At 46.3% G+C, this 72089-nt stretch overlaps 1 protein-coding gene across 1 annotated transcript; it reads left to right on the top strand.

Moving 5' to 3' along the window:
• Positions 1-29051: 29051 nt before the first annotated feature.
• LOC138581395 (ras-related and estrogen-regulated growth inhibitor-like protein) lies at positions 29052-33551 on the top strand. The gene is made up of 4 exons (XM_069652699.1): positions 29052-29281; positions 29801-29854; positions 29969-30045; positions 31683-33551. Exons 1-4 carry the CDS (start codon positions 29155-29157, stop codon positions 32103-32105), a joined length of 681 nt encoding a protein of 226 aa, XP_069508800.1. The 5' UTR covers positions 29052-29154; the 3' UTR covers positions 32106-33551.
• The last annotated feature ends 38538 nt before the right edge of the window (positions 33552-72089 follow it).

Below are 72089 nucleotides of genomic sequence, written 5' to 3'. Positions count from 1 at the left end.
ACCAATGCCTGCAAACCTCTACGACTTCAGGCAGATATTCTCTCCTCTACGACTTCGCAGCTACTAGGTCGGGACAGATCCTCTTCCTCAGCACACATGCCGAGGACCTAGGGCTGAGAGAAGTCCACCAATGCCTGCAAACCTCTATGACTTCAGGCAGATATTCTCTCCTCTACGACTTGGCAGCTACTTGTCTGGGGCAGATCCTCCAGGGCACATGACGCTCTGAGCAGGGCCAGCCCAAGGATTTGTGGGGTCCTGAATGGGAAAAAGCTGTGCCCCCCCCCCAATTTGCATAAATAGTGACATCAGTGATATCACAGAATGAGTCTTTAGTACGCAAAGGAATCATGGGAAGTTAAATGATGTTGCCATGCGTAAGGTAGAAGACAGATACACTGTGACGTCCAGTATATGAATTGTCAATATTAACATTTACCTATGTGGCAATATCAGGAGTGAGGCATTTTTGCAGAGCAGCAGACCGCAGACCGCTGAATACCTTGTACAGACTTCTAATTTTGGCAGATAAGGCATAGTGTGATAAATATTGCGGGTGTACTCACCTTGGTTAAGTGGCGATGGCCGGGCTTGTCAGCAGTCTGCAATTCAGGAACTTAAACACATTTCTTCCCAAATGTAATTGATAGAAATACTGTTTGCAAAAGGTGTTTTGAAACTTTGGTTTGAAAACACTATCTGTAGAAGGCATTGCAAATATATAGTGATTATTTTTTGCTAACTGAAACTAATTGCTGTTTTTTTAAGTTTCATGACTGTTTTTATTTGTATTGTGTGTGTATTTGGGCATATGGTTCAATATCCTTTTATTTCAGTATCTACAGATAAGGATTGTTTTGACTGAAAAAGAAAATAATAGCAAATAATAAATATGTTTATCATGTGCTGCTCACTACAAAATGAGAAGGCATCCTCATTAATGTGCCCCCTGAGCCTTGATTGCAGAGGTCGAACAGGCAAAAACTGTTTGCCAGCTGTAGAATAGCAGGTGATCCCATAGCAGAACGTTCGAAAGGCAACTGAGCAAGGTGGGAGACTGTTGCTGAGATGTTATACGTTTAGACCTTCCTGTAAATCATATGTCTTCTTTCCTATTCCTACAGCAACACGTGCTGTAAAATATGGTGTTTTGACATGGGAATAAGTACGGGTCCCTGCGCTTCACTCAGAGCGGGAACTTTTGCCCACATGGCGAAAAACATAAGCTGGCACCCAAGAATATGCGCACATACATTAAGTGAACATATCTTAAAGTTAAAGATACACATTTAGATCGCTTGATCTTCCCCTTAGAAGAAAGTGCACCAGACAAAAGGGCGATGACATATCAAAAAAAGTAAATCAACACCAGAAAAATTACCTGAGAGAAGAAATGTTTCATTAAATACGCTGGGCAAGTATAAAAGGTGCTCACCTTTTTACTTGTGCCAGCAGTGCACGAAGATTGTTTAGCACACAGGGAATCCCTTAGGTACACATTACCTCCAACAGCGGGTATAGTATCCTTTCTGTTATCTAATGTAACTGTAACACACAAAACAGAGAGCGGACAACAGGCTTCACTTGAGCCAATGGGCCTCATTACGACCCTGGCGGAAGACCATGGTGCTATGAGCACCATGGTCCATGCCAGTAAATTACCGACTCCGCCATGCAGAAAGGGGGAATTACCACCCCATTACAAGGTTGGCGGGGCGGTAATTCCCCCTTCCTCCATGGCCCTTCCCCATTCCCATTTTTGCCCCATAGGGCTCAATGGGAATGGGGAAGGCGCTAAGTACGGTGCCGCAAATTGTGGCACCGTAATTAGCACCAAGGTCCCTTTGCGGATCCCTACTTTAACGGCTGGTCTACACCAGCCGTTAAGGTCAGGTCCCGCAAAGGGACCTCGTAATTAGGCGCTAATAGGTTAACGGCGCCGCAGCCTTTTACGGTGCCGTTGCCCATTAGCGCCTGGGTCGTAATGAGGCCCAATTTCTTTATTGCGCCATCAATGCAGCCCTAACACTCTCCCTAAAAAGTAACACTATCCTAGCCCTTCATGATGCCCCTCACCCTAGAAAGCGCTGTTGCACCGACTAAGAGCGGGGGGTACATGCGGGCAGCACTCACCCTGTTTCTACATACAATCAGGTGATTTTCAAACAGAATTTTTCACAGAGATTGCATTGAACACAGTGTTGATTCTGGCCCAAACAAGTTAAAATTTGCAGTTACTGGAAAGCACGTTTCCCGACTGCACACTTTGGTCAAACAGACAGTTCACGTGGGACTAGACGTCAGGATTCAGACAATTTATTTGCCCTCTGTGAGGTGTGTCTGGTTGGCCCAGGTGTAATGTCTAAAACATTTAAGAATATAAATATCAAAGTCGCACTCTCAACAAGTTGTAATGCACCCGCTATTGAGCTCTTTTTCTGGAGTACATACACAGTTAAATTGTGTGAGAGCGCATAGTTCACACATAAAACAAATTGCAATATCTACAGCATCAATTAAAAATATCCAAACTGCACAAGTCCCCTGTGTGTCACTCTTAATCAGGTGACATCTTTATTTCCGGTCGGCCGGTTTCAGTGATTGTCTTTTGTATATCATCTTCCTCAGGACCCATTATTTGCTTTCTTAGACCCAATCTGCATGCCCCTCAGAGAAGTAGACTCCGCATATTCTGTTCATCTGTTGCATGTGCAATGGAGTGGCACATTTGGTATCAGGAATTTTTTACACTTCCAATTAGTCAAATCAAGGCACCTCTGTTGATACTTAATCTGGCATCTGTTATAGTTGTCTCATTTCAAAAATGTAGACCTCTTCTGCTATAACGGTCTTGTTGTTGATGCACCTGGGGTGGTCTTGATTCTGTTCTTTCCCAGTCCTGTCGGTTTAGCGTCTCATACGCTCTCTGTTTTGTGTGTTACAGCTCACTGTTTTACACCAGCAATATGTAGTGAAATATTCCCTAGAAAACAAAATACCAATACAAGGATGTGCTTTGGTGATCATTGTATGCATCTTGTGGGTAAGTGTCTGAACTGGAAACACGACAACCTAGGTTAAATCCTGGTATCCAAATGCTTGAGCAAGCTTGCCGACCTCAAAAACACCCAAGGGGGTTGCGTCCGCCATTTGGAAAAAGTTACGCTGCCACCCACATGTATCCTTTACTTGTGCCCAGACAAGCAGCACATTGCCACAATCAGGGGGGAAAAATAACTGCACCAGACTCCGGGATTGCAACCTCTCTTACCACATCCTGGGCAAATATTCAAGACTCGCTTGGCCTTTCCTCAGTCCCCCTCCTCAACCCCATGCCTTGCTTTCAACTATACTCTGCTTTATAAGGATGACTTGCAAAGTACACACACCATAGTAAGGTAGCCACTCAAATATATAAATCATTACAGAAATATGTTAAGCAAAAAGTGTACAATTGTGGCCTTATTCCCCCATCTTGACCGAGAGACTACAAACACCAGAATGCAATTCAGCAAAGTGCAACAAAATGGCCTTTGGGTTTTGCAAATGTATTTTCAAGACGTGTAAACATGTATTGTGTGAAAAGGTTACCTGTTTGTGTTTTAGTGTTTGACAAATGCAGGGTTCATATATGATGTGATGAAAATATCACATTCAACCAAAAATAAACTCTTTTTGGTGCGTTAAATATGAACATATGAAAATAATGTAGCTAATTTAAAACTGTTTTGTTTTATATGTGTGTTTCAGAATGAAAATGCGTATTTGCATTTCTGAACACAGAAACATTACGAACATGTCCTCCAAAACAATGGTCTCTTAAATGGGCCATCATTTGTAAATCGCCCCCACTTTAATGCACTGCTTGAAGAAAGAAAGTGATAAACAGTCATTAAAGGGCCTGCAGCGTCTGATGGACCTCTGAGAACGGGTGTCTCTCTCTAGAGTGCTACAGGAGGTTGGGAAGTAACACTGTGGCCTCACGTGGGCTTCCTACATGGAAGCTGCGCAGCAGTTGAAGCAGACAATGGTGCCATGCCGCCCCCCTCTGACAGCTTCTGACAGCCAGGCCCTGGGCCACTGTACAGACTGCCCATGCCTCGGGTCGGCTCTGGTTCTAAGCAAGCAGAGAATCATGGCAGGGCCTGATACTCCACTGGGCCTGGGAATCAGTCAAGAAACAGACTCATCCAGCTTAGCAGGCAGGTCTCTCTTAAATCTTCTTGGGTTTCAAGGAAGGGATACCTGCATACCTCGAAAGCGTGACAAATGGGTTATAAGGCTCACCATGCCCGTTTATATCAGAACACCCTGTTCCTACTGGTTCACATTCCAAAACGCACCACAGCTGAGAGTGCGGAGTCCTGCAGAGTAGCACCAACACTAAACGTTGAAAGATTTGGTTGGACAGCGCAAATCACTTCCTCTAATTACTACTGATTCCAACATGGGAGAGTCCTATCTCTCTGGAAAGAGCCCTGCCCTTCTAACTTTGAAAGGAAACCTGGAGCTCAGTGAATACATTGGGTGGGACGACCTTACTTGGCTTGTAGCAAGCAGTTTGTCGTGACAATAGTCAAGGATGTGGCCTAGCGAGCACCCAGATGGGTTCTTCTGAGATTTGTCCATGCCCAGGTTTCCAGGCAACTACATTTGCTCACAAACAGTGAGAACATAAGTTTGAATCGAGCCAAGTTGTGTAAATTGGAAAACTAACTTCTGTAAAAGTATGATTTAGAAACAACATTTCTCAAAGCTAACTTCAAATTGGAGTTTCATTAAAAACACAGATTTCTTTAAATGCATTTATTTATTTAATGCTTTTGGCTGAAAGTGTGTAGCCTTTTGCATACAGAGATGCCTTTTAATGGTGGCATATTTAGGTGCTGGCACCTAGGAAATCCATTTTAAAAATGGAATAGTTCATTAAAATGTCATTTCACATAGGGTCTGTATGTATCACTATTATATTGACAAATAACATGCATTTCCCTGGGTGCTTTGAAGGTAGTGCAGGGCTGTGCAGCAGGCAAAGAGCACATGTACAAAGGTATTTCCCACAGTACAGTCATTCTATTGCCGCCTCATTTCAGCATTATAACTTGCATCATTTGTCACCATGATGCTGTCTGGATCAATAGAACCAAACCCACCGTCCTGGGACTGAACACAGAGCCTGACATTTCCTGTGTGATGCATGAACGTGTTGTATCAGCAACCTTGCTTTATTATTACTTTTTTCTTTGCAGGATTTTTTTTTTGCTCTTTGCCTGCTACGAGCACATTGTCAGCTCCGCAAATGCAGCACTATCCGCACCCCAGTGGTGTAAATGGAAATACATTGGTGGGGGACCCATAAGGGCCAGGGTGGGAGTGGGGGTGGAGTTTGGGGGAGGAGGCAGTGCCCAGGGAGGCAGGGTTTAGGGGTGCCAAACTGGCAGTTGACCTCTGATCAAAGGAAATGTCCAAAATAATAGTTTAAAACTGAGCTATTTCTTTCATGCTGCTTCTTTTCCAAACTATATATCAATTCCACTTTAAACCACTTCCATGGCACCGGTGACAAGTTACTTCACTATGCAGATAATAGTTTTGACCAGTGCTGCTGAGTAAATCGTCTTTAAAATGCACAATTTGCATCCCATTTTATTAAAAAAACTCCCCCTTGGAAACTATTCAAACAGGGTGATTTCTGCTCGCCATAAGAAATGTTTTCTTTTACTTGAACCACACCCGGCACAGCTCCTGCAGCTCCCCTCTGAAAGCAGTTGGGTGGCTGCATCGTGTGTGATAGTTTCAATGTTAATTGGGGTATTTGTTTATTCATGCAATGTTTGTTGGATACCTGTATATTTATTTATGCTTTGTTTGTCGGATACAGGTATCCGACAAACATTGCACAAATAAATAAATAATATGGGTCCGTGTATCCAACGAACATAGCATAAATAAATAAACCGGGTCGTGGCTGAGGACCGGGTCGTGGCTGACTGCTGTAACTTCCTCTTGGGACCCCTTGAACTGTGTCACAAGTGGAAGTTACAGTTTGCTCGCGGGCACTTTCTTTTTTCTTTTTCCCCCACCCCTGACTCTGGCTGGATCCTGAGACCCGGCTACACATCTGGTGCGGGATCTCGGATCCAGCGGGAGCCAGCCCAGTTGCCAGCGCTGCACAACCCCACTCTTAGCCCCCTCTCTCATCAACCAGAGCCATACCTTGAAGCCATTCCAGGTCTTGGCTGCCATCAGGCTGTAGCTCCATAATGATACACTTGCATTGGACTGAGTAGATCTGTTATGTTATGTTAAAGGTCCTTGTACCGCACACTGTTCCCACCTGCATGGTCTATAGGCGCTCTGCCGGATCTGCAATGCAAGGAGGGTGGCATTGCACCTTGTGCTGAGACCCTCACTCTGAGCTTTGCGTGCCAGACATGTCTGGTGCTAGGGTTTTTGCCCCCCCTCACCCTCTTGTCAAACTGCCATCACTCCCTGGCATTTTTGGCTTACACACAATAAGGTCTGATTGCTATGATGGTGCCCCCTGGCGACTGTTTTTGACCACATTGTCTAATGTGTTAGGCCGGCCCGAACTCATGGTTGGGGGATCAAATGGGGGGGGGTCCCATGGTTGGGGGCAAATGCCCTGTAACTAGAATATCATGGACACGGAGGTGACTGGTTTTAGAAGAGAAGAGTCCTGTCTGGAAACAGCAGCGAGGGAGCAGAACCATGCATGTTCTTAGATGCGTGCATAGAAACATAATCAACATGGTTAAATGTACCCAGGACTGATTATTAGAAGAGAGATGAAGGTGTGAGAAGCCAGTTTCGGGGTATTAGAGCGCTCCCATGGATAGCGACGGGAGGAGAGAATGAAAACGTTTTGGGGGTGAGTGGCCATTCCTAGCTCTCTGTGCAACCTGAACTCGCTGATGTGAATCCAGCCTGGGCCAAGTCAGTCTTTCACCCTTCCGAGTTTTTTAAATTGAGTACCATTTAGTTGGGTAATAGTAATGCCTTCATGGGGGCCAAGGCACAATTCCATTTCTGGTGCCCCCTAAGCAGATGGCTAGCTCCTACCCGCCAGAGGTGCCCCAGCTGCAGCCAGGCTTGCAGCAAGCTTTTACACTTTCTGGCCGAGAGCAGAAAGGATTGCGGGGGATCTCAGGTCACCTGCACCTTTAGAAAGGACAGAGGTAAGGGAAGATGGGTCCCGTATCCTTAATCCGTCCAGTCTTTCCAAGTACCTCGGGGGGATTAAGCTCACACCGTCACACCCTAGACGATCTCTCTCGTACGCAAGGACCTAGTCATGCGGGCAACGTGTAAGCAGCCCAATCCGTGCAATTTACGCATGTAAAAAACGAAGTGGAACCCATAGGAACTCCTGTAAATATGACCTGCGTCACACAGGCGCAGGAGAAAAAACGATGCTGAATCCCGTGGAACCAGGCCTCTCGACCCCGCCAAAGCTCTCCACCATTCGCACTCCCCCAAAAGCCTGCTCACCACCCCAGCCCTCAAGCCTCTCCACCCCTCCCAAGCTCTCCACCACTCCCACTCCCCACCCCTCCCACTCCCCCAAAAGCCTCCTCACCACCGCAGGCCCCAAGCTTCTCGACCCCGCCAAAGCTCTCCACCACTCGCACTCACCCAAAAGCCTGCTCACCACCCCAGCCCTCAAGCCTCTCCACCCCTCCAAGCTCTCCACCACTCCAACTCCCCACCACTCCCACTCCCCCGAAAGCCTCCTCACCACCCCAGCCCCCAAGCCTCCCTACCCCTCCCAAACTATCCACCACTCCAACTCCCCCAAAAGCCTGCTCACCACCCCAGCCCCCAAGCCTCTCCACCCCTCCCAAGCTCTCCACCACTCCCATTCCCCCAAAAGCCTCCTCACCACCGCAGGTCCCAAGCCTCTCGACCCCGCCAAAGCTCTCCACCACTCGCACTCCCACAAAAGCCTCCTCCCCACCGCTCCCAAACTCTCCACTACTCGCACTCCCCCAAAAGCCTCCTCACCACCCCAGCCCCCAAGCCTCCCTACCCCTCCCAAACTATCCACTACTCCCACTCCCCCAAAAGCCTACTCACCACCCCAGCCCCCAAGCCTCTCCACCCCTCCCAAGCTCTCCACCACTCCCACTCTCCACCACTCGCACTCCCCCAAAAGCCTGCTCACCACCCCAGCCCTCAAGCCACTCCACCCCTCTCAAGCCTTTCCACCACTCCCACTCCCACTCCCCCAAAAGCCTCCTCACCAGCGCAGGCCCCAAGCCTCTCGACCCCGCCAAAGCTCTCCACCACTCGCACTCCCCCAAAAGCCTGCTCACCACCCCAGCTCTCAAGCCTCTCCACCCCTCCAAGCTCTCCACCATTCCTACTCCCCACCACTCCCACTCCCCCAAAAGCCTCCTCACCACCCCAAGCCCCAAGCCTCTCCACCACTCGCACTCCCCCAAAAGCCTGCTCACCACCCCAGCCCTCAAGCCTCTCCACCCCTCCAAGCTCTCCACCACTCCTCCCCACCACTCCCACTCCCCCAAAAGCCTCCTCACCACCCCAGGCCCCAAGCCTCTCCACCCCTCCCAAGCTTTCCACTACTCCCACTCCCCCAAAAGCCTCCTCACCACCCCAGCCCCCAAGCCTCCCTACCCCTCCCAAACTATCCACCACTCCCACTCCCCCAAAAGCCTGCTCACCAACCCAGCCCCCAAGCCTCTCCACCCCTCCCAAGCTCTCCACCACCCCCACTCCCCACCACTCCCACTCACCCAAAAGCCTCCTCACCACCCCAGGCCCCAAGCCTCTCCACCCCTCCCAAGCTTTCCACCACTCCCACTCCCCCAAAAGCCTCCTCCCTACCCCTCCCAAACTATCCACTACTTCCACTCCCCCAAAAGCCTCCTCACCACCCCAGCCCCCAAACTCTCCACCACTCCCACTCCCACAAAAGCCTCCTGACCACCCCAACCTTCCCTACCCCTCCCAAACTCTCCACCACTCCCACTCCCCCAAACGCCTCCACACCACCCCAGCCCCCAAGCCTCTCCACCCCCAAGCTCTCCACCACTCCTTGCGAATTTGTAAAATGGAGGGTTGTAACTGGATTCCCTGAATTCAACTGAACAAGCACACCTGACATAATCCAGTAAGGGTGTGGCCAGGGCTTCCCATAAAAAAACAATTTAACATAATGTGTTGGGTTAAAATCATGTACTTCACAGCAATAATTTCATTATAAATTGAACAACAACGTAGAATGTACGCTCTGCTCTGCAGGGTACGCATAAAACACGCAAAAGACACCCAAAGAGAAAATGGAGGCTCCTCTCGACAATATATGCCAGCATTGCTCTACTTTCAAAAAGGCTGTGCCCAAACCAAGTAGGTTCCAACGTATGTTCCCGTTTTATGTGTTTTGTGTCCAAAGAAAATAATGAGGATAGTCTCAAAAATACATGCCAGAAATTCCCCTGTAACATCCATGTCATGCTGCTAGTTCCCAAAAGAGGCCCGTCTCAACAAAATATGCCCACACTGCCCACCTTTCTTGTTGCTAGTGCCCAAATCAAACCCTGCATTCTATCTCAATGTATGCACCTGCTGACCCCAATTCTTCATCGTGGTGCTGTCAGTGGGCACAACTTGTAGCTTTTCCCCAGACACACCCACCCACCCATACACAGTATGCTGGACGGCCCAAGAAAAATCAGTGATTGGCAGCAAAAGGGGAGGAAATAGACATTGGTTCTGGATCAGTCAGTCCACTATACTAGAATCTCTAGTGCACTGATCGGTTGGTGAGGCTATGTACCTTCCTGTCAAATAATCCAGCGTTATGGAACTGAGGGAGAGCCAGTTTAACAATAACACAATTCTAGATGACGGTCTCAAGGGCAACTAACAGAAGAGCACACGCAATTTGTCCCTAAAATTATTAAATCTGCCCCATAGCAAAGGGAGTTTTTTCAAAGTAGTGTGACTTTAATCACTTATAAGGACTCCAATGTTCGCAGTTGAGTCAAACTGATATTACATTTTTCATCCCTGGATAAGCAGTGAATCCAGGAGTTTAACCCAGTCTGCAATTTAGCCACTTGACCACTTCCTTTCCAAATTTTACTTGATACAAATATTTAAGTTTTGGCTTTCAATGACTACAATATTACTGCTTGTGATGCCGGAAATGCATCTGAGGGACAGGGCCTCTGAATCCTTGTCCTTTCTCTGTTTTTACCGTGTGTTCTGTCATGTTTTCTGCCCAGGAGTCCATGAGGGACTCCTGGCAGTGCAGCTCTCTTTTGATTTGGTGAACAGACCCATGGGATACCCTTATGGCACCCATGGGTAGGGGTACAACCCTGTGCCCCTAGTGTATGTTTTTGGGCACCTGTGGGTGGCCCACAGAGCAGGGTATGGGCTGGTGGCAGCTCCATGCTGAATTTGACAGGTGCTCTGGGTGTCCTCCATTTTGGGATACCCAGGCCCTGCCATTGGAATCAGTTGATTCCTGATAGGAAACAAGATGGCCCCTGTGGCCTCTTGCTTTCTATTGCCTGTTATCTTGTTTTTCCCAAAGTCCTGGGAAGCCCTGACTCTGTCCCTTCCCCCTGACTGGCTGTTGGGTGGAAGTTCCACATATGGTGTTGTTGTGAAGGCCCAGCTAGACTGACTGGAGCCTTCCCAGTGACTGTATGTTGTGGGTACCTCCTGTGGGTGGGACCTGGGTGAATGGAGTGTGTGACCAATATACACTCCTTGTTGTGGTTGTCTGGTTTCTGGCATGAGAGACAAAGACTGAGACAGCCCTGCCCGAAACTGGCCTGAATGCAGTGTGTAGTGTTGAATGGCTGGGTACTTGTCCCAATCCACATTCCTTGTTGTGAGTGTCTGAAAGGGAGGAGTGTGGCCTGAATGCACTGTGTGCCTGATTGGCTGACTGACTGCATGAATGCCCTTCTGTGTGATTGGCTGCTGTGTGTGTGCCAGCAGTGTGGATGAGAGACAGAATAGTATATCTGGGGACCTCTCACCACTGGAAATTGTTCAGAAGCATTCAGAAGCTGAGTCTCCACTCAAGAGTAACTGGATTTGCTGATCCTCGACGTCCAGCTGGAAGAAGAAGACTTGCTGTGGCATTTGCTTCGACGGAACTGAAGGTTGTCGAAATCGTCGAGGACTGACCCGAGAGAGGACCTGGTAAGGCGCCCTCTTCCCGTGCTCCGAGGGACCATCGAGCACCGCTGAATCTTCGCCGAAGCGCCCTGGAAGTCAGACCCTCGAAAGGCTGCCGACCCGAGACGGGACCGCCGAGGAGATCGAAGTGAAGCACCCGGACCTCGACGCTGTCGAAGTCCATTGCCGTCGACCAGGGTTCGCAGGTCTGTGTAACCGCTGGAGGCCCGTCGAAGTTGTGTTGCCCAGCCGTGGGAACCACTTGACGCCGTGCCGCCGACGACCGGAGCCGTCCGCTCCTTGCCTAAGAACATTTGACTCGAAGGACTCCCTCGTCCGCACCGTCGACCGCTTTTGCCCTGCCGGAGAAAGTCGAGGACGACCAACGCGCCGAGGAGAATCCGCCGGTGGGTTTCCCGCCACCTCACGATCCCAAAGACTCGAGCGACTCGACGCCCTTGCTGGGCTCCCGTCTCTACAATCTTTGCGGTCCAGAACTATTGTCATCGAGGTGCCCCGCACACCTCCGCCTTGCAGGACGCCGACGCCCCGACGCCGACGAGCACCGCTCGGACGAAGCTGCCGCCTCTTCGACATCGTTCTACCTCGTTCGTCGACGGACGTTCGACGCCCCGTGCCTCCCGCTTGAAAGGGAAGGCATTCAAGAAGGGCCGTCGATTCCCCGTCGCCGAGCCCCGAGGTCTTCGACGTTTCTCTACGCCTCTCGACGATCCGTGACTCCTGCTTAAAAGGGGGTCATTCAAGAAGGATCTGTCGACGCCTCTTCGAAGAACTCGACTCCACCAGGTACATTGGGGGGGTAAAAACATTGTAGGAGAGAATAAGACTGTTGAACAATATATGGACTGGGCTTGTGTCATATCCCTTTATTTTACAGGTTGCCCAGGTGGGGGGATCTCCACACAGAACTGTGTCCAGTAGCTAGGGCCAGTATTCTGCCTATTGTTTCAACCATCTTTTATCTCTCCTCTCTCTATTGCTGGTTTCCTTCTTATTGATCTGTGTGCCATTTCTACAGTATTGTGAATGCACTTTAATGAGGTCTAATATTAGTGGTACCACTTTAGAATTGTAGATATTTACCATTGCTGATTTTCCTGAGCACAAAGTGCGTTATTGTGATAAGTGTACATAACCCTTGAATATTAATTATATAAAGACTGTGTTTTCAGTAATACAGTGTGTGGACATTCCTTTGTGGGGGCTTGGGGATACACTGTACTTAAGAACCAGCCTGCATCACCTCCTGAGAAGCTAGGCCTTGATTGCTCGTCCATCGCTACCGTAATCGAGAATCTTGGCTGGGGTCTTCTGTGCCTCTCCTCTACCATATAGAGAGCGGAAGTACAGACCCCCCCACCGGTCTTCTTTACAAAGCTGGTGGCAGCGGTGGGATGCTTATGGTTTTAAGACTCAGTGTATAACCGTGCCACTTACAAAATATCCGCACTTTATTAGATTAAGGTTTGGGTGTGTACCAAATAACTGCATTACAGGCAATGGAGCCCATTGCAAATGGTAAATTGACTCGGATGAGCTTAGAGGCTCTCCAGAGTGCTTGTGAAGCCAGGGAGTTGGACTTTGTGGATAAGTCTAGGGCTGAGCTGATAGCTGCCCTGGTGGACTACCAGACTGATGGTGAAACCCTTGATGAAGGGGGGGATGCAACCAGTGAGGACTCTGCCCCTGGGGTTGTCGCTGAATCTGTTTCTGGGAATGCCACCATTCCTGCTGCCTCTGTTCCAAACCCCAGCAATTCCATGGAACTTGAGTTATTAAGGATGAAATTGGCCTTTGAATATCGCAAGTTGGAAATAGAAGCTGAGCTTAAGAAAGAGGAGCTGGCACAGCAAGTGGAACTCAAGAATAGGGATCTTGCGCTCAAAGACAAGGACACTGAATGTCAGAGAATCCAGCTAGAGAGAGCTAGAGTGGAGACTTCAGCTAGACCAATTGAGAGTGGCAGGTCCCCAGCCACCAAGTTTATGAAAGATTTGGTTGGTGTGTTTGTGGAGGGTTCAGATATCCTCCAATGGATTGAAGCGTTTGAAATGGCTTGTGCAATTCATGATGTAGATAAAAGAGATTGGGCTAAGTGTTTGTTAAGCAGAGTGCCTCAAACTGGATATGACTGTATTCTGAAGCTGAGTGTGGAGGAAAGGGGTCAGTATGAGTGTATGAAGTCTGCTTTGATTGCCAAGTTTGGCGCCCAGGGCTGATGAGCTCGTGGACACTATAGGTGCTGCCAAATTTGTGAGCACCTTTGACCTTACCTCAGGCTATTGGCAAATAGCTCTGACGGACCATGCCAAGGAAAAGACGGCATTCTCCACACCTGAGGGACTCTACCAGTTTAGGGTCATGCCCTTTGGGTTGAAGAATGCCCCTGCCACCTTCCAGAGATTGGTCAACCATGCGCTCAGTGGGCTGGAAGCCTTTTGTGTGGCTTACTTAGACGACATTGCCGTCTACAGTTCCACCTGGGAAGAGCATTTGACACATCTGGATAAGGTGTTGCAGGCCTTGAAAAGGGCTAACCTCACTATCAAGGCCACCAAGTGCCAGATAGCTCAGGGGAAAGTTACCTATCTTGGTCATGAGGTAGGAGGGGGTCAAATCCAACCTCTCTCCAGTAAAGTACAGGACGTACAGAACTGGGAGACTCCCACTACTCAAACCCAGGTGAGAGCCTTTTTGGGCCTCACTGGGTACTATCGCAATTTCATGGCAGACTATGGAACCATAGCTGCACCCCTGACAGCTCTAACTTCACCCAAACAGCCTAGGAAGGTTAATTGGACTGAAGACTGTCAGAGGGCCTTTGATGGCTTGAAAGAAAGTCTGTGTAGGGCACCTGTGTTGAGTGCGCCTGACTACAGCCGACCCTTTATCGTCCAGACGGATGCCTGCGACACCGGAATTGGAGCTGTCTTGTCCCAGTTAGATGACAAAGGGAGAGAACATCCTATCATATTCATCAGTAGACAACTCAAGGGTAGAGAACTTAGGTGGGCTACTGTTGAAAAGGAATGTTTTAGTATAGTTTGGAGCCTTAGGCGTTTTAGGCCCTACCTTACGGGGTCCATCTTCAAGGTCCAAACAGATCATAAGCCCCTGAAGTGGCTTATGCAGATGAAGGGTGAGAATCCGAAATTGCTCAGGTGGTCGATTAGCCTACAAGGGCTAGACTTCACCATAGAGCACAGACCAGGGAAGAGTCACGATAATGCAGATGGCCTTTCCAGAAGGTATGTTGACCGTCTGGATGAGGGTGTCTATCCCGTGGGAGATTAGGCACCCTCCACCTCAGTCTGGGGGGGGCGACTGTGATGCCGGAAATGCATCTGAGGGACAGGGCCTCTGAATCCTTGTCCTTTCTCTGTTTTTACCGTGTGTTCTGTCATGTTTTCTGCCCAGGAGTCCATGAGGGACTCCTGGCAGTGCAGCTCTCTTTTGATTTGGTGAACAGACCCATGGGATACCCTTATGGCACCCATGGGTAGGGGTACAACCCTGTGCCCCTAGTGTATGTTTTTGGGCACCTGTGGGTGGCCCACAGAGCAGGGTATGGGCTGGTGGCAGCTCCATGCTGAATTTGACAGGTGCTCTGGGTGTCCTCCATTTTGGGATACCCAGGCCCTGCCATTGGAATCAGTTGATTCCTGATAGGAAACAAGATGGCCCCTGTGGCCTCTTGCTTTCTATTGCCTGTTATCTTGTTTTTCCCAAAGTCCTGGGAAGCCCTGACTCTGTCCCTTCCCCCTGACTGGCTGTTGGGTGGAAGTTCCACATATGGTGTTGTTGTGAAGGCCCAGCTAGACTGACTGGAGCCTTCCCAGTGACTGTATGTTGCGGGTACCTCCTGTGGGTGGGACCTGGGTGAATGGAGTGTGTGACCAATATACACTCCTTGTTGTGGTTGTCTGGTTTCTGGCATGAGAGACAAAGACTGAGACAGCCCTGCCCGAAACTGGCCTGAATGCAGTGTGTAGTGTTGAATGGCTGGGTACTTGTCCCAATCCACATTCCTTGTTGTGAGTGTCTGAAAGGGAGGAGTGTGGCCTGAATGCACTGTGTGCCTGATTGGCTGACTGACTGCATGAATGCCCTTCTGTGTGATTGGCTGCTGTGTGTGTGCCAGCAGTGTGGATGAGAGACAGAATAGTATATCTGGGGACCTCTCACCACTGGAAATTGTTCAGAAGCATTCAGAAGCTGAGTCTCCACTCAAGAGTAACTGGATTTGCTGATCCTCGACGTCCAGCTGGAAGAAGAAGACTTGCTGTGGCATTTGCTTCGACGGAACTGAAGGTTGTCGAAATCGTCGAGGACTGACCCGAGAGAGGACCTGGTAAGGCGCCCTCTTCCCGTGCTCCGAGGGACCATCGAGCACCGCTGAATCTTCGCCGAAGCGCCCTGGAAGTCAGACCCTCGAAAGGCTGCCGACCCGAGACGGGACCGCCGAGGAGATCGAAGTGAAGCACCCGGACCTCGACGCTGTCGAAGTCCATTGCCGTCGACCAGGGTTCGCAGGTCTGTGTAACCGCTGGAGGCCCGTCGAAGTTGTGTTGCCCAGCCGTGGGAACCACTTGACGCCGTGCCGCCGACGACCGGAGCCGTCCGCTCCTTGCCTAAGAACATTTGACTCGAAGGACTCCCTCGTCCGCACCGTCGACCGCTTTTGCCCTGCCGGAGAAAGTCGAGGACGACCAACGCGCCGAGGAGAATCCGCCGGTGGGTTTCCCGCCACCTCACGATCCCAAAGACTCGAGCGACTCGACGCCCTTGCTGGGCTCCCGTCTCTACAATCTTTGCGGTCCAGAACTATTGTCATCGAGGTGCCCCGCACACCTCCGCCTTGCAGGACGCCGACGCCCCGACGCCGACGAGCACCGCTCGGACGAAGCTGCCGCCTCTTCGACATCGTTCTACCTCGTTCGTCGACGGACGTTCGACGCCCCGTGCCTCCCGCTTGAAAGGGAAGGCATTCAAGAAGGGCCGTCGATTCCCCGTCGCCGAGCCCCGAGGTCTTCGACGTTTCTCTACGCCTCTCGACGATCCGTGACTCCTGCTTAAAAGGGGGTCATTCAAGAAGGATCTGTCGACGCCTCTTCGAAGAACTCGACTCCACCAGGTACATTGGGGGGGTAAAAACATTGTAGGAGAGAATAAGACTGTTGAACAATATATGGACTGGGCTTGTGTCATATCCCTTTATTTTACAGGTTGCCCAGGTGGGGGGATCTCCACACAGAACTGTGTCCAGTAGCTAGGGCCAGTATTCTGCCTATTGTTTCAACCATCTTTTATCTCTCCTCTCTCTATTGCTGGTTTCCTTCTTATTGATCTGTGTGCCATTTCTACAGTATTGTGAATGCACTTTAATGAGGTCTAATATTAGTGGTACCACTTTAGAATTGTAGATATTTACCATTGCTGATTTTCCTGAGCACAAAGTGCGTTATTGTGATAAGTGTACATAACCCTTGAATATTAATTATATAAAGACTGTGTTTTCAGTAATACAGTGTGTGGACATTCCTTTGTGGGGGCTTGGGGATACACTGTACTTAAGAACCAGCCTGCATCACCTCCTGAGAAGCTAGGCCTTGATTGCTCGTCCATCGCTACCGTAATCGAGAATCTTGGCTGGGGTCTTCTGTGCCTCTCCTCTACCATATAGAGAGCGGAAGTACAGACCCCCCCACCGGTCTTCTTTACACTGCTGTATAGTGATTGCTTGTAAAGTACACAAATCACATTGTAAGCAACATGACAATATATGAATTGTTTACACAATATTAAGCTAAAACAATATTATTGTAGCATTATTTGCATATCCTCAATGAAAAACTACTAATCCCAAATTGAAAACTAATGCCGGTCTAAAAATGTCCTGTTTTACACCACTGCAATTTTAGCATTTAAACAGACCCTCCATGACATTGCGGCATGACATTTAACATTGCTGAGCGGGTATGCCATACAGCACAGAGAACGTTCCCCAGCGGGTGATTCACAGTAGGAAGAGTGGCAGCATGTTGCTCCACGAGATTAAAATACAAAAGGCCAGAGCATGCTCCTCTGACACCTGACAGTGTCGACCTGGACAAGACAGAGACCTCTATTTTGTGACTGAGCCTGTCTGACAGAAGGCTCACGGCACAAGCTCTGATCTACTGTAGAGGAGGTTCCAAATTTGGCCTGCACTCCAGCCACCCATTTTGAAATTCCAGAAGCATACTTGCCAAGATATGTGACGTATAAGGAGCAAATAAACCAACAGAGAGCCACAGTGGAGCTCTGTCCAGTGCCCATCAGAAGGACTTGTATACCTATCGAAGCGCCAATAACCAGACAACCATGGGCTACAAGGTGCCCATTAAGACAACCATACTAGCAGCTGATGGGAAATGAAGACTACTTACAAACTGTCCCGGACGAGACCTAAAGGCCTCTTATTGCAGGCGAATTCTGACGTCACAATGGTCCGGACAGACTCACAGATGAAAGAAACGACAACCAAAAAGGTGATAAACAAAGATGAAATGTTGCGAATAAGGATGTAATGAACATAAAAGAATAAACAATGCTGAACTATAAAGAAACGTAACCATTAAAGCAGAATGGAAGTATGTTAGTGGCTAAATGTCTGTAAATAGGCTTGGAACAGAAGAAGGTAAGGAAACGATACTGCTTGCAATGCTTAGTAGGAGGATAGAGCGGCAAGCGCCAACTATATATCTACCTCAAGCAGCACATTATACAAATGCGACCCCATTTTACAAAAGCAGAATTAAACCTCGGAGGATAGCGGACGAAAAGGCCAGGATTCATAAACTAGCTCAAAGTCAGATGGAAGAGCGGAATCGAAACTCAGCAGGAACAGCTCATGGCTAGGAATTCGAGGTCAACCCAAGGAAGGGAGCAGAGCAGCAGCTCCGAAGAATCGAAACGTAAGAGCATAGAAGCCTGCACCGTGAAGTTCAAGATAAGGAGGCCCAGGCATGTGGCGAGGCCGAACAAAGGATCTAACACACAAATAGAGGGAAATTGAAGCCGATTCACTGTGAACTGACACGTGACCAGCCTGGGACGGAGAGGTGCCCACATCTGATGTCATCCAAACCCAAAGGATGCCATAACTTTTCCGGATAAGAAGCTACAGTTCAAGGCCACTCTCAGCCAACTAATTGACACATAAGCCTGAAGGTAGTGATTGATGGAAGGGAGGCAGAGTGAATCTTGGGCCATCCTGCACCTGGATGACCATTCTGCATGCTGGTAATTAAAGTGGAGATTTATGCCTAGGGGTGTAACCGACCCAACAATGGACCAAATAATTTAGGGTCCTATAGCGAGTAGAACCAACAAGACGTCGTACATTTAGTGACATCTATCATGAGTGATGGAGAGGGATGGGCTTAGACACCCCCTCGATAATAGTTATCCAATGCCCACACTCTGTTACCATATACAGATATAGCACCCATATTTAAGTTACCTTTTCCAACCAATAGGACTGCATGTCAAACTTATGAGTTTTACACATCAATGATGACGAGAATTTGCTATAAAAGTTACTGTTTGCATGAAGAATTTGGAAGTTGAAGCGAGACAGGTGATCGCAGCTCTGATGATTTCCATTTGTTTCCCCGTTTTTTGTACTTGCCATTAAACAGACTTCCATTTGCCAAACCATTGACTTGTCCTTATTGATTGGTGTTGGAGTAAGAGAATCATGCACCCCATCCTCCTCAAGGTGCAGACATCTCGATTTAAAGTGCCGTAGGGCGAGCTCTGAATCTCATGGGCCCGTTCAGAGATCGCTCCGCCCTCCAGTACACTATGACACAGACTTCTGTTGCTAGACACTCCCTCAAAATTAATTCAATTGGAAAGAATGGGTCTAATGTCCTGATGAAAACTACAGAACACATAGCCTGAATGCTGAAAATAGAGGGGAGGACACCACACTGATGCCGCTCCTCTATGAGATCCAATTGGAAGACAACCATTTAACAATTGTTGTCTCATCTAGTAGAGATGACCTATTAGACCCTTGGCATTATCATTCCGGATTATGCATGGGTAGTTTTCCTATTAATTATTTTTGATGGTACACACTGGTGGTGATTTATTTCAATGTATGTTGCTGTTATATTATGGATTGCATTTCAATCACCAATACTTTTGTTTGTGTTTTTATTGAAGATGTTTTATGGAATTATTAATACAATTTAGTTATTTGTGATAATGTAGCAGGACTGCACTAGTGTCATCCAGAGCGAGGTGGAGGGTGGGTAGGTCAGGGGCAATGCGTTTGCCTTGGAAGCAAGATGACGCAGAGCAACCCAGGTTCGATCCCCGGGTCTGCGCTTAGAAACCTCTGGGTATTATATTAAGCATGTTATAAATAACCAATTACATGTGGGATGTATTGACCCACTCTGCTATAGTATGCAGCATCACTCTGATAGTTATGGTGCAAGAAACTGCAACAATGGTGGCAAAACTCTGGTGTGCGCCAAAATCCTACAAAAACTGCATTCTCAAACACACAAAAAGATGGATGCATAACCTGCCACCCATGGTGCATGTGCGGTGGCATAGAGCACACATTACAGAAAATGTGCCAGTGGGCTCCATGACCAGCAAACAGAGTTCAGAAAGAGAAGCAGCGCTTTGCAAATGAAACTCCAAAATGTGCCTATAAAGTACATTTTCTTTGTTGCTAAAAACTCCACAATGCCTATACACAACACTTCTCAACATTTAAAATCTTGCTTGGTGCTCAAATTCATGTAATCTTATGAAGCATGGTGAATATATAAAGTCCTAAAGTGTAAAGAGTAAAACATTTCTTCAGAAAAACTGGATTGTCTGTAAACTGACAGCCCCTGTCAAAATCTGTGTGCAGTACCCTGGGCTACCTGTGAATGACAGCTGTCAGATGAGCTCCTGATGAAACTTCAAAGTGTTTACACTAAAAGTCTGCTGAATTAGCAAACATATAAGGAATGTTGCTAAAAGGAATACAGATCTCAGTTGTGTTTATGATCCCACAGATTTGCGGGTATTTAAAGGACCGGCTTTTCTACTAGGTAGAAAGCAGATCCTGGTGAAAGACAGCATCGCCTCTCATACAACGTATCTAACAAAGATCTTTCTTGAAGTAGGTTAATCTGGGTACTTGGGCTTTTCTAGTTCCTTGGTACTAACTCCTATTACAAACACATTTTTTCTTTGGGATTTCTTTCAGATTTCCCTGGGCATTCGATGGTGAATAGCTCTGTTTTTCCGATCCAATTTCTACTGGACGCTATGGCTATGAATATCCTTCTTCATAGGGAGGGATCCTCTTACACCTGTCCTCAACTAATATATGTTTATTAGTTGGTAAGTGTCCGCCTATATTTAGTTTTTTTACTTCTTTGACCATTTATTCGGGTGATGTATTCTGATCTAATATCCCCTTTTATGATGTATTCTGATCGTATATCTCCTTTCATGTTCAGGTCCTCTCCACAAATTTCAGCTTAGGTGTACAAAAACCTGGTGGCCCTCCACTTCTATGATGCACTGTAGATGACTCTTGACTGATTGTAATAAGGCCAAAGGTAAATCCTTCTTATACAGAAGCGTCCCTATATTACATTAACCATATTGACAACATGGGTCAACACAAAACAAAATGATTGATATTGAGATGTTCAGTTTAATGTTGAATTTTTCACATCCACAAATGAGATTATGGTTCTTGGATGATTTTTGAGGAATTCATTCTGATGTTAATTTATTCAACGCTAAATAATCTGTTTGCTTTATGTCCACAAATCAAGTGGTTGAATCTTTTTGAAAAGACTTATATGATTGTCACTTTGATGACTATATAGTATGTAATTTATAAAATATATTATCTGTTGAGTGAATTGGACTAATATGAATTTTTTTTAATATTATGTTTTCCAGATGTCTTGTAAAGATTATGGGAAATTGCCCCTGAAGAAGTGAATTGTTTTCACGAAACACGTTGGGCTTCTAATAAATTATTTGATTTGACCTTATGAATCATTGTCAATGTGTATTGATATAAATGTAATTATTTATTTGTTAAATTCTACTTTAAAAGAACATCATCTAAATATCTACCCTTAGACTAAAACTAATTACAGGACTCAGTATTTGAGCAACCCATAGAGTGCAGAGGATGGGAGTTCTCACAATTTGTGAACTTTATCTATTTTTGTATGTCTTTACAACCCATATGCCAGGGTTGTCTTTATTCTCGTCCGCACCTTAAGAAAAACTACTCCCCAAAAAAATGTACACATTTCACAACTACAAAAATCAGGTGTGCAGATTGATCCTTCTATATTGTTTGCCCACAGATTTAAAGCTCAGAAAGTAATGTATTTAGGTTTGATGCAACAAGTTTGTTTTTTGCTGGATTTTTAATTAAGAATAAATTAGCCTGACTGAGCTGCAACCCTTTGGAAGTGGAAAAACAGGTTTCTTCCAAGGGGAGGGGAAATCCTCTCAGCAGAAACTCACTGGGAGATGATAATTATGGGTTATCCCAGACCTTTGTCTACAGAAAGAGAATGAACAATAGCAGAGCTTTCAGCCCAGGAAATGGAGCTGTGAAAGGAGTCGTAAACTGCTCCTGCAAGGAAATCCCCAAAGGAGGGGGACGCTCCTGGACTGCAGGGAGAGACAAAGGGGCAGGACCATTTGCTGTTAAACATGAACAATGAACCATTTTTAAAGACTCATAACTTGTGATTCAAAGTGGTGAAAAATATAAAAAGAACAGATCTGCTAGTCTAATTTTTGGCTGCAAATTTCAAGAGGCGGTACAACTGTGTAACATATTCTGGACAAGAATGGCAATATATGTGGTTTTATGTGAACTGTGTTAATGCTAAAATTGTGAAACTTTACACACACATCCCTATGGTAAACACACACATGTGTGGAAAGTTGCATAACATTTGGAAATTGTGTTCATGGTGAAAAAGACAAATTTCTTTAAAAAGGTGAAACAATATCCCACAGCTGCGAGATTTAGAGGAACAGCTACTACATAAAATATGGAATATTTGTGTGTGATTTGTGTAGAGGTGACCAATGTAGAAATATCTATTTAGGATAAAATCCGATTTTGAGACCAGTGGCTAAAGGGAAGTTTCTCAGGACTGTAAAGCAAACCATAAAATGTGACCTCATCCGGCCTTGATCCAATCCCTCAGATGCAAGGTGGAGATGAGGATTTGATCCAATCCCAGCTCACAAGGGCAAGCTTAGTTAAGCCGGCCCATACACCCATTTTGTGATGTCATTTCAAAGGGTGAATAGAAACAGCTGACAACACATAGGGACTCACTGATCCACTCACTTTCCTGATTCCGGTGAAGTACTCTGATCCAGCATTCTACATCCAGCTTTAACATGCTTCCAGATCCAGATGCCAAGACTCTTGCAAGCAGTAGAGAACTATTGACTTTCTGCAAAGACCTAAATTCTCTAACTCATTCTCACAACCCAGTGAAGCGCAATGGTGTGAGAAGGCCTTTTGAACCAGTATCCTGAAACTCTCTGGCTTGCTACCACAAGGCTTGCCTGAGGAATTTGCAATCCAGCTGAGTGAAATACCCACAAACAAGAAGGGCAGATCCTGTGCAAATCCGGTGACCGGCCTAGCTGATCCAGTTCTGCACCTGATGTGCTATCCTTCCTGACAGATCCAATCCATGACCAGAACTGACGGTCCAATTTAATAACTTATTCTGTGAGTATTAATAGGAAGAACAGTGACTCATAACATATCTGCATTTTATGATCCCAATCTCAAACCCATCCCATCTTTAATTCAGAACCATAGTATTGATAGAACTATCTTTGCACTGACTCTTTTCTCTTCTGTGTTATTAAACCCTAACTTCTTATTGATTTTATTAAGAAAAGTAAATCCCAGGAAGAAGTAGAGTATCCACAACAGGCGGGTTATGCTGATCATGTGACTGTAAGATCCATCTGTGGCATTCACTTTTTCATAGTCATAATATTTTGTAATCAAACCCATTTGTCATTTTCAAAAGTGCCTTTCTGTTTTCCATTCTCGTGCCTATTTTGCAAAATCGACTCTCACTAAAACCTCTATAATTCCCTCCGTTTTTATGATAGAAGTGATTCACCCGTTATAGCAAAGATCGCGCATGAAAAAGTTTGCCGCAAATTGAAATTCTGAAAGGTTTTACATGTGTGAATTAGCTTTAAATTGTTTCCTACTTGGGCTTTGGGATTTCAAATGTTTTCTTTTGACTAAATCATTGTTTGTTATTGTGTGCAACAGTTCAAAGAGGCTCCCATAGGAATTTATCATAATTTAAGTATTTTTGACCACATTTGGTGTCTTTGCTCAGTCAATTCCACAGACAATTTCAAAGCCATACTGACAGCTGAAAACCGAATTCCGTTTTTTCTCTTGTGTTTGAAGGGGGAAGGTGGGAGTGATATTCTGTTTGATTTGTGCTATTCCTGAATACCTGCTCTCTCCTCACATCTATGTAATTGCCTATTGGGTGGTTGAGGGGTGTTGCAGGGTGAACCCGTAACCATAGTGCCATCTGTTCTACACCAACCCAACAGTATTCTTTTCTGTGCTGCAATTGTTTATGTGCTCATTACTTGATTCCTAATGCATTAAAGATATTATTCAGTGTTCTGTCACCCCCATTGGTGATTGTTGTTTACCTATGACAATATATTGTGATTACATTTTTAACACATAAATAAATATTTACCTTTGCAAACTAGCCTGATTCCTGGTTCAGTGTGACCGGGGGTGGGGAGCGGTCTCAGGAGAAGGGTGTGATATGAGTGGTATATCGTTCAGAATATTGAATTTATAGATAAAAATAAATAAGGGTTTCATTTGTGCACTACATGCTGGGCGTGACTTGGGTGTGTGTCGGATTGAAATCACTTACATACAATAATAACTTATTACAGTCTATGGATTGAAGCTAGATTCAGCTTTCTTCATCATTGTTGTTTTTTCACACACACCCTTTGTTGTGTTAATAATTATGCTCCCGTTATGTGAAGATTCCATTGTATTATCTACAACGCCCCCTACCTTCACATTTAACATTTTTTGCCATACCAAAGAACATTTCGTGGCAAAATATTATACTTGTTGCCGCATTTCTGCAGCACATTTTTATTGACTTGAAGGTGTGAGAAAACCAGGGTGTAAGAGCCAGTTTGCAAGGAAGAGGCAGTGTGTGCACAAGGCTGCAAGCGAGCTAGTTTGGCATAATTTGCACCAGTTGTATATGGTGCCTGTTAGCAAATCAATAGAAAGAGTCCCAGATCTGCAAGGCTTGACAGAACAGTGTTTGCTTTATTGTTTACTGGTTGAGGTAATTTCTTAAATTATTAACGTTATTGATTGGAATCACTTCACAATCACCAACAACCCTTCACCAATTTTCCATCACAACTTACATTCCCAACATGTCACTCTGCCAATCATGTGCAAGCTCACTAGCACTGTCACATTGCGAAATCACAACCTGTACTCCCCAGTCCCTGGGATTCTCCCCACTGGGCTCCCATCTCGTATCTTACACTCTTCAGTTCCTCCTGCACTCCCCAGTCCCTGCCATTCTTCCAAATGGGCTCTCAACTCGTACCTTACACTCTTCAGTTCCTCCTGCACGCCCCAGTCCCTGCCATTCTCTCCAATGGGCTCCCAACTTGTACCTTACACTCGTCAGTTCCTCCTGCACTCCCATGTCCTTGCCATTCTCCCCATTGTCCCCACTCGGCTCCCAACTCGTACCTTACACTCTTTAGTGTCTCCTGCATTCCCCAATCCCTGTAATTCTCCCCACTAGGCTCCCATCTCGTACCTTACACTCTTCAGTTCCTCTAGCACTCCCCAGTCCCTGCCATTCTCCTCATTCTCCCAACTCGGCTCCCAACTCGTACCTTACACTCTTTAGTTCCTCCTGCATTCCCCAGTCCCTGCCATTTTCCACACTGGGCTCCCATCTCATACCTTACACTCTTCAGTTCCTCTTGCACTCGCAGTCCTTGCCATTCGCCCCACTGGGCTCCGAACTCATACCTTATACTCTTCAGTTCCTCCTGCACTCCCCAGTCCCTGCCATTCTCCCCGCTGGGCTCCCAACTCGTACCTTTCACTCTTCAGTGCCTCCTGCACTCCCCAGTCCCTGCCATTCTCCCCACTGGTCTTCCATTTCATACCTTGCAATCTTCAGTTCCTCCTGCACTCCCCAGTCCCTGCCATTGTTCCCACTGGGCTCCCAACTCGTACCATACACACTTCAGTGCCTCCTGCATGCCCCAGTCCATGCCATTCGCCTGGGCTCCCAACTCGTATTACACTCTTCAGTGCCTCCTGCACTCCCCAGTCCCTGTCATTCTCCACATTCTCCCCACTGGGCTCCCAACTCGTACCTTACACTCTTCAGTTCCTCCTGCATTCCCCAGTCCCTGCCATTCTCCCCACTGGGCTCCCATCTCATACCTTACGCTCTTCAGTTCCTCTTGCACTTCCCACTCCCTGCCATTCTCCCCACTGGGATCCCAACTCGCACCTTACACTCTTCAGTTCCTCCTGCATTCCCAGTCCCTGCCATTCTCCCCACTGGGCTCGCATCCATACCTTACATTATTTAGTGCCTCCTGCACTCTGCAGTCCCTGCCATTCTCCCCACTGGGTTCCCATCTCATACCTTACACTCTTCAGTGCCTCCTGCACTCTCCAACCCCTGCCATTCTCCCCGCTGGTCTCCCAAATCGTACCTTACACTCTTCAGTGCCTCCTGCACTCTCCAATCCCTGCCATTCTCCCCTCTGGGCTCCCAACGCGTACCTTACACTCTTGCCATTCTCCCATCTGGGCTCCCAACTAGTACCTTACACTCTTCAGTGCCTCCTGCACTCCCCAATCCCTGCCATTCTCCCCACTGGGCTCCCAATGCGTACCTTACATTCTTCAGTTCCTCCTGCACCCCCCAGTCCCTGCCATTTTGCCACTGGGCTCCCAACTCGTACCTTACACTCTTCTGTTCCTCCTGCACTCCCCAGTCCCTGCCATTCTCCTCATTCTCCCCACTGGGCTCCCAACTCATACCTGTCACTCTTCAGTTCCTCCTGCACTCCCCAGTCCCTGACATTCTCCCCACTGGGCTCCCAACTCGTACTTCCATACTTACACTCTTCAGTTCCTCCTGCACTCCCCAGTCCCTGCCATTCTCCCCGCTGTGCGCCCAACTCGTACCTTACACTCTTAGGTTCCTCTTGTACTCCCCAGTCCCTGCCATTCTCCCCATTCTCCCCACTGGGCTCCCAACTCATACCTGTCACTCTTCAGTTCCTCCTGCACTCCCCAGTCCCTGCCATTCTCCCCACTAGGCACCCAATTCGTACTTCCATACTTACACTCTTCAGTTCCTCCTGCACTCCCCAGTCTCTGCCATTCTCCCCGCTGTGCTCCCAACTTGTACCTTACACTCTTAGGTTCCTCTTGCACTCCCCAGTCCCTGTCATTCTCCCCATTCTCCCCACTGGGCTCCCAACTCATACTTGTCACTCTTCAGTTCCTCCTGCACTCCCCAGTCCCTGCCATTCTCCCCACTGGGCTCCCAACTCATACCTGTCACTCTTCAGTTCCTCCTGCACTCCCCAGTCTCTGCCATTCTCCCCGCTGTGCTCCCAACTTGTACCTTACACTCTTAGGTTCCTCTTACACTCCCCAGTCCCTGTCATTCTCCCCATTCTCCCCACTGGGCTCCCAACTCATACTTGTCACTCTTCAGTTCCTCTTGCACTCCCCAGTCCTTTATTCTTTCTCAGTCTTCCCCAGATTACCCCAATCTCTTGTTCCTTCTGCATCTCATGTCCTTTTACCCCATCTTTCACGCACTCCTTCCCATCTTCTCTTCCTCCCCCCCTCATCCCCTAATGTGAGTCCTTCTCTGGCCCATAGCTCTCTCTGGCCTCTGGCCCAATGCTCATCGACCCCCCTCTAGAACACTGCTCTCTCTCTGGCCTCTGGCCCAATGCTCGTCGACCCCCCTCTAGAACACTGCTCTCTCTCTGGCCTCTGGTCGCTCTCTGACCCACCGTTGCCTCTCTGGATTCTGACCCACCGTTGCCTCTCTGGATTCTGACCCACCGTTGCCTCTCTGGATTCTGACCCACCGTTGCCTCTCTGGATTCTGACCCACCGTTGCCTCTCTGGATTCTGACCCACCGTTGCCTCTCTGGATTCTGGGCCGAAGCTCGCTCAGTGCCGCTCCCTCTCTCTCCCTTTCTTCCCCATATTACCGTGACAACTCTTTTTTTAAACTGAAGATTGTGTGTTTTTTTTTAAAAACTCCAGTTTGTGAAGAAATGTTTGCTAAAACGTTAGTTTGTGCACTTTAAAAAAACTGTTCTGCTTGTTTTTTTTAGTAGTGGCAAAATGGTTGCTATGGCCTGAGGGTCTTTTTAGGATCCACATTAAAAGGAATTGCATAGTGAGGTCACCTGTGTATGAACCCTGCTTGCACAAACTTCCGGCGTGCTGCTCTCCATGATGTTAGGAACATTTGACCAGCCAGATAAACCCCCTCTTGCACGTCAAGCTATCAGATCATGGGCGTGAATGAATCTTTAAACTGTGCTTTATTGTGTTACTCACTTTAATTGTGCAAGCACAGATTTCGTAGGTATCTAGCGAGGTGGGTGGGGGGGGGGGTTAGTCTTTCATTTTGAAACGTCCCATCACTGTGCCCATTGATTTAACACTCATTCATAAGAAAGGGGCTGCTGACAATGGTGAATGTGCGAGCTTTGCTGAGGTGCCTGTGCTCATTTGCAATGTGTTCCTACTCAAGGCAGCAGGTCCCTTCAAAAGGGGCCAAAATGTGAAGGGGGAGGCGGGGGCTACTAGATGAAGCTGCTGCCCAGTGGCAGTGCCCGGCAAGTAACACAGAGTGTGACATCCGCGCAGAAAGTCGGCAGAGCACTTCACCCCAGCTGCAGGGCCCTCCTGAGGAGGCAGCAGCTGGGCAACAAACCCTGTGGAGTGGGGGACAAGCTGCTCCCCCAGTCCGTACGCTACTTCCCGAAGGAGGGGCGCAGTTTGAAGGGCTCCAGCAAATGCAGCTTGTAATAGGCGGTCTGCAAAGCGCACCTTTAAAGCCATGAATGAAAAGAATATACTGTCATGTCAGAAGACTGCTGTCTGCCCACATGCCCCCCCCCCCAGCTCCCCTGCCCCCCAGGCGTGAGGCCCATTTCATTTGAAAAGGTTGAAACGGTTGCAAAGTCCTGACGCTCTCCCTGCCCAGTCCCTTGGCCGCGGCCGTGCTCAGCTTAAGAACCACACTCGCTTGCCCTCTTTTCCTTGCATAACTAAAACTTTTAGCTGACTGGGTTCCCTGTTGTTTGGTAAAAGACCATTTCGGTAGATCTATCGGTGTAATTTTATTTGTATTAAATAAAATTGTTTCTGTATTATCACTGCAGCAGAGACCTAACGAGGCAGGTTAACTTGTAGTGTGCGCTCCCTGGCCATTTATGTGTTGTCTGGTTATTGTGTGCTGTGCCTGGCATGCGGAGGGAGGAACTGTTCTTGACTTCACAATGCAGCAATCACATCCTCTCCCCAGCAGAAACCTGTTATGGAGAAAGGGAAAAACGAGACCCCGGGAGGCTTCTGCCGCGCACCCTTACTGGCTGGGGGATCTGTCACTCAGCGTGGACGGCCCGCCCCCTCTCTATATAAGGAGCGCGGCTCGCGTGCAGCGTTAGATCTCGCAAGCAGCAGAATCTCCAGCACAGGAATCGCGCTGCTCAGAGCCACTGCCCCGCGCATCGCCTGTCTCCCTCGCTCTCTACCGCTGTTATCTTTCTCTGCACGGATTGCAAATGGTTGTTAAGATCCACTCGAGCCACAGCTTTCGCCTGACCAGCAAGATGTCCGACGGCAGCCACCACCACCCAAAGGTGGAAGCCAACATTTTGGTTCTGGGAGCAGAAAACGTTGGGAAATCTGGTGAGTGGCCGCTCTCGCTTCAGCTGGAAGTGCGTACATTGTCATTGCCCCGCTTTCTACTTTCACCTGTCGCTTTGTTTAAGACTTTATTTCCCAAAGATCAGTTCCCACTTTCTCTCCTGAAGTTTACACCCCTTCTGCGCTCTCGCTTTTCAAAGTCTGCAACCCCCTCCCCCCCGCTCTGAGTCCATTTGCAGAGCCCTCAAGGTGACCCGTGTCAGGTCTGAACAGGTCACGCAGTCCTGTGATCTGTGCTTTCTGACACACGTCGACCATCAGCTCTTCATTATAAATGCAAGAGACAAAACCAGGGCTGGGTGAGCGCCTCTCACCAGACTCGGGGTGCCTTGAGGTCTCTATGTGTGGTGTGATGACATTGTGTGCTTCGAGCAGTTCCCACTTGCCTGCTTCCTGCATGTGTGGCTGAGCGGCCAGCTGTGTTCTCCTGTGCTTCAGTGTTTGGCATATGTCCCACTCGCCTTGTGTACTCACGGCTCCTATTGTGTGTTTTCCTTTCAGCCCTGACCGTCCGCTTTCTCACCAGGAGGTTCATTGGAGAATATGGAGACATCGGTGAGTACTCACAGCTCTGCTCTCTGCCCCCTTTACACGTGTCCTGTTTGCCACCTCTCTACTGTGTGTCTAAGAACCTCCCTAAACGCCGCTCTTTTTCTTCCCTTTCTGCAGAGTCCATCTACACGCACAACGTGGCCGTGGATGGGAAGGAGGTCTCTTTCAGCATCTGGGACTCCGTCTATCCACAGGTGAGCGCATATCCCAAATGCCTCGTGTGTGTTGCCCACTTCGGTTGTTTTGCCCATTTCGCATGATTGAGGGGAGGGCTTAAAGTAGGCTAGGACTACCCGGGGACATTGCCCCGTTAGGCTCCATAAAGTAGCCCTGTGCCAGTACTCTGCTGTGTATCCCCCCTCCCCACTGGCGTCCACCGACGTGTGACCCTTGCTCTGCGCATGCAGCAAAATGAAGGCCATCAATGTGCCTGCCTCTCTCACTGACCTCCTACAAAAAGGCACGGACACCTATTGTCCCGCATTTGTAAGAGGTCAGTCAGAGAGGCAGGCACATTGATATCATTCATTTTTGCTGCACCCGCTTCTCCCTTTGTTTCTAAAATTGCGGCACAGACCCCTGCAGGCAGCCTTTTGACAAGAGTTGAAAGGGCTACCTGCAGGGATCGGTGCTGCAAATTAAGAAACACAAGTAGAGATGGGTCCGACAAAAAATGAAAGCTAGCAATGTGCCCGCCTCTCATTTTGACCTCTTAAAAATAATTGTGCCTCTTGTCCCTGCCCTTCCACCTGTCAAATGCCTAGGACCCCCCACCGTGAGCCCCCCCTTGATTTCTCATCCCCCTTGGAGCACCCGATGATAGATCTGTCCCCAGCAGGGTACACTTGTACTGTGAGGACACTGTCAGCAGTCCCTGCTTTAACCTCCGCAGACATCTTGTTAGTGACTGTATATTGCAATCTGTGTGTTAGCATACTTTGTTCTTGCAGTTTGCTCTCTAAAAAATTAAATTAGTATCACTTTTGCATGGTGGGCAATGTCTTGTGGTCTGTCACTTTTAGTGCAGAGGTAGAGCCAGGCACCCATCCTGGCAGATCAGTTTGCTCCTTTCCAGGTATGACTTATTCAGCTAGTCACTGTGCCTTCTGGCACGTGTGCTTTTATTTGCCCGTATCAAAGGTAATTGGGGACTGCAGGTACTAGAATACAAAGTGACTTGCGTGCAAAGAGCAGATCTGGTTGCACTGCACACACCTGACATGGAGAGCTTTGCCCAATGGATGCAGAGAATCTGTGATGGAGCCAGGGGCTGTTTGAGTACTTGCTTGCATAGCGCGATGGAAAGTCTAGCTGTCATCCAATGCTGTCCTTCACACATGTTCCAGGTCCATAGTATAATAAGAGTAGCCTAGGACTTCATGTCACTCAAGACACAGTAGTCCAAATCCTGGCCTTTGCATTTACAAAGCAATGCTACTGGAACCACAGACCAATGGTTTCATTCTAAGTCTAACATGACATATGGACTATAATGGTTGGTGACCTGGAGCTGTCCGGACGCTAACGAAACATTTTATGAAGAATACACTCATAGCGAAACTTTTATAACCAAAAATATAACACATTTTTTAGGGGTCTTCCCACCCCTAAAAGCCCACCCCAACCGTTTCCCCACAAGATTTAACCATTTACCCCACCCCTGTGCATTCTTGTTGTAAAAGATTCCATATATGTTCATTCTTCATAACATTTTCGTTATAAAGACTGCGTACCCCTATGTCCTGCTACTAAGTCTGGTTTATGCTGTAAAACTATGAATGTTGCTGCTCTGAGTTTCTATCTAATCTGTGTTTTTGCCTTGATTTGACAGAATCCATCCACCCAAGGAGGCGTGACAGAGGAGCAGCTACGCTGGGCCGACGGCTTCATCCTAGTCTACAGTATCTGTGACCGTGACAGCTACAATGTGGTCCAACAGCAGCTGCAGCGCATCCGACAGCTGAAGAAGCGCAGCGGCATGGACAAGGTGGCCCCAGTGATCATTGTGGGCAACAAGCGGGACCTGCAGGAGCATCGCGAGGTATCCAGCGAGGAGGGCCGCCTTCTTGCCCTCTCCAGCGACTCTGGTTTCTTTGAGATCTCAGCGGCTGAGACCTACCACGGCTCCCTGGTGGTGTTCCATCAGCTGCTGGAAGCGGTGCGCGACTCCAGGAACTCCAGCAAGAAGAATGTGGGCTTCAAGGGTATCGTCCGGAGCATGTCGGCCGTCTTCGGCAGGAGGAGGACGGAATGAGGCTGAAGGAGACCGTGCTTGCAGAAAATCTCTTGATTTTTGAAGTCATTGGAAAAACGAAAATGGCAGTCTTATACACTGTCGTGGGTGTAGGCCAACTGAATGGTGTGGCTAGAATCTAGCACACAGATTGGTGCATCGGGCAGAGTGGCAGTGGTCCCAATCATAAGGCCCGATTGAGTAGGAGGAAAAGTTGGGTCAGTGAAATCTACACAGTCCATGGGTTGAACGGACACTCTCGTTGTACTGTTTTGGCCAGTTGTTGGCCAGTTGTTGGCCGCTGATTTGGAGAGCTCTTGGTTATGCTTACCTCTCCTCTAGAAAGAAGACTTGCTTGAAGCCAAATGGCCGTGCTATGTTCTATACGGCTGAGAATGGTGAATGGTTTGAAACTGCGCCAGGTCCACCTTCTGGGTCCCAGAAAGGTGTATGCACAAAGACCCTTCCCCTGTTGGACTGAAAGAGGGGCCATAAGAACAGGAAGCCCTCCGCAAGCAGGAACTTGACTGCAACCATAGCAGAAGACTGTGAACCTGGCCTTCCCAACGCGTGCCTTCGCTTGGGATCACAACACAAACTGTGGCTGCAGTTGGTCGAGGAAGGCCAAGAGCAGGGAATTTTCATGCTATCGTCGTTCGAACGGCACGTCGCTGTCGTCCAGTGCCTGCATGGTGGACATGCAGCACATTGCACTAACTGGCACAACATGCCTTTTCACAATGTGGACATTAATTGCACTAATTGTTGGGTAACCAGAAGGGAAAAGTATATGGACAGAATGTATAAAAACATTGAATGAAAATGAGGCTAGACCTGTGCTTATGACCGTAAACTGTGTACTTGCCAAACTCTTCCCGCTGCTCCCCTTCCCAACCACCCTCCCACTGGCCTAATGGTGGTGAAGTAGGATTGGGTGGGCCTGGGACGTTTTGATGGGCACTGAGGGGGCATCGGGTGGGGAGGAGCACTAGCATCTAACGGCACAGCTGTGATAAGGCGGATCAGAGGCAATACGATGAATGAATAAATAAATAATTCTGCAGTTCTTGAAGCAGAAGGAATGGCTGCCTTACTCCCGGGTATACGCCTACATTGAGCTGATCTGTCGCAGGACCTGGGTGCTCGCCTAAAACGGAGACCTTTGGGTCTGGCAGGCAGGGGAAGGGGAGGGGTGCATCGGATCTCCCCAGAGGATCTCCAATATTGTGAATGTGTGTAGTTCAGGGTCTGTGAAATTCAAAATACCTCGGATACTTTTGCCTTCAGAGTAAAGAAATGGTACCCATCAATGTAAAATAATCCGATTTGTAAATGAGATGTATTTAACTTATTGCAATGTATTGTTGACTGTTTACATCCCTCAAAACCTGTATATTTTTTCTATTTGCACATTTCCAAAGTTTCTGATAAATGTTATTTTTGCAATAAAAATTCGACATGAATATATTATCTTGCATTTTTATTTCCGTATCTTTTGAGGTTGTGTGTGTGTGTTCTCTTCAGAGAAGAGTCAGACACAGGGAACTGATGACCCAACAGCGGGATGTGGTGGGGGCCAAAGAAACAAAATGTTAAAATGCCCCTAATTCAGAAAGGGCAATAACGTCTGGCAAGTCAGTCAATAAATTAAATAAGGCCTCGCGCGCCGCTGCGGTCTGAGCGGAATGGGCAGACCTGTGGCCTGGTGGCCTCCTGCCGCCTGCAGGACTAGATGGTTCCATTTGGTGGGGGCACCGCTTTTTCAGATCTGGGTTGTCCAGTAACAAATGAATGCATTCTGGAAGGCACAGTCCTAATACCAATGAGTTGTAAAAGATACACCAGGGACTTGAAAAGTGGTGTTCCAATGGTGTGACAGGGACTTGAAAAGTGGTGTTCCAATGGTTGACAGGGACTTGAAAAGTGGTGTTCCAATGGTGTGAATGTCATCTGGGCGAAGCGACCGCCGCCATCAGCACTCTCTAGGACTCCATGTGAAGAATGCCTGGGTTGGCACGTTCAATGACAGCTGAATACAAGGCCCCGATGGTGGCATGGCATGTGCAATGAAATCTGCATAGAAGGCCCTGATGGTGGCATGGCACGTGCAACAAAATCTGCATACCAGGCCCTGATGGTGGCATGGCACGTGCAATGAAATCTGCATACAAGGCCCTGATGGTGGCATGGCACGTGCAATGACAGCTGCATACAAGGCCCGACAGTGGCATGGCATGTGCAATGGCATCTGCATACAAGGTCCCGATGGTGGCATGGCACGTGCAATGACAGCTGCATACAAGGCCCGACAGTGGCATGGCATGTGCAATGGCATCTGCATACAAGGTCCCGATGGTGGCATGGCACGTGCAATGACAGCTGCATACAAAGTCCCAATGGTGGCATGGCACGTGCAATGAAATCTGTATACAAGGCCCTGATGGTGGCATGGCATGTGCAATGAAATCTGTATACAAGGCCCTGATGGTGGCATGGCATGTGCAATGAAATCTGTATACAAGGCCCTGATGGTGGCATGGCATGTGCAATGAAATCTGTATACAAGGCCCTGATGGTGGCATGGCACGTGCAATGAAATCTGCATACAAGGCCCTGATGGTGGCATGGCACGTGCAATGACAGCTGCATACAAGGCACCTATAGTGACATGGCACGTGCAATGAAATCTGCATACAAGGCCCTGATGGTGGCATGGCACGTGCAATGACAGCTGCATACAAGGCCCTGATGGTGGCATGGCACGTGCAATGAAATCTGCATACAAGGCCCTGATGGTGGCATGGCACGTGCAATGACAGCTGCATACAAGGCCCTGATGGTGGCATGGCACGTGCAATGAAATCTGCATACAAGTCCCCGATGGTGGCGTGGCACGTGCAATGGCATCTGAATACAAGGTCCCGATGGTGGCATGGCACGTGCAATGACAGCTGCATACAAAGACCCAATGGTGGCATGGCATGTGCAATGAAATCTGTATACAAGGCCCTGATGGTGGCATGGCACGTGCAACGAAATCTGCATACCAGGCCCTGATGGTGGCATGGCACGTGCAATGACATCTGCATACAAGGCACCTACAGTGACATGGCACGTGCAATGACATTGGCATGCCACGCCCTGATAGTGGCATGGCACGTGCAATGACAGCTGCATACAGGGCCCCGGTGGTGGCATGCCTTTTTTATAAATGAATTTGCATCGTTGTGCATTTACATTGGTTTTACTCATTTTCAGGGAACAAGCAACACATATGTAAAAAGAGTGTGTATATTAAAAGGTAAGGGTGTACAGGGGCTTCGCTGCATCTAAGAAAACATTATGCAAATGCACACATGGAAATACACTGACGGAAATGCATGAAGATCTAAATGCACAGATGTAAAAAAATGTGGACCCGGCCCTGCCGCGAACACAATTGGCCCCATCCCCTAATGGTCGCCATAAGCTTTGATCCAACCATTGCTGGTGTTGTGAGGATTTTAGTTTGGCCTTTCCCTTTAGAAACATGGACCTTCATCCCCCGGCATGCAGAGAGCTGTTGTTAGTGGCAGAGAGCGACCTTCATTATATGGGGTCAATTGAAAGCTGTACCTGATGCTCCCTCTGTCTGCTGCCGCTGTCTACACCCCCAGAGTGCAGCAGCTGCTCCGAGGATGTCGAAACACGGCGACATGCTGGCACCAATGCAAAGACAATCTAAATCTATATGTTTTGGTCCTGAAACATTGCCTCTATGCCCGCATTTCACCCTGATTCCTCCATCTTAATTGACCTGCTCCTCAGCGGCAGAGGAGCCTTTGGGGAACAATTGCTGAGTAGGCCGGAGCCCTCGAAAAGAAGATGGTGGGGTTGGGGAGGCTCTGCCTGAAACCTCCGACCTTCACAGACCAACACGCCATTCAGAAGTCTCCAGCCTCGCTGGAAATGTCCCTTATTGCCATACTCACACTTCAACTTGAAAAAGTTCCCACGATAGCTGCTACGCCCCCAACTCCCACTCCACAATATGCGTGGCACGTCACTAAAAGTGCTCTAGTTTGGCCAAAAGGCAACTTCTTGGCACTATACTGTAAATAAACCTACCTCTGAAATCGGCGCCAGGTTCATAAGTAGATTAAAGCCCCTTCTCCGGCCACTTTCGCAATGGGCGCAGTGGTCTTGGTCTTTGGGAACCTCGTGAGAAGGTGTCCCTATTGCAAGTATTTCTTAAAATGGCAGATCACTGAGAGGCCTGCTACTCCCCATCTTCTCACTCTGATTCTCAGAAGATGATCCCAGACCCAGTTTCTCCAACATTCAAAGGAGCTTGGTGCAAACAGCCATGGCCAGGCAACTCCTGCAGGCACTGCGTACCTGGGACAAGCCATTGCCAGGTCAGGCGCCATTTAGGGCATGCCCAATGCAGCTATTGGCTAGCACTGGCCAGTGTCCCTGCTCTCAGCACCAGGATCGCCTTATTGAGAACATTCCGTGTGTTCCCTACTTACTTCCTTCCCAATCCCGCCTCCTCCTGGGTCGCTGCACCCACCGTTCCCCCTATAGCAAGGTGCTCCTCTCTGAAGACCTGTATGAGACACACTGGCCGCGCAATGCTGGGCCAGCAAACATGGCCGCAGGTCGGGCACTGACTCTGCAGACCGCACCAAACCATCCAAAACTCTCAAAATATGGGGTGAGCACTGACTTGCCCAAATCGATCTGTGAGGTGGACTCTCTGACCATAATGTTGATCCCTCCTACCTGGTCTTCCGCAAGAAACTCAAAACGATCCTAACGTGGACCATTTCTACTGCTAACTCCCACTGTTCATTCTATTATGTTACCCTTCTACTGCGCTTCTGCCTACCAATGAAACCTAGCGCCATAGTACTTCAGGTTTTGGGCGCTATCAAATACATAAAAAAACCACATACCAGAATGCTAAGAATAAAGAAAGCACCCTGTCAGGCCTGACATGGGGCAGTTTAACATCCTAGCGCTAGCTGGGGCTTTTATTTTCCAGGATGTCACATTTTCAATCAGCTGAGAGGCATTATTTAAAAAGAAATGTTGTGGTATTTATTGAGGGCGGACTTAGATTCGAGAAGCAACGGGGGGCTTTACATTGCTATACACCAATACAGATGCCTTACAGAGCGCTTTTCAGAGGTAACAAGAGAACAGATATTCATCGAGGGAAGGATACAGGGGGGCACAGAGGAGGGATACAGCTGCGCAGGGAGGAGAGGGGTGGTCTAGAGAGTCAGTTGGCAGGGAGGCAACGTGATGCCTAGGTGTTGAGGAGGAGAGATTCCTTGAAGAGGTGGGTCTTGAGTTCTTTTCTGAATTGTACGAGTGTGGGGGTGAGTCGGATGCTGACGGGGAGGAGGTTCTATAGCCTTGGTGTGTAGGCAGAGAAGGCTTGTTTCCTTTTTGCAGCGGTAGAGTTCAAGTCTGCATTTGTCCTGGCTTCCGGTGGTGCGCTGTCCGCCGGAGATGCTTAGTTTCTCCGTGAGGTAGCTGGGTCACTTGAGGGCGACGGCCTTATAGATGACGCTGCGAGACTTGAAAGTGATTTGTGCGCGCAGTGGCAGCCAGTGAAGGTCGATGAAGACCGGGCTGATGTGGTTGTATCTGCCTTGATCCTTGATGAGGCGTGTAGGCAGGGGTCGAGTCCTAAAAACAAAAGTGAGGGGACTCAACATACCAATTGAATGTGGTGTCACCAGAAATTAGCATGTAAAGGTGCCCTCTGAAAAAAGTGGGGGCATTCTGTCTGCCCGGGTGTAACCTCGACTTGACCCCTGCGTGTAGGATACTTCTCAGTGTGATATGTGATGTGATATTCTGGCTGAATGGGTCAGCCAACAATGTAAAGGTAGTTTGAGAAGTAGAACGCGTGCTGGTCTACCTGGACCCTTTTTTTATAGGGACACTCGATGGTTACTCATTGAAGAGCCACTGACCGCTTATTTAGTGGCCCCTGAATGCCAACGTTAGTCTCACAACAACCTCATGCTGAAGCATTGCCATGGAATGCCGCCCCCCACCTTTGAGCATGAAGCGGCACAAGATTCTGAAGGCTTTCGGCCTCATTTTAAATTGGGGCGCAGCAGGACATGGACACATAAAAGCAAGGTATAATGCTTGTATGCTCCCATTTCCTGCTTTGCCCCATTCTGCTGCTGTGACAAGCCGTGGCGGCTGGTGACTTTGAAAGGTGGTGGGGTGTACATTTTGGAGGCTGAATTTGCGAGCAAGCTCGAACCCTTTAAGTTGGGTTTGGGGACCTCTGCCTCCAGAACATTTGGGAAAAACGGGTTCCATACGGTGCAAATTACTGGACAATTTTGCAAAAACGTTGCCTGTAAAGCATTAGATGTTGCACCCTAATGCTGGTAAATCAGTAGTCTGAGGTTTGCAAATGCAATGGTATATTTTAAAACAACTTGCCTCGAGTATTGCTGATACAGAAATGGTGTATGTACAAAGATATGTGTTACATGCTCTTCTAGTAATACTGGATAATGAATTCTTTTCTCATTTGGCACTGGCATTCATGGGCATTCAGCCTCCCACTGAGGGGGCTTTTAGATGTTGCACTGATCAGCAAGAAGCCCGGCAGAGGGGTGCGGGTCCATGCAGCAGGCAGGAACCATGGGAAGCATAGCATTGTGATGAGTTCCCTTCCTGTAAACCCTTGTCAGCTTAAATGTGTGCACCTTGCAGTTGTTAACATGAGCTGCAGTGGGACCTTAAAACCAAGATACCGTACCCCCGGGCACAAACCTTCTTCATTGAGTGTTTTAGGTTTCTCGGATGTGCTCTATTTACTCAGATGCAGCCGGAGAGTAGAGTGTCTCTACAGGACTGGCACATTGGATGCCGTGTCCTGCTCCAGACCCTCTTATCTGGAGACAACTTCATTGTTTTGTTTCTGTGGCTGATCATTTTGTCCAAAATGCTCCACACTTTCATGTTATGGTGGCCTAGATGTTCCAGTGTCCAGCTAGAATAGTTGACTATGTCACATGTATAGGTGTAGCTCTACATTGTTGATTCTTCCTGCTTCTAAGAGCTGTAACAATTCGTGTTATTAGTACCAAATATAATGGTACTCAATGTATGCATCTCAGAGCGGTGATTGGCTGATTCAGCCTTGCAGAGATTTGGGTTTGGAAAGTGCAGGCTGGCACATGCCTGAGTTTAACTCTCTGAGCTATCTACCTGCAGCACAGTAGGTTGGCTTAATCAACGTTGCACTTAAAAACGAACATTTGTTATGATACCTATCCACTAACTCTGTCTTCTGTCTCTCCCTTATTTTTAATACAAAATGTTACACTCATATTATCATGTTTGTAATATATAGGCCAGGACATCCTGCCCCTGCTTGGAAGCACTGCACTGATGGCTGTTTTCGTAACAGGAAATGTTGCCCTCAGAGTCAAGGCTTAGATAGCTCCAGGGATTAGGTTCACGTTGCTGTAATATTTATGTGATCTGCAGGTCACAGGTTTGAACCCCCGAAAAGGCCTGCTGTGCCTTTTATAGTTCTGATGTAGTTAAATGTGTACCAATTTCGGATGGGAAATAAAGGCTGAAAGAAATCAGTCATTTGTTTTTATTTTTAATCACTTTGCTCCAATTTAGCCATCTGACGTCGTTTATGCATGCAGGAATATCATGGTGTCTTCACAGCAGGCTGTAGTGTTACCTTTTTAGTTTGGGCTACTAGATGGCAGAGCCACCTATAAGCCGAAACTATTGCATTAGGGTACACATAGGGAGAAATGGCATCTGAGGAGGGACACAAAGCTTGTAGATGTTGTTTGGTTATTTACCCACCCACTGACTGGCCATGGCCATGCTAATCCTTATGGACATCCCAACCCAATTCTTGCCCCTCCCCGCCGAAAACACATCCTCGTGGAAACTCTGCGCTAGTCTTTTCAAGCCCTACCACCCAAAGTGCCTGCCAGCCGTTTTTCAAAGCAATCTTCTGAGAGTTCATGACTTAGAAATGTAATCACACTACTGGTGTAATAAAAATGTCTAAACCAGGTCTGCCTTCAGCCACTCGTGTGTATATGCATTAGGTATTTGCCAGACACTGTCATTGTATACCCTGGTACTCGAACCCTTTTTCACCTGCTACCATCAATCACCAGATAATAACACTAAAGCAGTGCCTGGCAACAGCCTGTTCCATGCCTACACAAAATGCTTGTTTATCTTTCTGTCATGGCCAGAACTGGACACCACATATGCAGATTCCCACAGAGCTGGGGGGATACTGCTGAGCCAGGGGAACTTAGTGTGCAGAGACAATGCTGAACTTCACAGGATGATTTCATTCTATGTTGCTGGAATAGAAAGCTGGCTGGGGCTAAGAGGTCCCCACTCCTTTCTGCCTGCATGTGCTCTTTGCCTCTACACCAACAGCAGTGGAATTTGGAAACACAGCTCAGAGAGATGGTATTCTAAAATGTCAATCTGGGTGGGGGGTATGTTCTCCTCGATCACCTGACCAAAGTGATCATTGAACTGCAGAAAGGACCTGTGCATAATGTAGAAAGTATATATGCCGTCTAGGGTCAATTGGGACATTCAACATGAAATATAATAGTAGATAGTGACTAAACACCACCAGAGGGTGGATTTTTAATTGGAGCCCTTTGTTTAGGGCTAGGTGAGTGATGTGGCCATTATTGTATGTGAGAGCCTGTATGTTTAAGCACATGACATGCTAAGCCATGTAAATTACTTGGCGCTCCATTGCCTTCTGTAGCCACTTTTGGAGTCACAGTGGTGCTCCCAGTTTCTCCTGTGTCTTTCTCACATACTTCTACCCTTGTCTTCCTCACTCTGTAACAATATACCTAGAGACTACCCTTAATATGGGGAGTTCATTCCCCCAATTAAAGTGCCACACAATACATAATGTGTCTGATTCAGTCTAGCCCCGTCTATGATTCATGTAGAGCCATGTAGATCCCCTCCTCCCCCTGTGTCATCAATAAGCCAAGAACCAGGCCGGGGTAGAGAAAGAATGCATATTTATTAAATAATGGGTTCAACTCATATGTGCTCCAAATGACTACATACGCCACCTCCTCTGTGTCACAAAACAAGGCTTCAATACAAAAACTCACTTTTGGGGATTTCAACTTTGGGTCTCATGTACATGGAACACAGGTCAAAGAAACAGTTCAGCCCTCTTGTTCCACAAAAACCCATAATGTCAAAATTAAACAATACATTGAAACATTACAAGATCATGAGCATTAGCATTCCTTGATGAGGTTTAGATTTAAACCAATTGCAACCTTTTTCTACTTTCAACAGCACTTTCACACATGCAGGGCTCTGTATGTTTAATTTCCCTTCACACTTGAAAATGCTAGCAGTTTTGAAAGCACCACCGACTTTTGATGATATTTTTAACTGATAAAACCATTAATCATTCTTCACCCTGAATCAATACAAACTCTGTCTTCTCTAAGGGTCACATTCTCACTCTCAGGAGAGAGAGGGTGCATTTTTAAATTAGGAAATACACTTTCTTTCACTTAGGATAGCACTTCTCTACCCAGCACCAAAAACACAGATCTACATTTAGCATTGCACTGCTTAAAGGTGTAGGTCTGAGGAATGGTAACAGTTAGTAATTCCATTTTTAGACAAGGACACCCCCTCCCTTTAGGGAATTTTGTTGTTGACAAGGAAAATAGGTGTAGCCAATTACATTACAGACTATAGGTTTTATTCACACTGGGAGTGAGTTTCATTTTTCGAATGTTAACAAAATTGACCTGGGTTATTTTGCTATAGGGGAATTAATTGAATTATTATTCATCAAAACATACTAAGGATCTACTTCCATACCCCACACCCATTACCTAAGGGGATGGTATTAAATCAAACAACTCCCCACACTTGGTTCTGTTGGACAAACTACTTACATTGGATTTCTGGGTTCGGCGCTCAGGAAATACATCAACGACCCTCTCTTGGGAAAATGCAGGGATCTGGTCAGGCACTTAAGTCACGGATAGCCACCAGCATTCACCCATTTATCTTGCTCTCCTTGCAAATATCCCAGCTTATTTGGCCTTTCCCAATTGCTGTCTCCCAGGCAATGTTAATTCTCCATCCAGCTTTCAATAGTTCTACCCAGATGACTTCAGGCAGCTGTCCTGGTAGGGTTAAATTCTCCAACCCTCTTTCAGTATTCACCCAAATGATTTTTAGGCAGTTCTCCTGCAAGGTTACATACTGCAACCCTCTTTCAATATTCAACCAGATGATATTAAGGCAGTTCTCCGTTCTCTGGCTTGTACGGCCACTTTTTAACCTCAAAGCCACACCTTCGAAATATTGAAATTAGGAGGTGTTATCTTATTAGCCCTGAATTTTAATTGGACCCCTATGGTCCTCTCTACCCCCAAGGCCTAGCCCTTCTCTGTGGATAGACCCTCGGAGTGGTGTTGCTGATTTGATGGGAGGGATGAATCCACCCAGCAGAGTTTTCATTTTACACTTTTACATTTTTCACCTAAAAAGTCACTAAAACCTAAAAAACCATGTATTTTACAAATAAACATAATAACATATATATTGTTGGTTTCCTCTAATCATGCCACTCGTAATGGACTAACTCCCATCTTGGCAGGATGTTGCAGATCCAACTAATGGCTTTTTGCACTTTACTCACAAATAATAATAAAAGTCTGTATCACCAAACCTTATACTCAGTTACATGATTCCTGGTGCTTCCCCCATGCCCCCACCGGCCCCCTCACTTCCATTCTCATGACATTTTCTGGGGAGCTAGGAATACATTTTAGGTTGTTATGGGGTTTCCTAAAATCAAGTATTTATAAGAATTAGAACAACATCATGGTCTTGTGATAAGATTTCTAATGATACATGTCCCATTTCTTTAAGTCTCACGGTTCCAAAGTTAATGGGAACAATGTGATTCCTAATAACCTATGGTACCATAATTACATACATATGATTCTGATGATCAGACAGCAACCTAAATTTCATTTCTTGTTCAAGGTTTCATTTCTTCTCAGAGCATCTGCTACAGTCTGCTGCTCTGTTGATTTTAGCCGGTGTAAAGTCATCAGCCTTTCATCTCCCAAGGCTATTGGTCATCTGTTGCTTATCTCAGAGAATGAGCCCCAATAAAATTCCTTCCTGTTCACTTGAGCGTTCTGAATAGAAACTTACATTTGTGAAGGTTATTCTGTGTTTGCAAATGCCATGTGAGCCTTTGATTGAACCTGGCTTTATCAATCACATGAAAGGCCCAATCAGTACATAGATTTCTCTTTATTGGAAACAGCATTATGATATGTGGCAGATACAAATGAAATACTGCCTTTTCAGTTTAGCATTCACAATGTGCCTTTCCAATTCCCTTCTGCAGCCTGGTTTAATTTTTCACATATTCCTTACTTCAACTGCAGGCGTACATACATTTAAATTCACTAGACACATTGGCAGTGTGGACATTTTTGATGCTGGCTTTTCAGTCTGCCAGTGTGCCTTCCCATTACAAGAAGCTATTTCTATATATTTTGGGCCTAACATGGCCTTTCAGTTCATGTGATGCTGGGGCTGCCATTAAACCCCACACTTGTCTAGCTCTCACAGTCTCTCGCACACTTTCTTAACATGCACACACACGTTTGTCCTCCCTCACTTTGCGACTCACTCTCAAAACCTCCCCCTTCCAAAGCAGCTACTCACTTCTCTTCTTCCTCTTTGTTCTTGCACATGAACACAGACACTCACTTCTTCCTTCCACTCTCCCTTTATTGCCTTCTGGATCATTCTCTGTACCGTTCTTCTTTACTACATCGTCCCTCAGCATTGCCACCCTTTTCACTCTCTTCATGTTTTCCTCCCTCCCTTCATCTAAGACTCATTTTCTCTTCATCAAAGTCTATTCTTATTTCTCACTTTGGGTCTCTCCTTTCACCTTAACTTTCTCTTTGCATAGGTCTCTCTTTTCATATATCTGAGCAAGGAAGTTGAAAATACTGTTCAATCTGAGTCATAGCCGGGCAGCTAAGGCTGATAATTAGGATCCAATCACCTGACTGTGAGAAATGTGACCATCCACACGGTGGGTGTGCGCTCACGCAAGCATGTCGTTTGTGACACAGGATACATTTTCATATCAGCATACATGAAGGCTATGTGGGAAGAGTGTGGAGTCACCAACTAGTTCCGTTCATCCTTCAATCCACAAACGGACTTGTTTAGCAGTTCAACAAGACCCTGAAAGGCATGATAGGTGGCTTGGAAGAGCACCTGAGGAGAAAATAGAACATTCTCCTGTCATCCCTTCTGTTCGCCCACAGGAATGTGGCACAGATCGCAGTGGGGTTTAGCCCCTTTATTATTCTGTTTGGACACCCTGTACGAGGTCCCCTCAGTCTAGTGAAAGAGGGAGGGGAGGGAAATCCCTCATCCTCCAAATGAGATGTGGTGGACTATGTCAGACTTGTCAGAACAGCAATTTACAGACTGTCGCTGTTTACTGTGACAGTTTACCGCTCTGTTTTTACTGGCTCCAGGACGTGCAGATTGGTGCACCCATGTTGTGAACACTGGAGACAGTAAGCTGATGAAGAGTAGGATTCACTGGATGTCTGATAAGGTCAGGCACACCATCAAGGAGGAAGTTTTCAAGATGCTGTACTTAGGAGTGATAGAGCCCTCCCACAACCCCTGGGTTAGCCAAGTGGTACTGGTTCCTAAAAAGACCAGTGGTGGGAAGATTGAAGTATGCTTTTGTGTGGACTACAGGGGGCTCAATTCTGCCACGAAGACAGATGCTCACCCCATTCCTCAGGCAGATGAGCTCATTGAAAAGCTCAGCGCTGCCAAGTACATGAGTACCTTCGGCCTCACGGCAGGGTCTTGGCAGGTTGGCTTGACAGATGGTGCGAGAGAGAGGTCAGCATTCTCAACCCCAGAAGGACATTATCAGTTCATTGTTATGCCCTTCGGATTGAAGAATGCCCCTGCCACTTTTCAGCAGATTGTTAACCAGGTTTTGTCTGGTCTGGAAAACGTCAGTGTCTCCAATTTATATGACATTGCTGTGTTCAGCCAAACCTGGGAGGATCACTTATCCCATCTGATACAAGTGCTTCAGGCACTGCAGAATGCAGGTCTGACTATCAAGGCCATGAAGTGCCAGATAGCAGAGGGCACAGTAACTTAACTAGGCCACCTGGTCGGTTGGGGTAAGAAACAACCTCTCGAACCAGGGGGACCAGAAATGGTTCATTACGCTAGGCCTAGCCTATGCCAATCACTGTGGCCCATTTGGCTTTAAAAGAGGACTGAGCCCATCTTTTGGGCAGATCATTTGAAGGCTTTGGAAGGAGTAGCAAGAAGAACTCAGCATTGGACCCTGGCTGAAGGTACAGTCTGCCTTACATCTTCCACCAGTGAAGGAAGACCATGACATCCAAGAGGGAAGCAAGATCTCTCCCCTAAACATCTCTCAGGGAACAGAGGGAGATACTGAATCCAGAAGACCTTCCAGCAGCTCCAGAACCAGTACCCAGCCAGTACACAGAGTGCCCTTGTAGGCTCTGCAGCAAATTCCCTGGAGGAGTGCCAGAGAGTCTCTGAACCAAACCAAGGACAAGGCAGCTGCCTGCAAAACTCTCATCAGCTTTGGACCATCCGCCTTAAAGGACGACACACGCACAGTAAAGGAGCTAGGAGGAGTGCATGGACAAGCACCTACCGAGGTCTGCCTTAAAGGACATTTTTGAGCCAGTTGAGCCCCTCGAGCTGCAACTGACTGCACCGCTGACTATTGGCACACAGCAGTTGCTCATGCCGTCTGAGATGCCTCGACCAGTGCTTCAGACCCGCCGACCAGCACTGAGATGATTCCTGACCCCAAGCCGCCATATAGGCCAGTCAGCAGGCATCCGTCCAGCCTCGCTCGCCGAACTGCCTGCCGCCCAATACCCAGAGCTCTCTACTGTCTTGCACTCTGTCACAAAGCACCCTGAAACTGACTCGACCCTGTCGAGCACCAAGAACTTCTATGAGCACAAGGTACATTCCTGTTCTGTCCCCCTGGTTCTTCTCCGAAGGCCCCTAGTGACATTCTATGACCCATTGCTCCCTTTTGGTTGAAACCAAATATCCTTGAACTATTTGCTTTACCGACTACCCTCCTGTCAGTATCCACAGTGCACCCCTTTTCCTTCTTGAAACTGTCTGTCCTCTGTATTCTGTTGCAGGGTGGGTTGTATTTTGTAGTGTGCTAGAACTGTCTGTATTTATAATGATAAATTAGATATTATTATACAACCTTGACTGGACAGTCCCTTTTATCATTGGGTAATAGTATTTTGGCTGTGTTGCAACTCACCAACGATCCACGACCCCGCAGAGATAAACCTGCCGTTCCGTCCATGTTACCAAAAATTGGATAAGGATGTTTATAATTTACTTGTGTTTACAATCTGTTTGGATCCTTTTTGCTGTACTAGAGGTGTGGGGCTGATTGATGGTTTAGAAACCAGTATTCATCCCTGGACCACTGGTGCCCTGGAAGTTGATTCGTCACACTGACATGCCTAGGTTTGCTTCCTTTTCCAAAAGCATGAGTGTACCCTTTCTCTGAGCATGCTTCACATGGGCCCTTCCATTGGTATGCTAGTGAGTACTGGGTGAAATACAGGCCCAGCATCACTCCCTTTTTTTCAGGAAGGGAGCAGATTTAAGCATGAGAGACATCACTGGTGGCATACTTTCAAAGCATGGGGAATAGTGGGGTAAGGAAGTCAATCACAAGGCCTACGGTATATTCCTATTACCAATCCAGTAAACTACAGAAAAAGACTTGATTTAACTGTGAAAGCCTGCAGGCTCCCTCCCGAAGGAGGGTATCCTTCAGGAAGGAGGAGTGCGGCTGAAATCTAAATTCACCAAAACACAGGAGGGCAGGTACAGAAATCCAGAAGGTACTAGCTCATGTACAGTTCCTTCTGGCTGATTGTTATTCAGTGTAATGGTACTCAAATTATTAACTTTGGAAGGATGAAGGACTGGCCAGACCTGTAGCAATTGGAACTTGCAAACAGCAGGCTGGCTCAAGTCTCAGGGCAGCACTTACCTCGCTGAGCTATCTTTAGAGCTTTCAGAATATCTGGGGGCAGATATGGATCAGTAATCAGAAGCTAGAAGGAGGTGATCTGTGGTGTTGAGGCGCCGTGGGTGGATTCCTTACAAGTCCACACCAGTGCATCTTTAAGACGGCGTATAAAAGAGCCCTTAGACAAAACCTGAACATACACATCACGGAATATGCACCATTGCGGGACATTGAATGTGTGATGTGTCGAAGAAGGGCAGATGTGGGAATCTTTCATGGAAAGAACATTCTGCAGAGAAATTACACACACAGTACGCAGGGCATCATTTATAATGTTAACAGCTGTGCTCCAACGGCGTGCACTCCACCAAACAAGACCAGGTGTGTGCACATTGACAGCAAGCAGTTGTTTATGAACTCAGATTCGGAAAACACGAAAAAGCAACGAAGGATGACCTGAGAACGTCTGAAAGAAAACCCACAGTGTGTAAAGACTGACTGAAACGGTGAGCAGTCACTTTCAGTCAGGAAAGCACAGTGCGTACACCTGGGCTGTAGTTCTGGAGCTGTGAGAACTCTGGGGCGTTCACTGTCTTAAAATAAAACAGAATTGTTACGATTCTAATAATTTGTGCGACTACATTTCTATTTTCACCACAGTGCATTTATTTCAATGAATGGCATGCGAGGCTAGATCAGGGTGATGTTTCTGTTTCCAAACCATACACTCTGATCAATCTATAGTCATGGGTCGGCCCAGCTGGCGTTTCATAGGGGCGAGGAATTGAGAGAAATGGAATGCATTGCAATATGATGCGATTTATTAGTGAGAGCCAGGAAGAGAGGTGTAGAGACTCGTAGAAGCTGTAAATACGGGCATGAGGACGCGAGGGTCAGAGAGAGGCAGACAGGGTCAGAAAGGAGCGTGAGGGGCACCACACACGAGAATGAGGAGGGCTAAGGAGATGCTTTGGGGCATGGCAAGTGAGTGTCAAGGAGAATGATAGCTAATGTAGTGATGGTGTGGCTGAGGGGAATGAGGAGAGGGCCAGAGAGAGAGGTGGACACATGAATGGGATAGAGTGAGGGGCACGCGAGGCAGGCCAGCCAGGAAATCGCCCGAGAAAGTGAGGGCCTTGTAGCTCGGATGGGGTGCATCAGGAGAGGAACAGAGTGGGAGAAAATCAGACAGGGATCGTAAGGGGTTTGGGAAGAGGGACTGCAAGAGTCAGCATGCAGTACTTAGCTGAGCTCGAGACTGCTCTGTCTGTATCCTCGCCACACGGTTGGCTTAGTAGCTCAGCTGCTTCCCAGTCAGGACCACACGACAGACCACGGCCTGGTACAGGACTTCTGCCACTCGGCATGGAGCAATGATCTGGTCCTCCCACTACCTAACATATCAAATTCCATTGGCTGTTAAGCAGCCAATGAAATGTAATGATATAGTGACTGACAGTCAGCCACGAAAGAAAGAGTCAAAGTGCGCTGTTTGCCCATGATACAATCCTGGCAGGGCCACATCTCTGGTGCCCACCAGCCACTAAACTAAATGCTTACGCTATGTGCGCCCAACCCTTCTGGCTCAGGCACCTGTGCATGAAAAACATGCGTAGCATTGGGATGCGCCTCTGAGCCCGAATGCTAGGCCAACATCCACCCTGTGCTCGGGCCCAGGGCAGAATTATTTATTTATTTGAATAGAAACACATATTCTTTCCCAAGTATTTGTGCATACTAATGATATGATTGGTTATTTATAACGCGCTTAATATCCAGAGGTTTCCAAGCGCAGACCCTGGGATGGAACCTGTGTTGCTCCGTGTCATCTTGCTTCCAAGGCGAGCACGTTGCCCCTGAGTTATCCTCCCGAGACAATCATCCCTACCCTTACCGGGAGCGTGCTGTACTGTGTAGTCATACTTCAGCGCACACTGACTACACCATCTGGGGAGAGGGGGGGATGCCTCTCCGCTCTGCACAAGCAGCCGCCACTAGTGACAAGGTGGTGGAGAGGAACAGAGCAGAGCTAAGACCTGCATCGCGCTATCCTACTCCATTTTGTCAGTGCATTTAATGTTACACCTGCATGGAAATTTCATGCAGGCGCAAATCAAATGGATTCCTATGGAATCCACCTCGGATTTGCATTTGCAAAAGACCAGGCAGCTTACATAGGAATCCATTAATACCAGGCACCTGCAAAGCAAACTTGGCAGGTGTTGTTTATTTTCTCACAAGATGGAGAGGAAAAGCAAAGAGTGGATAGGAATCGGCATGTGCCCCATTTTACACTTTGCTTTTTGCTTCCACCTTGTAAATGATGACAATTGAATATACAGAAGTGCAAACTTTGGTAGCCCCTGCATACAATTAACATTTCTTAGAAACTAACCACTTTTGTGTCCTCTGTTCAAGTGCTGTGCAGTGAAATACATGTGTTCCTCTTTAGGAAGGAAGCAGGAGCCACCGAGTGGCTTGTTTGTCTGCTGTTTTTCTTCTCTTTTAGTCGATCTCATAGAATGCAGAAAACAAAGATGGCCACCCCATCTACTAGAAATTCTTAATGATCAAGAGGTTAATTGTTCTCGTTATTGTGACACCTGTTGAAGGCTATGTCAAGGTTGTCTAGTCACCTCTTTTTTAATTTAATGCCTACATTTCTCATTTAACACAAACTTTATCCTCTGCAAATGCTTTTCCTCCACGTCTGGGAAACCTATCTGTACATTACATCACATATGCAGACAATATCGTTCTCTTTGATTGGACTTAATATCTAAAAGCTTTGGATTTAGAAAATAATGGTTATGAAATCCATGAACAAAAATGGGAAGCAATTCAATTGGCAATTGGAGGGAACTAGAATAGACAGTGTGGATAATTTTAAATACTAAGGTCTGAAGGGTTTCATCTAAAAGAGACACAATAAATAATTATAAAAATGTATATCCAAATATGATTGCTTTTGCAGCTCAGATAAACTTTGTCTACAAATTTGGAAGATTCTCCATTCTACCTCTTTTAAAAATGTACCAATCAAAGATAGTACTTCATTTAATCTTTGGTACGGAGTCAAAATCTTTGAATATGAAATGGTCGAAATTAGAATTTTTTTTACTGCGACGCTGCTTACATTTCTCAAAACCTGTTCCAAAAGCAGTTATTCGACATGGATTAGGCCATATATCACTCCATTAGCAGACTGGAAACAACATAAATTATTCCAAAAGATTTTTAACCCGCCACCTTGTCCTCGGAGAATTATATTGCTTATTGAAAAATAGATTGTGTGCCTCATTTAACTTGTGGAGCTCTTTTTGTTCAGCTAAATTGCCATTGGCATCATTTATAACCCCACTAAGATAAAAATAAACTCTGGACCGTTGACTGGATTAAAATAAGAGAAAATCTCACGGCGTACCATCTTTCCTCACAATCAATATCAGAAGTAAAAGCTTTTAATAGCATGCTTCGATATTTACTATGCTGATGATATCTGAGAAATCCCGGTGTACACTGAACAAACTTGTGTTTGTAGTGTAAACTCTATCTAGTTCCGGGAGGAAATAGACTATTAGTATAAATGAGATAGAGCTAGTGTGACAGGTTAAACCTCATAAAAGAGCGAGGTTGCAATCATTCTACACAAAAAAATACAGTTTGATTTAAATTCAAACAAATACTAAAATAGCATTACATCAATGTACACTTAATTTGCACATAGGTGCTGAGATTAGGGTAAACAAATGATGATATATAGGAATACAACAAAACCAATAAATGGCTAATGTTCTAATGTTTGAGAACAAATTGAGTGTTGCAAACAAAATATCAATGCAAACACTAATCATTTATTTGGCATGCATTATTAGTTTGCACCTCTGTTACAATTCAGAGGTTGTGATCGCAACATGTTTCTGTTCTTAAAGAGTTAAGTACTAAACATTCTTCAGGAGAGTGAGTCCAAATCAATTCCTTTTCAGCAAGTCCGGCTGGGAAAGAGGTTAAAACAAGCATAACCTGTCAATTTAAAAGAAAAGAGTGTGATTTAGTAGCTAGTATTCTCTACAATAATTCTATTAATGAATTCTGAACCTGTAACCACAGGTTAAATTACCTTGGTAGGTTCATGTGGGGGCGAGCAACTTCTTTATTCAGTTGTTGGAGGGCTTTTTGATAGACCTCTGTTGCCAGCTGCAAGAAAAGTATGAGGATAGCTTTTCAATATCATGTTTTGTGCTACCGTAATCAACCAATACATTGCAGGAAAATCAATAATCATGGGGTGTTAGTCGGATCAAGGGGACCACCCACCTGGTCATAAGGTGTATCTTTATGATGTTGTAAAGCTGGAATATCCGCTCTTAATAGGGGCTCTTAAGATGGTTTGTTTGTCGGGCATCTCATACGTAGGAGGGACCTTGGTTGCAGATGGAGGAGTAAATTACTCCCAAAGATCAAGTAATCCAGTTGCTAGTAGATATGGGAACTGGGTACTTCAATAATCCTATGATGATAAATGAACAGTAGACCATGTTGGTCAAGCAACCTTGCCTTTCTGTATTACCGATTAAGGGAAGACTTGCAAAAGTTCATGTTGCACAATGAAACGGTGTATGGAATTTTAGAATATGCCATTACCTTCGACTCTGAGCAGAAAGCTTGAAAAATGCAGAAGATTTCAACTTCCCCATAGTGGCCTAGTGGTGCTGTAGTCTGCTGTGGGAGGTGGAGCCGTCTCCAAGCTGGAAGACCTGACAATCATCCCACTCATTAGGCTTTGGTGTTAGATCTCCTTGGTCGCTGTTATTCAGGATTGAAATTACTTACATCATGGCCGCTATGTCCTCGTCACTGTAAGATAATGTTCTTTCTTCTGACATGTTGGTAAATTCATGCAGGTTCTGGTAGTGAACGGGGCGCAACAAATCCCCACTGGGTAAACAAGATTCCTGTGACAATCTGCCACTATATATGCTGATAATATCTGAGGAATCCCGGTGTACACTAAACAAACTTGCATTTGTAGTGTAAACTCTATCTAGTTCCGGGAGGGAGTAGACTATTAGTATAAATGAGATAGAGCTAGTGTGACAGGTTAACTTTATAAATGAGCAAGGTTGCAATCATTCTACACAAAAATATACAGTTTTATTTAAATTCAAACAAATATTAAAATAGCATTAAATCAATGTACACTTAATTTGCACATATGTGCTGAGATTAGGGTAAAAAAATAATGATCTATAGGAATGCAACAAAACCAATAAATGGCTAATGTTTGAGAACAAATTGAGTGTTGGAAACACAACATCAATGCAAACACTAATCACTTAATTGGCGTGTATTATTAGTTTGCACCTCTGTTACAATTCAGAGGTTGTGATCTTAACATGTTTCTGTTCTTAAAGAGTTAGCTACTGAACATTCTTCAGGAGAGTGAGTCCATATCAATTCCTATTCAGCAAGTCCGGCTGGGAACAAGCTTAATACAAGCATAACATGTCAAGTTAAAAGAAAAGAGTGTGATTTAGTAGCTTGTGTTCTCTACAATAATTCTATTAATGTACTCTGAACCTGTAACTGCAGGTTATATTACCTTGGTAGGTTCATGTGGGGGCGAACAACTTCATTTTTCAGTTGTTGGAGGGCTTTTTGATAGACCTCTGTTGCCATTAACAAGAAAAGCATGAGGATAGCTTTTCAATAGCATGTTTCATGCTACCATAATCAACCAACCCATTGCAGGAAAATCAATAATCAAGGGGATCAAGGGGATCCTTGTCAGTTTTGCCATCTTAATGCAGAGACACTGGTACATTGTCGATGATTCATTTTAGAATAATTTTAATGCATTTGTATTTTTCAAAGTTTTGTGAAAGGTGTTATGTTCAAACCTATCCTCAAATAAAAAAATGCAAAAAAGAAATACATATTGAAATCAAGTAAAATCGGTATTAAGGGTACGGTGGTAATGTTCCCATTTATAGAACCAATACTTGCATAATAGTGTGACCGCAAATCGTCCCCACCTCCCCATTCCTGACAATACAGAACACTTCAGGTGCATCTACGAGGAGTAAATGCATTACCCCAATACTACCTAAGGTGGCAAAGAATTCTACACCCTTTCACCAACCCCCATCGCATTACACAATTACATGTGCATGAAGTGCAACACCTAGGCACATGGACAATAGTATCAGATAAGGGCGTTCAAGCCCATGTAATGTGGACTCACTCTGTCCCCTCAGCAAAACACGGGTCACAACTGCTTCCCAGCACTCTCTGTAACAGGTGATCACTCAGTTCCTCACACTAATGAAAAGCAATCCCAGCCAACAAGAACACACTCTATAACTCACCACACACACTCAGTTTGTCACCTCCTGGACTGTGCACAGTAACCCCCAAACAGTCTCCCCTCCCGTATTCACAATACCCAAGCATCCACTCACCCTCAAGTGTTCTGTTTCAGTCTCCCATCTTCGGATCCAACAAACGCTTGAGTACTGAACCCATTGCTCACCACAACCCCCCACACCTAACTGCTAGTCCACCATCCAGGGACGGCATCAGGGACCTTTCAACTTTTTCATTGACATGGGTCTCAGGAGACGCTGATCAGTTGGCCCATTGTTGGCAGTCTTACGACAGGACAACATACTTCTTTAATTCAGGATATGAAATGTGAACTCACCACGCATGTTACAGGAACCTTCATGCTGTCACCTCCCTCGGGTTTTGCAGTTATTAGCAACGTTGTTATCACTTGATTGGCTCTTTTGCTTCCATTTTGATTGACCACAGTAGCACTTTGTTGACAAGTAACACTTAATAGCTTTTCAGTGGACATTTAGTTTTTCAACTACTCTCTGGCTTCCTGTTCTATGTTAACCTGCAGCTATTAACCCCCTCACTCTATTCTTTTGTCTCCATTATAACCTAAGAAGTCCGGGGTGCCTCTGTTTTTCCCCAGCTGTAGGCAAGGGTGGGAGACTAAACATGTTGAAACGCCCCCCCCGAGCCCAGACAATCTCTCCTCATATATTATGAAATGCCCAGGTTACCTACACACATAGTCTATCCGTGATGCTAGCCCTACCACACTATGGCATTGGCTGGTGCAGTATAAATGACTGCAAAGTGGATACTCTCTGACACCTACAACACAGCCTCTGGAAGAGGGAACGGGCAAACACAACATACTCCACACCAGCCAGAGAATCTCTCCCGGAAATCCACTACTGGGACACACCAGGACAGACCCAGCCAGCTCATTGGCTTCCAGAAAATAGCAAGGAACTGGGTCATCCTACCAGTAAGCAGAGATACTCACTCCTACCAATATGCTCACTCTCCACTTGCACCAACAAACAGAACGCAGCTATACTGTGAGATATTTTGACCCATTCCAATGTGTCTCACTACATCACTTTACTGCAATGGTGAAGGAAACAGCCCAAAATGACGGCACTTACTCCTGTGCATGCCAAAATCTTGTCACAACCAGAAAAAGGCTGCACTCCCTGCCACATACATTTCAGGGGTGGTGAAAACAGAATCCTCACTGCAGGAGCATGCCAGTGGGCTCTGCCACAGTCAAAATGGAGCAAAGTGAATGAAACAGCATCATTGCGCTGAAAATCCGAAAATGCCTTTTAAAATGACATTTTCCTAACCTTAAAAAGTGCTGTTTTTGGCACTAGATCCATTCATTTCAACTGAATCATTGAGATTAAAGGGCCAGGCAATGCCCAAGATCATCCAGTGTGCCTCAGAGGAACCGGGCCTCATTGGAATAGCAGCTCCTACAAAATGTATCTATGAAAAAGCAACCCAGGAACCCTTGTTTTCATTTTCCACTGGGAAGAAGGTGGCTATTTCATTGCAACAAGTATTAGGGAACAGCTGTCCAGAGAAAAACTATAAACAAATACTAGATAGATTTAGTCATACTGTAAACAATTCCAGCACTCAAGGGAAGAACTAGTGCTGACTAAAATGTGTATTTGCTGCAGATGAAAACCGGATTTAAAGAAATATGTTTAATGTGCTTTTTCATGAATGAAGAGCGAAATTGCCTTTTTATAAAGTATATTCTTGTGTGAAGGCTTAATTCTTTAAGAATGTCAAAGGATTTGCTAGAGTTAAAAATCCACCTATTGATTTTTTTCATTTTATATGTTTAAAGGAAAGATTTAAAAGGTGAAACATAAAGCTAAACCCAGTCTGTGTTAATCAACTATATATATATTTTAAAAAACCTGCTTTGACAGTTCTTAGCCCTGAGAAAGGTTGACACCTCCACTGCTGGCACAGGAAAGGCTAATTGCTGCTTTGAGGCCTTGAATACTAATGAGAAAGGGGCTTCATTAGGCATTCATCTCTGCCCCAGGTGAAGACAAAAGCAGGCTTGACACTCACCCTTTTAGGGGATGGTCAGGAAGCTCCACTCTCCACTCTCCACTCTCCAGGGATAGACCCCTCAATCAACATCAAAGGATTTGCTTTTGCGTGAAAGAAAGAAAAAACGGACATGTGACTTTTGGGTTTAACATCCTTATTCTGCCACTGAACTTCAAGACATTTAACTTGGCAGCAAGAATGAGAAAAGATGTCAAAAGTGCATACATCTAAATCTGAATTTATGCTATTCATTTGAAAACTTGGTAGAAGTTCTTACTGTGTAAGGAACAGAAGTTATAAAGAATGACCAATTGCGCAGAAACTATTAATGTTGAAAACATAACGTTGTGTACACATATTCTAGGAGTAATTGCGCATATACGTACAGAATTGGGAAATGTTAGGCCAAATCTTTCATGGTTAAAATTGCCAAAATTCAACAGCAAGACTAAACCAAGTTCCACTGACTTGGGAGTTGGATTGGAATGTGACCCACTAAATATGAAACTTATGTATCTGATTTTCCTAGACGGCAAAACTACATAAATATGTATTTGTGGGAAATTTAGATTTTGGTTCCAGTGGCTAGGGGAGGTTCTAGTCATTGTCAAAAATCAGCTCATAAACATAGCATCCTTTTTCTGTCATCCAATTAGTAAAAAGCAAGGCGGAAACTGTGCTCTTGACCAATCATAGCATTGTGGGTGTGGGTAGTAAGTCTGCCCCTACCATAAACCTTAGTGATGTCATTTGGCATGATAAATAAGGGAACCTCAAAACACACAGACACTGATTCCTGACTCCATCCTGATTTTCTGCGTGGTGCCCGGTTCCTGAATTCTCCATCTTTGTACCTGATTCCAGATTTCTTTGCAAAGCCAAGGCCTCTGAATTGCTGAACTCCTTTTCAGCTAGGCCCAAATTCTGAAACCATCCCTAAAACCTCAGGGAAGCATTTTGATCCAGTCTGGCTTGCTACTACTAAATGCTTGCCTGATCCAAATTCGCCATCCCACTGATCTTTGGTCTCCAGTAACCAGTGCCGTCCAGTGCAGTCTCCAGTCCGAGGTGCCAGTCTAGGTGACCAAAACCGCCCAGCTGACCCAACTCCGCCAGATGTGCCCTGCTGTCATTTGTTAGACCCGATCCGTGTGATGACCAGAACCATTGACGGTCCAAAATCTTAAATTAAAGTGGACTGTAGGTATTAATAGGAATCATGGTAAACAATAGCATATCTTGCCTTGCCTTGTCCTATCCCAATCTCTAAACCACCCTATCTTTAGCTTAAGAACCTGTAATATTGTCAGAACCAGTCTTGCAACCCTGTCTGTGATTCCTAGTGTTAGGGCCGATTTTCTCTTAATTTTTGTTTTACTAGAACATAAGCCATTAGTGATTTTGATTAAATAAAGTAATTCCCATAAAGAAAACGGGGTATCCACCACGTGAAGGGTTACAACGGCCGTGTAACTGTGGAGATTCACGGGTGGCTTCTCTTTTTCTTAGCCATTAAATCTAGTTTAAGTAAAATGAACCTGTCATTTTAAAACCGATTTTCTGTTTTTCTCGGCTCTATTTTCCTAAAATCACCTCTCATTTAACATTGCATATCTCCCACAATTTAATAGCTAGAGACTTCATTTCAACTCTAATTTATACATAAGACCTGTAGCTACATCCCAACACAAAAAATACACTCATAAACACCCATCTTTCTTAAAAACCATTTAGTGAATTTTAGGCGGGTATTCACAGTTCTGCAAAGTTTTACACATGTGATTTTCAATTTCAATTATTTCCAAACTTCCATAAAGATTCAAAGTGTTTACTTTCGCTTAACCTATAGCTCATGTTTGTTAGGAACTTTCCAATGTTGCTCCCATAGAGATTTATATTGATTTAAGGACTTTTGCACACTTTTCATTGTTTTGCTCAGCCATTTTCGAATGTCATTTTAAAAGTGTGAGATTTATAAACTGTTTTTCTCTCTTGTTTTGGGAGGGAAGGTTGTATTCAAATCCTGTACACTGTTATTTATTCCTGAATATCTGCTGCCCCCTTACATCTGTGTAAAATTGCTTATTTGTGAGTTGAGAAATTTGCAGGGGGAAATTTTAACTCAAGTGATACCTTCCAAACAAGCCAAAACTGTTCTTTTCTCTGTATTTTCCTTCTGTGTTGCTAAACGTGAATTTAACTGTCTTGCATACATTTTTATTTGTATTGTCACCACATTGGTGATTACTGACCCATATATTAAAACATGTGTTTCATTTGAAATTTAAATAAATAAATATTACCTTTACCAACCAGCCTGATTCCTGGTCCATTGTGACCTGGGGGTATTTTGAGTAGGGGTGTGATATGAGTGCTATATCACTCAGAATATTGAGCCTATAGACATAATAAAATAAGTATTTCATTTGCGCACTGCATACTAGGCTGAGAGCAGGGTGTATTGCCTGATTGAAATCCTTAAAAGATTTAGGGGCTCGTCCGGGATTTTGAGTTCGAGTTACCACCCGTGGCAGTCTAACACAGCAGACTAACCTGCAGGGTAGAGACACATTGTTTGGTTGGTGTACTGTGCTACACTTTACAAGCACCTCCAAAATAAATACTCCAAAACTGGGCCTGTTTTTAAAAGTAAAAGTTAAAGTAAATCAACCCTGAAATAATTCATAAAGAAATTTATATTTCCAAAATGGCGATCCCAGTAGAAATCAATATGGCCAGGGAGCACATCCTGCACAAGCTTTTTGTCAGGGGTCAGTGGCCAGAACAGAATGAACATTCTGGTTGCAGAAAATCAAAGAACAGTTCACTGCCATGGACCTAGATACATGGCAGGACAAGGGCATATTACACCAAGCTCTTAGTGAATTGTATATGGCCCCAAAAGTGAAAGAGGAGCAAAGTAAAATTGCCAGAATAGCGGCCTACCTATACCTCCACATAGGAGTAATTCAGGAAAAGCATGCTGAAAACATAGTTCTGGCACAGAATCAAGTTGAAGCACTGGATAAGATATAGACTGATCTCAGACTCTGCAGGACAAAGGCTCCAGAAGAGCCAAGAATTAGAGACAGAATCTAGACAGTATGTTACAAAATTAAAAGAAGAACTTGTTTTTCCTACAGAAAGAGAATGCAGAGCAAGACACCCAGTTACAGGCACTGAAAGAGGAGTGTCAGGAAAGGGTGGACTCTCTGCAACAGAGTCAACAGAAACTGGCGCAACAACTAAATTCTAATAGAGTCTGCGCAGAACAGATAGTTACCCTACAGGACCAGATAGACAAATCAAAAGAGGAAAATAATGAATTAATTATTAAAGACCTCCACTCTCAAGAGGAATTTGATGAGGAGCGCCAGAAATCCAGTGCATTCAAAAAACAAAGGGATGACCTGGCTGAACAGAGGGGCGCCCTAAGTCAGGAGAGGGATGCCTTAGGCCAGGAAGTAAGCCAATTAAAAACCGAGCTACAGGGAAGAAAGCTGGACCTCCAGGATCTCTATGAATTAAAAAAAGAATACGAGATGCTAGTAGAGCACACCAGATGGGAGGAGGATGCTCCCGAAAAGAACACCCGGAACAATGATGCTAAAACTCAGGAGGTGAGTCTCCTGCAGCAGAAATTGGACCAGTATTCCCAGACCAGGCAGGCAGCACAGAGAGACAATGAGGCTCTCTGTGAAAAGAATGATAGGCTCCACCAACAAGTAGCAATGCAAGAGCAAATCATTGAGCCCAGTAAGGCCTTGATAGAGTAACAAAAGGCTCAGATGTGTGCTTATCATCAGGGAATAGGGGCTGAAAGAGAAAAGATAGAGAGGGACAGAGCAACCCCTGATCGTAACATCAGGACCCCTGTAATCAGGGACTCTAACCCCGTCAATACCATGAACTCTGCCACCTTCATGTCCACTGGCTCATATGAACCCGGGGCCATGGGGATGGTAGACTTCAACAGAGTTGGTAAGATGGGACTGACAGCTCAGCGCCCCCCAGAAAAGGATGGACGGGCGTCCCTGTACAGATCCCCAAAGATTAGGGCTAATATCTCTGACCAGGAAGACTCAGATGAGGGGAGAGTCAGGGAATTGGATCCTCAAAAATACCACCTACCAAAAGATCAGTTTGTTAAATTTGATGGGAACTCCAGGAACTCAAGCCCAAAAATAGTATCCTAAAGACCTCTTCCCAGGTAGGGCAGTGGGGCTGGGGGTACGCTGCCAATCCTGGGAGCAGGGGAGTGTCAGAAGACTCTTCTGAGCATCACATGAATAGGGAAACTAGGTCCCCAAATTCTGCAAGCCCTTCTCAAGCTCACAGGATCATAGAGTGCCTAGAGGATCAAGAAGCCACCTCCAGTAGCAGTGCCTCTGAGTCAGAGGACGAGTAGACTCGGGAAACTAAGACCAAAAAGGCAAACAAAATCAAGAGAGCTATGCAAAAAGATCCCCTGAAGCAGATCAAGGCCATTAGGATTGTTATAACTCCCTATCATAAAAAATGCAAAGTATTCAGTCTGGGAACACCTTGAATTATATGAACAGATGATGGAGACTTGTTGTCACACCTGCGGTATGATCCGCACTGCGCTTCTTGCGTTACCCCCGTCTGCAGTAGTGAAGACTGCGGATAACGGCTTCTTTCTGGCAATGCTGGAGGTTGCTAGGGAAACAGAGGTTGTTGTCACGTGGTCATGTGACTGATCAGTTGACCGCTACTTCACACGCCTCCTCAATTCACGTTCACGTGTCCATAAAGGTGTCCGTAACGCCAGACTTGGCGCTTCTGATTAGCGTTACTATTCCAAATCATTTACTGCAGAACTCTTTGTGAAACCGACCTTGGATATCCCTCCTCAACCATTCTTCTCGTCTCTCCCTTGTTACCTGGTTTTGAATCGCTGGCTTCTGACCCGGACCGATGTTGACCCAGTGCTCCACTTCCTTCCTGGAGCTCTTCAAGGCTTACTCCCGCTCACAATTTTCCCCACCCAGCACGGCTCCCATCTTCGAGCTGAGCAGTTTGCTTCCCATGTATCCAGCCTATTCACGGGATCCAAGGCATGAACGCTGCTATCATGGAAATCACCTGCATGGAAATCACATGCTGCCTCGATCGTGGACCCTGATCTGTTGAGGCCATCCACCATTCCTCCGCAACTGGTAAGACTGAAACTGTACCTTTGTAATTTGGGGATTCTCCTCCACACTTTTCTCCTTTGTATCTATCTTGCCTAAGAAAACCATACCCGACAATTGTTCATCATCAGCATAACTGGACAATACATCCTGTACTTATTTATCTCCAACTTGGGACCTCACCCAAGGATCAACAGTGCAATAATCTGAATGCTCTGCTGTAGATATTGGACCAACCCGTACTTAGTAGCGGACCCCGTTCTGTCTGGGGAGTTCCCTGTACTAACCTTCCCTTTCCTTATTTTATCCTGCCGTTTTTACTAATACTTAGACACTCCTTTAGGCTACAGAGAGTAAGCGTTGGTATATCCTCTGTTGTTTCTCTGCAGGCTCTTCTCTCTTACCATGGCTTATATAAACCTCACTTTTTCCCATAGATACTACCAACCTACCATCACCTGTATTTTTAGGTACTGACCCTAGCAGCAGATCTGTGTTGTATTTCTTTCTTATCCATTTGGTTCTAACCACTTGTCCTTTTTTTACAGCCTGGTGAAAGCAGTGTGGGTATGCCTTCTCTTTTGGGTAATTTACCATCTTGGCTGTTATCTAAACAGCAGGAACGTCCATTGTCAAAAAAGAGTTCCCTCAGTGAGAGGGGGTCCGGTTTGGGTATTTCCCCACTGGAAATTACGCCAGCAGTGACTGAAGATTCTGGACTCATTGAACAGCTCTCACCTGGTCCTGAGCCAATGCCCCGGCCTGTCTGCATGGTGGTGAGTCTAGCAGAATCAGAAGCCTTAAGAAAAAATGCCAATGGACCCCGCAGAGTCATTGGCACACCTCATGCAGATGGTTACCGAACTCAGGTCAGACATGATCTCTGCACAAGAAAACCTTCAACAAATAATCGATGTTCTTCAGCAAATGGTGACCCCCCCTGAGCCACAGGTCTCAGGGGCAGCAAGTGCTTCTGCCTCGGGTTCTGGTTTTCCTACTCCCGGGCAAGATCCAGCTCCGATAGTGGTCTCCACTCAGTTCCGTTTGGCCCCACCTGAACGGATTACGGGTGATCCTAAGCAGTATTGCACGTTTGTTAACCAGTGAAACTGCACTTTTTGTGTCAACCCGCATCATTCCCCACTTCAACTACCAATTTCTTTTTTTAATCTCTTTTGGGAGGTACTGCAGCTGCCTGGGCCAACCCCCTTTTAGAGTCCAATAGAAATGTGCTATATGATTGCGATGCCCTTCTTTCTGCCATGAGTTGAGTCTTTGATACTCGATACACTACTCAGGCTTCTGATCTAGAGCTCCTTAAACTCAGACAAGGTACTTCTCCTTGATCTCCTACCTAGCTCATTTCAATCAGCTCGCCGCTGAAACCGATTAGCCTGAGGACAGGAAAACAGCAGTATTCTATCAAGGCCTTTCAGAGGAATTGAAAGACACGTTATCTATGGTTCATGTAGTACCTACAGGCTATAGTGAACTTTTGGATTTGGTACTCCAAATCGACGCACACAGGGCAGAAAGGAAGGGTGAGAAATGTCCGGCTCTTCCCCCCATGGTTGTAGACGCTTCCTCAGTCTCTTGCCCAGCACCTGAACCCATGCAGATTGGAACCATTAGGGAGCACCTTACCCCCGCTCAAAGGGAACACCGCAGAAAAAACAATCTCTGTATGTACTGTGGGCCCTCGGACCACTTGTTACCCGATTGCAATAAGAAACCAAAAAGGAAGGTGGGAAACACCAAATCCCGACAATAGAAAGAGTCCCTTTGTCAGGAAAACCTGTTTTGGACTCTATCGTAGCCATGCCACCTTCATTATTCAACCTTCAGGTCACTTTTTCCAACAGCAAGCGGGTGTCCTTTCCTGCCTCGGCCATTATTGATTCTGGAGCCACAGGAAACTATGTCGATCAGGATTTTGCAACATCTAATATGCCCATTATTATGTGCATGATCCGCGCATCGAAAGGAAATTCCGAAAACACCTGCACGCGAAGTGCAGAAGCAACGCCAGCCACACGTTTTGAAGAGAAAGTAGCCATCTAAAGAAAAACGCTGACCTCAACTCACCGCCATTAAGAACCACGAAGGTTCTATCCATTTAAAGATGGCAGCCGCCATCATTTATCTTTGGGTCTGGCCTTTCTGCCTGCCAGCAGCCCGCCCCACCAGCTGATTGGCCTCACCGGAAGGCGAAGCCGGCCCGAAAACAAAGGCACGAAAAGGTAGGCACATCACCTGTACCAGCCTGTCCTTGCCAGTTCCTGCCGTCTGCCAGGAACGCTGCATCCCTACATGCTTGAACTACCAACTCCCGGATGTCGCCCACTAAGGTACTAAGCTTAGAAATTTGCTGCTATATCCATCTCTGTATTACTGACTCACCTATGAGGCCACCACACGTATTTAAGTCCTCACCCACCCCCTCAATTACCCGCAGTGCCACGCCGTTACAAGACTATTGCGTTTAGCAAACCATGCGGCAAACCCATTAAAACAAACTCTAAAGACTATCTCTACGCCTCCCATCAGTACCTATCCACTAGCATGTGACTACTACCATCATAAAAAACAAATGGCTCACCCCACTTAGTGACTTAGTCACCTACTGCACTCGTCAAATGATGCTAAAACCTACGCTAACTTGCCCACACACTGTGTTCTTAGTCTCTACTGCGATTCCCGAATATATATGAAACCCATTGCCATATCTGCACCTACCTGTTGCACTGCTTAGCCTCTGCTTGGCACTATTTAGCCTCAAATGTGTATTTTAAATCTAGGTGAACCTACTGTCATATCTGCACCTACCTGTTGCACTGCTTAGCCTCTGCTTGGCACTATTTAGCCTCAAATGTGTATTTTGAATCTAGGCGATCCCATTGCCATATCTGCTCCTTCCTATTGTACTGCTTAGCCTCTGTCTGGCACTATTTAGCCTCAAATGTGTATTTTGAATCTGGGGTGAACCTACTGTCATATCTGCACCTACCTGTTGCACTGCTTAGTCCACTGTGAATTTGAATCTAGGTGAACCACTGCCATATCTGCACCTACCTGTTGCACTGCTTAGCCCACTGTGTAATTTAAATCTAGGTGAACCACCGCCATATCTGCACCTACCTGTTGCACTGCTTAGCCCACTGTGAATTTGAACCTAGGTGAACCACTGCCATATCTGCACCTACCTGTTGCACTGCTTAGCCCACTGTAAATTTGAATCTAGGCGAACCCAGAGCCATAATTGTGCACATTGCATGCTTAGCCTCTACTGCGAATATTGCCTATTTGCACACTGCATTTTTAATCTTACTGTGAACTCCGAATCTAGGTGATCCCCATTGGCACAATTGCACCTAGCTGCTGTACTGCTTAGCCCACTGTGAATTTTGAATCTAGGTGAATCCCATTGCCACAATTACATCTACCTACTTGCATACTGCCTTTTAGCCCTACTGCAAACCTGAACTTAGATGAGCACTCGAGCCATCCTAGCACTCGAGCCGCCCCCATGAACAAACTATGTATCTGACATCACTCTACACTGTTATACTCAGAACTATCCTAAACTTGATCACCCTACAAAACTTTAACATGTCCCAGTCGCAGAACCAATTAACACATGCAAGTGCACCTCTTGAGTTTGCCGGCATGGCTACTAAACCTTGTAGCGTCCAACCGAGAAACCTTAAACTTCGCGCTAGACTCCCAAGAATCTATGATCCCCTAACTAATGCCCACCTCTCTACTAATCGCCCCAGGGGCAACAGTAGCCAACACCCACTTCAGCTCAACTATCGACTCTTCAGAGATCACACCTTTTCCTCAAACTGCCAACACAAAGATCAGTTGCTATCCGCTCCACCCACCGAAACTGGCATAAAAGGCGCATTAATAAATGCCCGCTCCATGGTAGCCCATGCCACAGATATAGCAGACATAATCCAAAATTAAAACATAGACCTCCTGGCCATTACCGAATCCTGGCTCCACCCTGCAGCAGGCCCAGCAATTATGCTAGCCACGCCAGACAACTATACTCTCATAAGACTGGACCGTACCACTTCCAGAGATGGAGGCCTCGCCATAATTGTCAAGAACAACTTAACGCTAAGACTCTCCACACCTCTTAAAACAAATCCCTGCAAATCCCTCGCGGCCAAACTTACCATCGCCAACAACCAAACCATCACCATTCATCTGATATACCGTCCACCAGGCCCCTTAGGTTCCTTCGAGGAAGACCTCACAAACTTACTATCCGACAATTAAAAAAATTCCTCACATTGCCTTATCCTAGGAGACTTCAACCTCGGATTTAGTGACCCACTAGACTCCAATGCCATACAGAACAATAACTCCCTTGAGGAACTAGGATTCACCCAAAAGATCACAGAACCCACGTATATCAAAGGAAGGACCCCTGACTGGGTCTCCGAACACAACTGCCCAACCACTATTACCTCCATAATGCCCCAGCCATGGACCGACCACTATTTGATATCTTTCACCCTAGAAGCCACACCACCCATAAATACTAGCAACATAGCTCCCGCCGCTCCCACTAGAAATAAAAGAAATATCACCCCCGAAAACCTCATCCCCCTCATCCTTCCCACCCTAAATTCCATCCCAGACCAGATCGACCCAGCCACCATGGTAGAAATATACAGCGAAGTAATGCTTGCTTCTTTAGACGTCATTGCCCCACTGAAGATCAGAAAGAGCAAACCCCGTCAACACTTAAACACATGGTTTACGCCCCATCCGAAAGCTTTCAGACAAGAAAAACGTCTAAGTGAAAAAATCTGGAGATCAGACCCTTCTGACTTCAAGAAAAACAACCTGAATAAACTAGCCACCCTCTATAAATAAGAAATTATCCTAGCTAAACAAACATCCTACAACTCCCGAATCTCCCAAGCCAACTAAAACACTAAAGAATTGTTTGCTATCCTTAAAGAGATATAATCCCCCATTCAAGCACCTGACTCCTGCCTTAAGGATAAGAACTGGTGCACAAGCATACAAAATGCCTTGGCCAATAAGATAACAACGCTCCAGATGAAGATTAACAACAAAAAAGATACAATTATTGTGTCTAAAACTGACATCAATGGTACCACCTCTAAGACAGCCACAAATACTTCAGCAGCACCGCAATCAACTTTAACTCCTCCTATATCACTTACCCCTAGTTTCCACTTTCAGAAAGTATCTACCAAAGATGTTGAGAAAGTTATCCTCACCCTCAAACCATCCAACTGTCAAGGCGACCCATGTCCAGCCCAAATTATAAAAGACGCTGCCCGTGAACTTTCCCCCTTCATCACTAAACTCATTAACGCCTCATTCACATCAGGCACCATACCCAACAACCTGAAACACTCCTGGGTCCTCCCCCTCCTCAAAAAACAAACACTCAACCCTTCCATCCCAACTAATTACCACCCCATAACGACAGTGCCATTCCTACAAAAAATCCTGGAAAAAGTAGCATACTTACAACTTCAGCACCACCTAGAACAAAATCACCTTCTCGGCGTTCGCCAGTCTGGCTTCAGACCTCAGCATGGTACTGATACTGCACTCTTGGACCTCAAGGCATAAATAGACACACTAAGAAACAAAGGAAAGACGGCACTCCTACTTCTCCTCAACCTTTCAGCCGCCTTTGACTTGGTTGACCACTCAATACTATGTAACCACCTGTTCTCCGCGGCCTGCTTCTCACAGGAGGCAGTCGCTTGGATCCAGTCTTTCCTTGATAATAGAACAATGCGAGTATTCTCCCCACTAGCAGCTGCAGACCCCGCGCCTATATTATGCGGTGTACCCCAAGGCTCCTGCGTCTTGCCCACTTTGTATAATATCTTCACAAAGCCCCTTTTCGATGATCTAGATGGTCTACGTATCACCTACATAAACTACGCAGATAATACACAGATCCTCATCCCGCTGATGGGAGATTATGATACGGTTTGGCCTTTGTGAACAGAGTGTCCCTCATCATCCAGGCATGGATGGCCTCCCAAGGTCTATGCCTGAATGATGACAAAACTGAACTCCTCATTCTAGGTACTCCCTCCAACATTAAAAAACTGGGTCCCAATTATGCCTCCCTCATAATTGATAATAACACTATCACTGTTGCCAAAGTAGTCAAAACTATTGGCTTCTACATAGACTCCACGCTCACCTTTGGTGAACAAGTAAACACTTTGGCATCTGCCACATCCTATACTTGCAAACTTATTAGAGGAGCCAAGCCGTTCCTCTCGCCAAACAACTGCATCACTTTAGAGAGAGCCCTAATCTTATCCAAATTGGATTATTGCAACGCCTTATACTTAGACAGCAACAAATTCATCACTTACAAAATCCAAACCCTCCAAAATAACGCCCTAAGAGCCGCTCTAAGTCTCCCCAAAAATGCCCACATATCTGATCTTAAAAGATCCGTCAACTGGCTCTCTACAAAAGATAAAATCTTCCTTAAAACTGCTTCCCTGACACACAAATGCCTTAACCATGCAGCACCACAATACCTCACGGACAGACTCATCAGACAAACAGCCTCCCGCTCCCTAAGAAAAGCTAACTCCAACCTACTACTAGTACCTAGATTTAAGCTCACTAAAGCCGGTGGGAGCAGTTTCCCTGTTAAAGCAGCTCAATACTGGAACTCCCTTCCTCCTGCTTTAAGAGAAGATTTACCCTACCTACAATTTAGATCCAGTCTCATTCACTGGATAAAGAATCATGACCTCTGACCCCACATTAATGTATACTGACCTACAGCCTTCTTAGGATATCTTGTATATACAAGACTTCATTACTTGTGCTATATCTATGTGTCTCATACCTACTCCTGTTATTTATTGTATATACCTACCTGCTATGCCTATTGTTTTTGCACACAGCATTGTAACCTTAGCTGTATTATTCCTATATGTAACTATGTAACCCAAGCTTAACAACCCTCTTTATGCTTTCGCGCCCGAATACCTCTGGGTCTGGTGTGCAATACAAATAATAAAACAAACAATCCACGGGTATTGCCCTCATCAACAAATCTCAAACCGAGGTGGTCAGTGCAGTGGATGGCTCCGCTCTAGTTTCAGGTCTGGTAACCCAACACACGGTGCCACTCACAATGTGTACTACTGATGTGTACTACTGATGGATACACAGAGGAGATCACTTTTGACGTTATCAAAGCTCCAGCCTACAGAATCATTTTGTGGATTCCCTGGCTACAGCTCCATAACCCTGTGATTGATTGGTCTCTGGGCACTATTTAGTTTCCTTCGCCGTTCTGTAACGGCCAGTGTCTACTTATTCATAGTATTTTGGTGCTCACTCCTGGCCATGCCTTAGCCACCATCTCACCATCTATAGGTGCCATCTCCACAGAACCTATTGCAGCAATACCTCCAGAGTATTTAGCCTTTTCCGATGTATTTGATAAAAGAATGACAGAAACCCTACTTCCACATCGAGCCTATGACTGCCCGATTGAGCTGATTCCAGGTACTAAGATTCCATCGGGCAGGGTGTATTCGTTATCCCTTACGGAGGATGCTGCACTCTAAGAATATCTGGACAAAGCATTGTCCATGGGTTTCATTCGGCCTTCCACATCGCCCGCTGCCTCACCCATTTTCCTTGTGCCCAAGAGGGGGGGGGACCTCAAGCCCTGTGTTGATTACAGAGCTCTCAATGCGGTGACGGTCAGAAACCAGTACCCCCTCCCGCTGATCACAGTCTTGCTTCATCAGTTAGGGCAATACAAGATATTTACCAAACTAGAACTCTGCAGAGCATATAATCTGGTGCGTATGAGGAGTGGAGACGAGTGGAAAATCTCCTTTAAAACATGGTTTGGGATATTTGATTACTTAGTAATGCTATTTGGCCTTTGTAATTACTCTGCTACTTTTCAAGCATTCATGAATGATGTATTTCATGACATAATGGATCAATATGTAGTGATCCATCTGGACGACATCTTGATTTACTCATCCTCAAGGTCAGAACACCTTCAACACGTTTCTACGGTCCTCCAATGCCTCCGGGATAACCACTTGTATATAAAGGCCGAAAAGTGCGTGTTTCATGCTACGCAGGTTGAGTTCCTGGGTTTTGACCTCACTGATCATGGAATACAAATGTGCTCTTCTAACGTGAAAGCGGTCCTGGATTGGCCTGCACCTACATCGATCAAAGCTTTGCAGTCCTTTTTAGGTTTCGCAAACTTTTATCGCCGTTTTATTCATTCATTCTCCTCATTGGCTGCTCCGCTCACTGCTCTGACATCATGCGCCAAACAGCCATTCATATGGTCCAAAGAAGCTCAGAAGGCTTTTGAACAACTCAAGATCACCTTTACTACGGCACCGGTGCTACAGCATCCTGATCCCCATCGTCCGTTCTTCGGGTTTCGCCGTGGGAGCACTGTTGTCCCAGACCTTTTTGAATTCGGGGACCATACACCCCGTAGCTTATTTTTCCTGTAAGCTTACTGCTTATGAGCAGAACTATGCCATAACCGAGAGGGAGTTGTTGGCAATAAAGGAAGCCTTCGTTGAGTGGAAGCACCACCTCCTGGGAGCTAAACATAGCGTCACTGTCTACTTCGATCATCGGAGTCTCTTGGCTTTCCAATCAATGAAATGCCTCATCGCCCGTCAAGCTCGGTGGCATCTGTTCCTTTCTCAATTCCGTTTTACTATCACTTACAGGCCTGCTCGGTTGCAAGCTTCGGCAGATGCTTTCTCTCGTCTATACATGGAGCAGTCCCCGACCTGTACTGAACCTGCACAGCAACATGGTCTGTGGTTGTTCGGTCCAGCCTTCGCTACGGACCCTTCTGGAGGAATGGGTATCTTCGAACCCCCCTGAACTTACGGACCTCAATTTAGACCTCTTGAACGGTCTGCCCTTTATCCAAGTAAGAGTTTTCATTCCACCAGGACCGACTCGTCTCTTTGCCCTACAATGGGCTCATGATTCCATTAACGCCGCTCACCCTGTTCAGCAGAAAACAATTGAATCTCTTAGACGTTTGTCTTGGTGGCCTTCTATGTCTAGAGACGTTGTTGATCATTTGGCATCCTGTGCAAACTGTGCTCAGTGTAAGTCCTCCAAATCCAAACCAATGGATTTATTACAACCTATTCCGGTGCCATACAAGCCGTGGCACATATTATCGATGGACTTCGTGGTGGACTTTACGCAGTCTTTATACCGTGTGCAGGCATTCCTACCGCTCCTGCCTTGGCCAATCTGTTCATGTCCCATGTCTTCCAGAGGTTTGGCCTTCCATCTATTATTATCACTGACAGGGGATCCCAATTCACCTCCCGTTTCTGGAGGGCTTTGACGGCCACATTACTCAATAACGATAGTTTTTCTTCTTCTTATCATCCTCAAATGGATGGCCAAACAGAGCGCACCAATGCCACGATGGAGCAGTATTTACGCTGTTTGTGCCTCCAGTTCCAACATTCATGATTAAAAGCCCTGCCTCATGCTGAGTTTGCATACAATAATTAATTGCACTCGGCCACTAAATCATCCTCGTTTTATGTTCTATACAGGTTTCACCCGTGCTCATTGCCCTTGGACCCTGATTTGCCAATTGCTTATCTGGCTGCCAGTACGTGTGTGCGGGATTTGGATCAATTTAGGCGGGATGTGCGGTCTCACCTCCTACATGCTCAGGTGCGAGCCAAAAAACATGCAGATGCCCATCTTGTCCCGGCACCGGCGTACTGCACGGGCATTAAAGTATGGCTGTCCACGCGTTTTGTGGGTCCTTAAAAGGTGGACACAGTTATTAACCCTGCTGCCGTCCGTCTGCCTTTGCCTTCCAACTGGCGGGTTCATCCGGTTTTTCATCTCTTCCTGCTGAAACCCTGTTCTTCGGATTCACGGTTGCCTGTGCGCCCTGACCCGGTTCAAGTGAAGGGGGAAGAAGAGTTTGAGGTGGCACGCATTCTGGAGGTCAAGGTACCTAGGGGTACTTTGTACTATCTAGTAGATCGGAAGGGATTTGGCACTGAAGATCGCACAAGGGAACTGTTGGCTAATATCCATGCAGCCCTCCCTTCTCCGTTCCTTTCACGCCTCCAGGGTGTTGCCACTATCTTTGGGGGAGGATGCTGTCACACCTGCGGTATGATCCGCACTGCGCTTCTTGTGTTACCCCCGTCTGCAGGAGCGAAGACTGCAGAGAATGGCTCCTTTCTGGCAACACCAGAGGTTGCTAGGGAAACGGAGGTTGTTCTCACATGGTCACGTGACTGATCAGCTGACCACTACACTACCAGCCGATAGCTCGGCACGCCTCCTCAATTCACATTTACGTATCCATAAAGGTGTCCGTAACGCCAGACTTGGCGCTTCTGATAAGCATTACTATTCCAAATCATTTACTGCGGAATTCTTTTTGAAACCAACCTCGGGTATCCCTCCTCGACCATTCTTCTCGTCTCTCCCTTGTTACTTGGTTTTGACTCGCTGGCTTCTGACGTTCTGATGTTGACCCAGCGCTCCGCTTCCTTCCTGGAGCTCTTCAAGGCTTACTCCCGCTCGCAATTTTCCCTGCCCAGCACGTATCCTGTCTTTGAGCTGAGCAGTTTGATTCCCGTGTATCCAGCCTACTCACGGGACCCAAGGCATAAACGCTGCTATCGCGGAAATCACCTGCGCGGAAATCACCTGCTGCCTCCATCGTGGACCCTGATCTGTTGAGGTCATCCACCATTCCTCCGCAACTGGTAAGACTGAAACTGTACCTTTGTCATCTGGGGATTGTCCTCCACACTTTTGTCCTCTGTATCCATCCTGCCTAAGAAAACCATACCCGGCAATTGTTCATCATCAGCATAACTGAACAATACATCCTGTACGCATTTATCTCCAACTTGGGACCTCACCCAAGGATCAACAGTGCAATAATCCAAATGCTCTGCTGTAGATATTGCACCAACCCGTAGCCAGTAGCGGCCCTCGTTCCATCTGGGGAGTTCCCTGTACTAACCTTGCCTTTTCTTTTTTTATCCGGCCGTTGTTACCAATACTTAGACACTCCTTTAGGCTACAGAGGGTAAATGTTGGTATTTCCTCTGTAGTTTCTCTGCAGGCTTTTCTCTCTTACCTTGGCTAATATAAACCTCAATGTTTCCCATAGATACTACCAACCTACCATCACCTGTATTTTCAGGTACTGACCCTAGCAGCAGATCTGTGTTGTATTTCTTTCTT

Source organism: Ambystoma mexicanum, chromosome 1p (genome assembly GCF_040938575.1).
Source record: "Ambystoma mexicanum isolate Mex_15411 chromosome 1p, UKY_AmexF1_1, whole genome shotgun sequence".
NCBI lineage: Eukaryota > Metazoa > Chordata > Amphibia > Caudata > Ambystomatidae > Ambystoma > Ambystoma mexicanum.
This window is presented reverse-complemented; position numbering and strand designations above follow the sequence as displayed.

What these genes read in the sequence shown, in the direction of transcription:
- LOC138581395 (XM_069652699.1), top strand. Translation starts at nt 29,155, where the DNA reads ATGGTTGTTAAGATCCACTCGAGCCACAGCTTTCGCCTGACCAGCAAG. An exon ending in AGAAAACGTTGGGAAATCTG is followed by an intron (nt 29,282 to 29,800) that starts GTGAGTGGCCGC and finishes TTTTCCTTTCAG; the next exon opens with CCCTGACCGTCCGCTTTCTC. An exon ending in TGGAGAATATGGAGACATCG is followed by an intron (nt 29,855 to 29,968) that starts GTGAGTACTCAC and finishes CCCTTTCTGCAG; the next exon opens with AGTCCATCTACACGCACAAC.